This window comes from Pristiophorus japonicus, chromosome 1, assembly GCF_044704955.1.
Source record: "Pristiophorus japonicus isolate sPriJap1 chromosome 1, sPriJap1.hap1, whole genome shotgun sequence".
NCBI classification, from domain to species: Eukaryota; Metazoa; Chordata; class Chondrichthyes; family Pristiophoridae; genus Pristiophorus; species Pristiophorus japonicus.
Genome location: NC_091977.1, coordinates 517,444,416 through 517,505,363, shown reverse-complemented (window position 1 = coordinate 517,505,363; position 60,948 = coordinate 517,444,416). Strand labels below are relative to the sequence as shown.

The 60,948-nt window shown below is 43.3% G+C and overlaps 1 protein-coding gene across 1 annotated transcript; it reads right to left on the bottom strand.

Moving 5' to 3' along the window:
- Nucleotides 1-4,306: 4,306 nt before the first annotated feature.
- ralbp1 (ralA binding protein 1) lies at nt 4,307-53,789 on the bottom strand. Its single transcript, XM_070896071.1, has 10 exons — nt 53,641-53,789; nt 39,831-40,119; nt 36,899-37,390; nt 33,643-33,992; nt 28,080-28,241; nt 25,812-25,943; nt 19,396-19,506; nt 8,044-8,165; nt 5,899-6,025; nt 4,307-5,281 (listed from the first exon to the last, which is right to left on the bottom strand). The coding sequence occupies exons 2-10, from the start codon at nt 40,072-40,074 to the stop codon at nt 5,012-5,014; spliced, it is 2,010 nt and encodes a 669-aa protein (XP_070752172.1). The 5' UTR covers nt 40,075-40,119; nt 53,641-53,789; the 3' UTR covers nt 4,307-5,011.
- Nucleotides 53,790-60,948: the final 7,159 nt, after the last annotated feature.

The following is a 60,948-nucleotide window of genomic DNA, read 5'->3' as shown; positions in this document are numbered from 1 at the left end:
AGGTTGCTTTCTTCATCTTGTGTTCTAAAGACCTACTTATGTTTTTTACAGTTTGCAATGGCTATGGATGCAATTAAAGATGTCAGAAAAACTTAAATTCCTTTTTTTATTCAATCTTTTCCTTCTGGTGCCTTAAATTTTACATTGCTGCTTGAAGTCAACTTCATCCCACCACTGGACCTCTGCCTTCTTCATCTCCCTGTCCTTGCTCCTTGACCAAGACATGTCATTCCTGACCTGCTGCTCTGGAGCCTAGCCCATTATCTCTCTCCATTTTTATCCCTCTTGCACTGTACCTTGAATCCCCACTGTGACTTCTCTGCTGCTGTCCCAGGCTTGAGCATTCTGTGCCATTATTCGAAGCTCCCATCAAGGCACCTGTCATTGACTCCTTTTGAGCAGCAATCCCAACTGCTCCATCCTCCTCGTCTTTCCAGCCCTCCTCCTCAGTGCACCTGCTGAGGACTCACCTTGCCAACTTCCTTCCCATCCCACCCACCCAATCATAGCTCCTCAGACTCTACCAGATTGCCAATCATCACCCCCTCATCATTTCTCTCTATGTCTGTTCCCTCATGAATAAGCCCTTGCCATTCCACAACTTTATTGTGGGGTATTGCTATTACATAATTCCTGTGACTGAAACTGGATTCACAGCTAGGGCCACCTTGCTGCTTATTAAAGCCTCCTCGCCATGTAATAGTTTCCACCACCTGTCCAAAGTATGTCCTGGGAGAAGGACCTCACAACCACTGACCCGCTTAACTTTCTGATTTTTATTTTGTTGAAGCATAGTAAATAAGCAGCAGGTGGTGCTGTGGTCCTTGTCACCACCTCCAACCTTGCTCTCTCCACTCCTTCAGTACTTTCCCTTTCGACGCTCTTGTCTCCAGTAAAACTTTTACTCTCGCTCTAGTCCGATCAATCACTCGTGCATGAGTTGTATATCCAAGTTTGCAGGACACCAAGTTGGAAGCATAGTGAGCAAGATAGTGGGGGAAAATCTAGCAAATGGACTTCAATGTGAGGTCATCCACTGTGGATCCAAGAAAGACACATCAGTATTTGCTTAAGGGTGGGAAACTGGAGGAACCTTGGTCAGCCCTCTTCTGCAGTACTGCATTCAGTTCTGGGCACTGCACCTTAGGAAGGATATACTGGCTTTGGAGGGGTGTAGCGCAGGTTCACCAGTGGTACTGGAGATTAAATTATGAGGGCAGGTTTCATAAATGAGTTTAGAAGGGGTGATGTAATTGAGGTGTTTCTTTGCTGATCTAGCAGAGTCTGAGGGGCTATGATTGGGTGGGGTGTGGGATGGGATGGACCTCTCCACCATCGCATAACTTGGTGGGACTGCACTCACCTGGTTCCATGATTATGTATCTGATCATAAGCCATTACAGGTGATTCTCTGGCTCTTTTCCCGCCTCCGCATCATTACCGCTGGTGTCCCCCCAAGGATCCATCCTTGGCCCCCTCCTATTTCTCATCTACATGTTTCTCCTTGGCGACATCATCCAGAAACACAGCATCAGTTTCCACATGTAGGACACCCAGCTCTACCTCCCTATCACTTCTGTTGACCCCTCCAAGGTCTCTAAGAGTTGAGCAGAAGTGTTCTCCAATTGAATATTGGGAAGACCAAAGCCATTGTTTTCGGTCCCCGCTACAAACTCCATTCCTGAGCCACTGACTCCATCCCTCTCCCCAACTTCTGTCTGAGGCTTCGACCACATATCTGCAGCATAACTAAGACCACCTATTTCCACCTCCATAACATCGCCCGTCTCCACCCTTGCCTCAGTTCATCTGCTGCTTTTGTTGCCTTTGGACTTGACTATTCCAATGCACTCCTGGCTGGCCCCCCACATTCTACCCTATGTAAACTATAGGTGATCCAAATCTCGGCTGCCCATGTCCTAACTCTCACCAAGTCCTGCTCACCCATCACCCCTGTGCTCGCTGACTTACATTGGCTTCCAGTTAAACAACTCCTCGGTTTCAAAATTCTCATCCTTATTTTCAAATCCCTCCATAGCCTTGCCCCTCTTATCTCTCTCTTCCTGTAGCCCCAAAACCCCCTGAGATGTTTGCACTCCTCAAATTCTGCCCTCTTGAGCATCCCTAATTATAATCGCTCAACCATGGGTGGCTGTGCCTTCTATTGCCAAGGCCCTAAGTATTGGAATTTCCTGCCTAAACCTCTGTCTCTCTTTCAAGGTGCTCCTTAAAACATACCTCTTTGTGGCTGCTGGGCTAATTGAAATTTTCATGATTGAGATCAACAGACTTTTGTTAGATATGGGTTAAATGTCAAATGGGATGCAATCCAATGTCTCCAGGTTACCGACCCTGCTACAGCACCGAAGTGTCCTAACCAACTCATGAATCCACTGACTCGGATACATTTTACCTTCTCTGCTTTGCAGGCTTTGATGCGCTGGGCCACACCATCCTCCAATACCTCTCCTCTTAGCCAGCTCCATGAGTCTCCAACTCCTTGTTTCACTCTTACCTAACATTGGTGCAGGAACATCTCCAGCTGTGGCTTATTTCTTGCTCCTGCAATGCTACAAGGACTACTCTGCAGTCACCCAAGGATCAATACTGGCTGCCTCCTCTTCCTCATTTAAATGCTGCCCCGTGAAGACATCAGCCAAAGATATGGGGTCAGCTTCCCCATGTATACTGGCAACACTTTGCTTCACCTCTTGTCTTGTCCTACATGAGCCACAATTTCCTCCATTGGGATGACCGAAGGATTCATCTTCAGCCCTCACCCTAACATACTCTTGCCACCAATTTAATTACTCGCCTTGGCCAGTTCTGGTGTGTAACAACATCTTTCCACCTCTAACATTGGCCACCTCCGCCTCGCCTCAGCTTATCTGCTGCTGCTGAAGCTCACCTATGCATTTGTCACCTCTAGACTGAATGGGGTAGAAATTGCCCCCCCGCCCTCCCTCCAATTTAATATTGCCATCCTCATGTTTAAATCCCTTCATGTTCTTGCCCCTCTCTGTAGCCAGCCCCACAACTGGAAGGCTATGAAAAGATTTAAACAGGAGGATGATTTTGTTCCTCTGGTTTCTCTAATTCTTTCCTTCTCTAAAGCCCTCTTTAAGGCTCTCCTTAAAACCCACTCGTGATAAGTTTTGGTCATCCCTCCCAATAGCTCTGTGAAGTGCCTTGGGATGTTTTTCTTATTGAAACTGTTTTCTAGGTTAAAACCTGCTTGGCTCCCTCAACACCTCAGCAGGTTGAACCAGAGTAGGGTAGATTCCAGTTCAATCTGTGCTAAGTTTGCTGATCTCAGTGGGGGTGCTGATAGGAAAGCTGCAATTGGTATCAATGCCTTGGCTTAGAAGTGGAAATGTGTCAGGATTCCCACTTAATGATATCCAATAGCCCTCATTGCAATTGCATGTGTTCATGTTGAGAACACAGGTTTGGACAGTGTTTACTAGCTTACAGGATGCAGTGCAGAAAGTCACCATGGTTTCTTCAGCAGCACTTCCCAGACCCATGACTTCCACCATATAGGACAGGTGTATAAAACACCATAACCTCCAAATTGCCCTTCAATTCACCTAGCAGTCTGACCTGGTATTTGCCAACCCTAGAATCAGGGGTCAGAATCTCAGAATAAGGGGTCAGCCATTTAGGACTGTGATAAGGAGACATTTCTTCACTCGAGGGTTGTGAATCTTTGAAATTCTCTATCCCAGAGAGCTGTGGAGGCGCATCGCTGAATATGCTCGAGAGAGATTGATTTTTAGATATTGAGGAAATCATGGGATATGGGGGTAGTGCAGGAAAGTGGAGTTGAGGTAGATCTGCTATAATAATTAATGGCGGAGCAGGCTCAAAGGGCCGAATGGCCTATTCCTGCTCCTATTATGTTAATAGGGTGGCACTTTGTGCTGTTAAAAGCTGAGCCTGGGGATATTGCCAGCGTCAGATCAGTACCCATATTCTATGGAGAACAAATTAAGTAAAAAGGCTTTTTATTCAGCAGGTAACGAACTGATTACACAAAGAATCTAGTTTTTGAAGGCAGATTCCCAGAGTTCTGACAGCAGATAGACTATAACCAGTTAATTGACGATGAAAGGTTAAACTATCGTGACATTTGCACCAGGCACTCTGTCACTAGTGGCAATAATTTGCAAAATAATGGCACTTGAACGATTGAGCGGAGATTATTTGTGTTAATAAAAAATCTCGGCAATCTAGAGCTGAAATATACTTCACAAACGCCTCAAGTGGCTCCGGAATGTTCTCAACACATGCATGTGCGCATATGGGCATTTTGTTATTTTTATTTTAAATTATGGATCAGTGCAAACAACTGTACAAAAGCAAGAGTTATCAGAAGTCCAGGACACAATCTAATTTCAGGTTGGCATTACTGTGAAATCTATGCAAATTTCCAACCATTTTAATTAATTAATTAATTAATTAATTAACTGATAAATACTGACAGTTTATAAAATAAAAAAAAAGCCAACAGAAGAGACAGGTTACTGACAACCACATAACATTTATCAACTTTGCTCATTGGGGTGACCATTCCGTTAATCACGCATCTTTACTTATTATTAATGTTTACTGAAAGGCCTCTACCCTGAACATTTCTGGCATTGACTGATCCTCAGCTAGAAATATAGATTTTTTTTTAATAGGGAAAATTCAATTTAAAATAAAGTACTTTCCACATGCATAATTACAAAACAAAAAGTGGCCTGGAGACTTTTCACAGTCCTTTGTAACAAAACAACAACCCATATTTCCATTTTTAAAAAACTCAAAAGATGTGTCTTCTATGTGCTTACCAACACCATTTCACCTCATGGCATTTAACTTTATACTTGGGATATTGTAACTTTTATTCACCAAAAATGAACTGTAGAAAAGGATTATAACAATTGTTACAGTTCACTGCTTGGACAGCTTTCTGGTCAGAGTTTTGTTAAGTGCAGCTGCAATGCAACAAATGGCACAGAGCTCTTCAGAGCGAGGTCTCCTTGCGATCTTTGCTTGGAGAGGGTTTCAGTGTTTCCTTCACAGATTTGGGTGGCTCCTGTGCAATTCTTGCGTCGCTCACAACGTCCCTGTGCTGCTGAGCACCAGTGGCATTCTCTCCGAGTTCCTCTGCATCGTCCTGAGTCTGTTGATCTTGTTTCAGTCTTTGCACCTGTAACAGTCGAAGCTGCACACGCAGCTCAATGATGGCCTCCCGCTCGTCGTGGATTGCTTGATTCAGGTGGTTGTTCTTCACCTGACACAGGAAGAAACAGTGAGCGTTAAACTGCTTTCACCGCTATAGGCGGAATTCATCATTCTTTTACGGTTTCTTTTGAAGCACTCTATGGCATTACAGATTTTAACTATGCAAAAACTTCAAACCAATTGCAAAACAATATATACTGCCTGCATGGGTAAAGCATGGTCGTCACTGAATGCCAATTTACATCTGGGAAGTGCTCGATGAAGGCTATAGATTCACTGCATATTTATAGAGTCCTGTATTTCTACCATTTTCAGCAGTTGAACAGTGGACTGGATATTAAAGCCTGAAGTATTCAGTGGTGACAAAATTACCCTGAACACAGAGCCCACTGACTGCAATGTTAGGAAGCAGCCACGTTCTGACAAGACTCCCACTAGCTAATGTCACTCCAATGTGCCCTTTACTGGCTGCTGAAATGGAAAATATATGAAACACTACAAAGTGTTACGAATATTTGGAACACTAATGGTCTTAATTGTAAAAGCAAAAGTGCATGGAAGTTGTCCAATGCAAGAATTTACCATGGTAACAAGTCATTAGTTATGCTGTACAGAGGATTCAGTGGCTCCTGTTGGAGCAATTATGAATCTAATAATGTCATTTACCTCCAACTCTTCATTTTGACGCTGAAGGTCTTCTAGGATGAGCTGCAGCTCTTCCTCATCCTCACTCTCGCTCTCACTTTCAGAGGAGTATTCCTCCGTTTCACTCCGACCATGCTGTTGTTGGCGACTATGAAGCAAGCAGAACAAAAACATTTCAAGTGTCTCATCTCATCTCGTGAAGGTGAGCCGCATTTGAAGTAACTTTACATTTATATCTATTATTTTTAAATGGGTTTTTTTTCTTCTGGTTCCCATCTCATGTAATTTAGTGTGTGCCAATTATGCTAACTACTGTAAAGTCAGATCTCTGGCCCACACAGCTAAAGCATTTAAAAGTGAATTGGATCGATTTCTTAATTTAGCAGAGATGTGGGTTTGCCGCAGGAAAGGATTCCAGCCCAGAATGTCAAACAGGTGCAGGATGGACTCACTGGCTATTTTAGCGTTGTATTCCTGCGTTCCTATATTTTCTTGAATCACAATTACCTGCTGTAATCTTACACAGAATAACTATTAGATTTTACTAAAGGGGTAACACTGGATGCTGTCACTAGGTGAACTGAAAAGCAATCGAAACAGAATGTTTAGCACAGCACTACTTATATAGGCCCTTCTCAGGGTCTGATTTCACAGTCCCATTTTCTGCTTTCTCAATACTAATCCCATTTTCTCACTTTCCCTTTATACCTTTTAATTATCAAGTAGCTTTTTGAATAATCAATTTTGTATCGACCACTTGTGTCAACATATTCCACATTCAGCTACTTTCTCCCCCATTGAGTATTCAGTGCTCATCTTAAGACCATGACCTCTTGATTTCAATTTACCTACCAATAGAAATAGTCCGCTTATTTTAATGAACACTATTAGTAAAATCCCCCCTCAATCTTCTCAGTTCAAGAGAATACAGCTATAGTTGCTCTCGCCATATTTTATAACTCGGGTCCTTCATCCCCGATATCATGCTGGTAAAATCTGTGTTGTACTTTCTCCATGGTTATTATATCCTCCCTCCTACAGTGAGGAGCCCAAAACTGTACATAGTATTCCAGATCTTGCCCATCACGGTACAATCATGATCTCTTTTCACATTTCTTACAATATAATCCCAAAGTCCCATTAATCTTAAGTTTTTTTAAAATCAGTCTATCCATGTTCGAGGATGTGTGTTCCTGCACACCTGTTTCTTGATCCTCTACTGTACTAATAAACTTGCCATTTAAAGTATACTTACTTCCATTATTTATTATTCCCTTTCTTTGTCATGGGCCTCAGTTTTCTCATCCAATTTTTTTGTGGCACTTTATAAATTGCTTTCTGGAAGTCCATATCAACTGCATTCATTGTGCTGCCTATTTGTGCTTTGTTATTCTCTCAAAAAAATCTATCAAGTTAGTCAAACATGACCTATCCTTTACAAACACACACTGAAGTTCCCTGATCAGTCCATACTGAGTATTTTTAACTTTAAGTATGGTCTCTAGTTAATTTCTTGCTAATCGATAGTTGGCAGACTTATCCTGGTCTGCCATTTTATGCATTCAGCCCCTCCAGATCCCAACCACTCACTGTAAAAAGGTTTTTCCTCATGTCCATAAATCTATGTACTCTGGTTCTCAACCCTTCCACCAATGCTAACAATTGCTCTCTATCTAGACCCTTCATGATTTTGAACACCTTTATCAAATCTCCTCTCAACCATCTCTGCTCTTTTAAAAAAAAAAGAGACTAATTAAGGAAAGGGTATTTGCAAATGTTTTGGCAATAATGTCGTCCACTTTTCTTGAAATGAACATGTGGTGACTGCACTTCAAAAGTAGTCCATAATTTGGGGAGTCTTACTGTCAGAAGGAACTATATAAAAGCAATAATGTTTATATATTATCATTCATTAGAAATAAAGGAAGTATCATTGATTGGGTATACTTCATTAAATCAGGACATTCTGGATTGGCTAATCTCCCAAGATGGAAGCCACAATGCTTCATAAACTTAAAGAGCTGGCTAACCTCAGGCACCCAACGCAAGCTCAATAGATAATATTGGGGCTTGAATTCAAAAGTGTTTTTTCGTGCCTTTAACTCCTAATCCATACAAAAGTTCTCAAGTAATGCTCTCTGTACAAACTTTGGCACCTTTGCTCACCTCTGAATTTCTGCAATCTCGGCTCTAAGACGTTCAATTTCCTCTTTTTCAGATGCAATCTGTCGCCGTAAATACTGCTCCATGGCCAGCAGTTCCTCCTGTTCGGTCAGGATTTCATTCTCCTTTAAAACAACCTTTCCACGTGAGAACTAAAGCAACTCTTGAGCCATGTCAAAACAGTGACACCAAGAAGGACTGTTTTTAATCTGCATTCTCATCGGATAAGTACCTTGAATATAATGCATCACACTATACTGGAGAATGAAATACCCTGAATGTTTCAATGATTAAACCATTAGAACTATAGTCATCAATAAGCTGAAACCACAGCATTTCCCCCCCATTTATCTACCCCTTTCTCAGTTCTCGAAGGCAATAATGTATTGTGAAGTACATTTCTATAGGCACTGGGAGTTATCAGAACCTCATCCAAGTGGTTGGTCTCCAGAGTGGACAAGGGAGAACCAGTTGATGTGGTGTATTTGGACTTTCAGAAGGCTTTCGACAAGGTGATTAATGTGCAAAGTTAAAGCACATGGGATTGCGGGTAGTGTGCTGACATGGATTGAGAACTGGTTGGCAGACAGGAAGCAAAGAGTAGGAGTAAATGGGTACTTTTCAGAATGGCAGGCAGTGACTAGTGGGGTACCGCAAAGTTCTGTGCTGGGGGCCCAGCTGTTTACATTGTACATTAATGATTTAGACGAGGGGATTAAATGTAGTATCTCCAAATTTGTGGATGACACTAAGTTGGGTGGCAGTGTGAGCTGCGAGGAGGATGCTATGAGGCTGCAGAGTGATTTGGATAGGTTAGGTGAGTGGGCAAATGCATGGCAGATGAAGTATAATGTGGATAAATGTGAGGTTATCCACTTTGGTGGTAAAAATAGAGACACAGACTATTATCTGAATGGTGACAGATTAGGAAAAGGGGAGGTGCAACGAGACCTGGGTGTCATGGTACATCAGTCATTGAAGGTTGGCATGCAGGTACAGCAGGCGGTTAAGAAAGCAAATGGCATGATGGCCTTCATAGCGAGGGGATTTGAGTACAGGGGCAGGGCGGTGTTATTGCAGTTGTACAGGGCCTTGGTGAGGCCACACCTGGTGTATTGTGTACAGTTTTGGTCTCCTAACTTGAAGAAGGACATTCTTGCTATTGAGGGAGTACAGCGAAGGTTCACCAGACTGATTCCCGGGATGGCAGGACTGACATATCAAGAAAGACTGGATCAACTGGGCTCGTATTCACTGGAGTTCAGAAGAATGAGAGGGGATCTCATAGAAACATTTAAAATTCTGACGGGGTTAGACAGGTTCGATGCAGGAAGAATGTTCCCAATGTTGGGGAAGTCCAGAACCAGGGGTCACAGTCTAAGGATAAGGGGTAAGCCATTTAGGACCGAGATGAGGAGAAACTTCTTCACCCAGAGAGTGGTGAACCTGTGGAATTCTCTACCACAGAAAGTTGTTGAGGCCAATTCACTAAATATATTCAAAAAGGAGTTAGATGTAGTCCTTACTACTAGGGGGATCAAGAAGTATGGCGAGAAAGCAGGAATGGGGTACTGAAGTTGCTTGTTCAGCCATGAACTCATTGAATGGCGGTGCAGGCTCGAAGGGCCGAATGGCCTACGCCTGCACCTATTTTCTATGTTTCTATACTAAAACCTATATGCAGCAGATAATTCAATTGTAGAGTATTGCAGCCAAACCTATCCTATTTTCTTATCAAATTCAGACACCTGGGTCTTACGCTGTACAATTCCCTGTCTAAGCCCACCCGCCTCTACCTTCCTCGCATAATTTTAAGACGCTCTTTAATACTCACCACTTTGACCAAGCTTTTGTTTATATCTCCTAACATCTCCTTCTTTGGCTCGACATCCATTTATTTCTGAGTACGCATCTAAGTGTGCCTTGGGGGCATGTTTTTACATTAACGGTGCTGTATAAATGGACGTTGTTGCTGCCGGATAAGGGAATGCCTTAAAAAGTGTATGGCGCAGATTATTTTGTTCCCTGGAAGAAGCTAAACAACCTAATTCCAGTAAGTATGTAGTTCATTTGCAGCCCTATGAGATTGCAAAATATTTCTTTAATTTTCTTTGTTCTGATCATTCCTTAAAGGATTTTAAAAAGTATATTTCAGGAGATCAAAGGTCACTTTGACTATCCTTCTGCAGCGAAGAGAGAGATCTGGGTGTAGAGGTCAACAGTGAACCACCACATAAGGTTATAGACTTGATTATTCCAATGCGCTCCTGGCTGGCCTCCCACATTCTACTCTCCATAAACTTGAGGTCATCCAAAACTCTGCTGCCGTGTTTTAATTCGACTAAGTCACATTCACCCATCACCCACCCCTGTACTCGCTGACCTACATTGGCCCCCAGTTAAGCAACACTTCAATTTTAAAATTCTCATCCTGGTTTTCAAATCCCTCCATGGCCTCATCCTTCCCTATTTCTAATCTCCTCATCCCTACAATCCATCGAGATGTCTGTGGTCCTCCAATTCTGGCCTCTTGAGCATCTCAGATTTTAATCGCTCCACTATTGGTGACCGTGCCTTCAGCTGCCAGGGCCCTATGCTCTAGAATTCCCTCCTTAAACCTCTCTGCCTTTCTTGCTTTAAAAATTCTTTAAAACCATACCTCATCGCCCAAGCTTTTGGTCAGCTGCCCTAATATCTCATCTCTTTGTTTGATAATGCTCCTGGGAAGCACCTTGGGACATTTTACGACATTAAAGGCGCTATATAAATACAAGTTGTTATTGTTTGGGTCTGTGCTTCAGCTCCAATTTTACAACTGAGTGTTAGATCAGAAGAGGTCATCCAAAACTCAGTTATTTTTCTACATTCCAAGGAAGAATTTTTTTTTTTTACTGTTTAATAATGTATAGCCTAAGCCAGAGTCTGACAGAGGTTTCCAAAGTAAGAGAGATAGGTTGGGGACTACAGGCACATACAGATCCGAGGGTTTCTGTTGAATGCCAGTCTGACTAATTACCTAGCTATCCAGCGCACTCCAGTCTGTAGAGAGTGAGGGCTCGCTTATAAGTTTGGTCTGATACTGAATCAGAAAGTGGGGTCAAAGCAGGAAAAAAATGGGGAAAAAAACAAATTTAAAAGCTCTTTATCTGAATGCACGTAGCATTCGTAACAAAATAGATGAGTTGACGGCACAAATAGTCGATAGCCATTACAGAGACGTAATTGCAAGATGACCAGAACTGGGAACTAAATATTCAGGAATATTTGACAATTTGGAAGGACAGACAGAAAGGAAAGGGAGGTGGGATAGCTCTGTTAATTAAGGATGAGATCGGTGCGTTAGTGAGAAACGATATTGGCTCAGAAGATTAAGATGTTGAATCAGTTTGGGTGGAGTTAAGGTATAAGGGGAAAAAGTCGCTTGCGGGCATAGTCTATAGGCCCCCTAATAGTAGCTACAGTGTTGGACGGAGTAAAAATCAATAAATAATGGAGGCTTGTACAAAAGGAACAGCAATAATCATCGGCGATTTTAACCTTCATATTGATTAGACAAAGCAAATTGGCCAGGGCAGCCTTGAGGAAGAGTTCATAGATTGTATCCGAGATAGTGTGCTTGATCAGTATGTTGCGGAACCAACCAGAGAGCAGGCTATTTTAGATCTGGTATTGTGTAATGAGACAGGATTAATAAATGATCACCTAGTAAAGGATCCTCTAGGAATGAGTGACCACAATATGGTTGAATTTCAAATTCAGTTTGAAGGTTAGAAAGTTGGATCTCAAACCAGTGTCCTAAGCTTAAATAAAGGAGACTACAAAGGTATGAAGGTAGAGTTGGCTAAAGTGGACTGGGAAAATAGATTCAAAGTATAGGACGGTTGATGAGCAGTGGCAGACATTTAAGGAGATATTTCATAACCCGTAACAAAAATATATTCCAATAAGGAAAGACTGCAAGAGAAGGGATAACCATCTATAGCTAACAAAGAAAATAAAGGATGGCATCAAATTGAAAACAAGGGCATACAATGTGGCCAAGACTAGTGGGAGGCCAGAGGATTGGGAAGCTTTTAAAAGCCAGCAAAGAACGACTAAAAAAATGAGGACAGGGAAGATAGATGATGAAAGTAAACTAGCATGGAATATAAAACAGACAGCAAGAGTTTCTACAAGTACATAAAAAAGAAAAGAGTGGCGAAAGTAAATGTTGCTCCCCTAGAGGATGAGACTGGGGAATTAACAATGGAGAACAGGGAAATGGCAGAGGCGTTGAACAAATATTTTGTATTGGTCTTCACGGTAGAAGACAGTAAAAACATCCCAATAGTGGATAATCAAGGGGCTATAGGGAGGGAGGAACTTAATTCAATCATTATCACTAAATAAGTAGTACTCGGTAAAATAATGGGACTAAAGGCGGACCAATCCCCTGGACCTGATGGCTTACATCCCAGGGTCTTAAAAGAAGTGGCTGCAGAGATAGTGGATGCATTGGTTGTAATTTACCAAAATTCCCTGGATTCTGGGACTGTCCCAGCGGATTGGAAAACCGCAAATGTAACACCCCTATTTAAAAAAAGGAGGCAGACAGAAAGCAGGAAACTATAGACCAGTTAGCCTAACATCTGTCGTTGGGAAAATGCTGGAGTCTATTATTAAAGAAGCAGTAGCAGGATATTTGGAAAAGCCTAATTCAATCAAACAGAGTCAGCATGGTTTTATGAAAGGGAAATCATGTTTGACAAATTTGCTGGAGTTCTTTGAGGATGTAACGAGCAGGGTGGATAAGAGGGAACCAGTGGATGTGGTGTATTTGGATTTCTAGAAGACATTCGATAAGGTGCCACATAGAAGGTTACTGCACAAGATAAAAGTTCACGGGGTTGGGGTAATATATTAGCATGGATAGAGGATTGGCTAACTAACAGAAGAGAGAGTCGGGTTAAATGGGTCATTTGGTTGGCAAACAGTAACTAGTGGGGTGCCGCAGAGATCGGTGCTGGGGCTCAACTATTTACAATCTATATTAATGACTTGGATGAAGGGAGCAAGTACAATGTAGTCAAGTTTGCTGATGACACAAGATGTGTGGGAAAGCAAATTGTGAGGAGGATACAAAAAATCTGCAAAGGGACATAGACAGGCTAAGTGCATGAAACATAAAAAGTGAGTATGCAGGTACAGCACATAATCAGGCAGGCAAATGGAACATTGGCCTTTATTGCAAGGGGGATAGAGTATAAAAGCAGAGAAGGCCCGCTACAACTGTACAGGCTATTAGTGAGGTCACACCTGGAGTACTGTGTACAGTTTTGGTCTCCGTATTTAAAGAAGGATATACTTGCATTGGAGGCTGTTCAGAGAAGGTTCACTCGGTTGATTCCGCAGATGAAGGGCTTGACTTATGAAGATAGGTTGAGTGGGTTGGGCCTGTACTCTTGGAGTTCAGAAGAATGAGAGGTAATCTTACCAAAACATACAAGATAATCAGGGGGTTGGACAAGATGGATGCAGAGAGGATATTTCCACTCATAGGGGAAACTAGGGGACATAGTCTCAGAATAAGGGGCCGCCCATTTAAAACTGAGATGAGGAGGAATTTCTTCTCAGAGTTGTAAATCTGTGGAATTCTCTTTTCCAGAGAGCTGTGGAGGCTGGGTCATTGAATATATTTAAGATGGAGATAGATTTTTGAGCAAGAGAATAAAGGGTTATGAGGAACGAGCAGGGAGGTGGAGCCGAGTCCATGATCTTATTAAATGGTGGAGCAGGCTTGAGGGGCCAGGTGGCCTACTCCTGCTCCTATTTCTCACGTTCTTATAAACCCAAGGAAAATATCAGAGTAAAAGCCTTAAAATTGTAATTGCCATAATGTATTTAAATGACTTGAATACTTGTTCAGAGTTCACAGTACTGGTAACAATAGCAGAGTTGACCTTCCAAACTGAGAATTCCTGTCTCAATTGATATTTGTACTTGCTTCAAAAGGTGGAGTTTTACTTAGGGTGATTGTCTACAGACAGGTGAACCACCAGCCCATCCTCCAGGCAATCGCCCAAGATTCAAGCACACCTCCTGATTGTTGCCTTTGAAGGTGCTTACAAGCTGGAATATCCTGGAGTCAGGTCATCGTAAACATGGCTTCATGGAGGAGGGGGGAAATTAAGAATCAAGCTTAATATGTGATGTCGAAGTGTTGGAAATTATGACACCACATCTTCAACAGGTACTCCTTTGCCACCACCAATCCTGCTACAGCATCTGCCAGAATGCTGCAACTCTTTTCCAGGAGTCAACTCATTTTCTTAAATTGTGGTTAAATGCTACAGTAGCCGTTTTATCCAAAATGTCACACTTGCGCCACAATTCACTGTAATCTGCATTACATTGGACAGGCAAAACAAAATTTACTTGAGCTTAGGACAGTCTTAGATATCAGTCAACATTAACTACATTTTAATAAAATCTTGTAAAACGATGGTTAGTTGAATACTGTTTTACAGTAATAGAATCAGAGGTTTACAGCATAGAACAAGGCCACTTGAATCATTGCGTCTGTGTCAGATCTTGGCTGGAGCAATCCAAATCTAATCATACTGCCCCGTATTCTATTGACTGTCCCCGATATTTTCGTCTGCTTTGAAAATGTATCCAGCTTTCCATTAAAAGATGGTGTGATCTCCGCCTCAAACACTCTTGTGGCAAAGCATTCCAGCCCCCAAATATCCTCTGCGGAAAGAAATTTCTCCTAATGCCATTCCTCACTCTCTTAATGACGAGTTTAAATTGATGACCCCCCCCCCCCATTCACTGCCTCCCCAACTACAAGAAAATAGTCTTTCCCTATTCAACATCAAAATCTTCCATAATTTTAACCTCAATTAAGTCTCCTCCAGTAGAAATAGACCCAGAATCTCAAGTCTGTCCTCATAGCTGTAGTTTTCCATCCCTGGGATCATCCTAATGTAAGCTTTCCACGGCTTTAATGTCCTTTCTATAATGGGGCACCCAAAACTATAAACAGTACTCCAACAGTCGTCTAGCCACCTCCCTTTGAGATTCAATGGGACTAACATCGTCAAGTACCTCACCATCAACCTCCTGGGGTCACCATTGATGAGAAACTTAATTGGGCCAGCCACATAAATACTGTGGCTATAAGAGGTCAGAGGCTGGGTATTCTGTGGCGAGTGACTCACCAAGGCCTTATCTACAAGACAGTAGTCAGGAGTGTGATGGAATACTCTCCACTTGCCTGGATGAGTGCAGCTCCAACAACACAAGAAGCTCGACATCTTCCAGGACAAAGCAGGCTGCTCAATTAGCACCTCATCCACCACCTTAAATATTCACTCCCTCCTCCACCACCAGCACACCGTGGCTGCAATGCATACCATCTACAAGATGTACTGCAGCAACTCGCCAAGGCTTCTTCGGCAGCATCTCCCAAATCTCAGCCTTTACCATCTAGAAGGACAAAAACAGCAGGTGCACGGGAACACCATCGCCTGCAAGTTCCCCACCATCCTGACTTGGAAACATATCAGCATTCCTTCATCGTCGCTGGGTCAAAATCCTGGATCCTAACAGCACTGTGGGAGTACCTTCCCCACACGGACTTCAGCGGTTCAAGGCGGCGGCTCACCACCACCTTCTCAAGGGCCATTAGGGACGGGCAATAAATGCCGGCCTTGCCAGTGACGCCACACCCCATGAATGAATGAATAAAAAAAGACTGTGGCCTAAATGTTTTGTACAAATTAATCATTACTTATTACATTTATGCCTCCATTGATAAAACCCAAAATGCTGTTTTTCATGGCTTTCTCTACCAGCATACTTACTTTAAGGGAATTACGAATTAGAATTTCTAGGGATCGCTGTTTATCCACACTCTTGTGTCTTTTCATCAAGTGTATACTCCCATTTGTTTTTCCTCCCAAAATGTATTACTTCACACTTATCTACAATAAATTGCATCATCATCCTTCTAAAATCCATTCGGTACATCTACTGCATTCCCTTTATCTATGTAATCAAACACTTTTGAAAAATAACTCTACAAATTTGTCAAACACAACTTGCCTTTAATAAATTTGTGCTGGCTATCCTCGACTAACCCATGCATTTCTAAACAACATCTACTATTATTATCTTAAAATTATGGGTTCTACGAGAGGTTGAACTGACTAATCTATAATTAGCCAATTCTATCTCTTCTCTGACTTCATTCAACAGTCTAGAGTGTATGCCATCAGGGCCCAGTGACATATCCATCCTCAGTTATTAAAAAATATATATTTTAAACCCTTTTCTATGGCATCTCTTAATAATTGTTTTATACCCTCCTCTAGTACACTTACATTCTTACTTTCACCATTTTTAAAATAAGACATACAATTTTAATTTAATCTTTCTGCCATACTTTCATCCTCCATAATTAGACTATTTACTTTCTTAGGTAAGGAGACCAAAACTGTACACAGCACTCCAAATGTGGTCTCACCAGGGCACAACATAATTGCAGTAAGACTTCTTTACTCTTATACTCCAAACCTTTTGCAATAAAGGCCAACATACCATTTGCTTTCCTAATTGCTTGCTGTACCTGCTGGTTAACTTTGTGATTCTTATGCAAGGACACGCAGGTCCATCTGAATAACAACATTTCCCAATCTCTCACCATTTAAAAAAATATTCTGCTTTTCTATTTTTCCTACCAAAGTGAGTAAGTTCACATTTCTCCACATTATATTCCATCTACCATGTTCTTGTCCACTCACTTAATCTATCTATATCCTTCGATAGTTTCTTTGCATCCTCCTCACACCTAGCTTTGTACAGTCATCAAACTTCAATACATTATACTCAGTGTTTCATCCAAGTCTCTGATATAGATTCTAAATAGCTGAGGCCGAAGCACTGACCCTTGTGGAAAATGACTCGTTTATTCCTACTTTGTTTTCTGTCCGCTAACCTATTCAATCTATGCTAATATATTACCCACAATCCCATGAGTCCTAATATTGTTTAATAATCTTGTGTGGCAATTTTCTGAAAATCCAAATACACTACATCCACTGGTTCCCCCTTATCTACCCTGCTAATTACAACCTCATAAATCTCTTAGATTTATCAAACACGATTTCCCCCTCATAAATCCGTGTTGACTCTGCCCAATCATATGATTTTCGAAGTGCCCTGTTACCACGTCCAGAATAGATTCTAGCATTTTCCCTACTACTGATGTCAGGCTAACTGGTCTATAGTTCCCTGTTTTCTCTCTCCCTTCTTTCTCGAATAGCGGCGTTACATTTGTTACCTTCCAATCCGCTGGGACCATTCTAGAATCTTGGCTAAAAAAAAAGTTGGGACTCCATACTTTAGAGAAGCAGAGACTTCGGGGTGATCTGACTGAGGTTTAGAAGATAATGAAGGGAATAGATTGTGTTCCAGTTGACATTGCCAAATAAATAGGTTGGGGAGGACAGGGGTCTCAATTTTAAGTTGCATATGGACAGTCAGGAAGTGGTTCTTTTCCCAGAGAATAGTGGACCCCTGGCAGGCATGGCATCTCGTGCGGTGGACACTGATTCACTGAGGTCCTTCAAGCGAGAAATGGACCCGTTTCTGGTTAGGGTGGGCATCACCTCTTACAAAAGGAATGTACTTCAGGAATTCAGGTCCAGAGTGATCTCCTGAACTAGTTTCAATCGCCTACATGGGTCGAAGAATTTCCCAGATTCCCCCCTCCAAATTGGCCTGGGCTGTTATCTGATTTACCGCCTCTCCCTGGAGATCACATGGTTTCGGATGGGGTAGGGAGTGTATATATTGTGATACACAAGATGTTGCAATTATGTGGGACAGGCTGGATGGACTAGAGTCTTTACTTGCCTGTCATTGTTCGTATGTTTGTACTCCTGGTATCATTTTAGTAAATCTCCTCTGCACCCTCTCCAAGAACTTGACATCCTTCCTAAAGTGTGATGCCCAGAATTGGACATAATACTTCAGCTGCAGCCTAACCAGCAATTTATAAAGGTTTATGACTTGCTCTTAATTCTCGATGGCTCTACTTCTAAAGACAAAAATCCCACATGCTTTTTGAACAGCCTCATCAACTTGTCCTGTCACCTTCAAAGATTTGTGTAAGTGAACCCCCAGATCTCTGTTTCTGTACCCCCATTAAAACTGTATTATTTAATTTATATTGCCTCTTGATTTTTCCTTCCAAAAAGCATCACTTCATATTTCTCTGCATTCAATTTCATGTGTCATGTGCCTGTCCATTTCACTATGCCCTCCTGAAATCTGTTCCTATCCTCCTCACTGTTTTAGATTTCCAAGTTTTGTGTCATCTGCAAACTTTGAAATTATCAAAGTCCAAGTCATTAATATATATCAAAAGAGCAGTGGTCCGAACACCGACCCCTGGGGCACCACAGCACACTTCCCTCCAGTCTGATGCACCATTGTTCACCACGACTCTCTGGTTTCTGTTTCTTAGCCAATGTCATATCCATGCTCCTACTGCCTCTTTAATCCCATGGGCTTCAATTTTGCTAACAAGTCTATTATGTGGCACTTTATCAAGCGCCTTTTGAAAGTCCATATACACAATATCAGTTGCACTACCTTCATTAACCCTCCCCATTATTTAATCGAAAAACTCAATCAAGTTTCTCAGACACAATATGCCTTTAACAAATCTATGTAGGTTGTCATTTATTAACCCATGTTTTTTCAAGTGACAATTAATTTTGTTAAAGATTTAATTGTCCACCCAGTGTTGTGTTATCCCCGATTACTTAATATATACAAGGTCACCTTTCCATTCTTTAGGAGTGTAGGCACGCTTGTGGAAGTGTACCTTTGACAGAGTGAGAAAAAAATATATTTTAGTGCACCTGAATAGTAACGGAGATTTCATTTCTTTATTTTGCACGAGCCATTTTTAGATGAGGGATTTGGTTTCCCTTTTTAGTGAATTAATAGCTATTTAAATAATTTAAACTCAGGTAGTACAACAACTTGTATTTTTATAGCACTTTTAACTTAATAAAACTTCCCAAGGTACTTCATAGGAGCATTATCAAACAAAATTTGACACCGAGCCACATATGGAGGAATTAAGGCAGATGAGAGGTAGGTTTTAAGGAGCGTCTTAAAATGAGGAGGGGGAGGTACAGAGGTGGAGAGATTTCGTGTGAATTCCAGAGCTTGGGGCCTTGGCAGTTGAAGGCACAGCTGCCAATGGTATATTCACACAAAATATATGCAGAACCAAAAAGACAAATTAATTTTTGACCACTGAATACAATTACAACATTATTCTGCTATTGAACATACCTGAGCTAGTAGAATATTGATAACCTCTTCTTCATTCTCATTCATTTCTTCTTTAGAAACATCCTCCTTGGATAGGCTAGCAATTTCCTGGGCAATCTTAGTTTCACATTCCTGTAATTGCATAAAAACAAATTGATAAAATCAATGACATGCATCAGGTATAGTTTCTAGCAAGACGTGGAACTCTCCTGCTTATTTCCGATTCCAATTAGGTATTCTCCAATTATAATAATACAGGCAAATGAGAGATCATTGCCCATCCAAGCAAAACAGAATGCTTTGTAAGAAACATTTCCTGGGGGTAACATTTGCTAATGCAGTTCGGGAGTGTTTAAACTAATATGGCAGGGGGATGGGAACCTATGCAGCGAGATAGGGCGAAGTAATATGGAGTCAGAAACGGATGGTAGAAAGGTAAAAAGCAATAGTGGAAGGCCGAGTAAACAAAGGCAAGAAATAAAAAGGGCCACACTACATCATAATTCTAAAAGGACAAAGGGTGTTAAAAAAACAAGCCATTTGTGTCTTAATGCAAGGAGTATTCATAATAAGGTGGATGAATTAACTGTGCAAATAGATATTAACAGATATGATGTGATTGGGATTACAGAGACGTGGCTCCAAGATGATCAGGGCTGGGAACTCAACATCCATGGGTATTCAACATTCAGGAAGGATAGAATAAAAGGAAAAGGAGGTGGGGTAGCATTGCTGGTTAAAGAGGAGATTAATGCAATAGTTAGGAAAGACATTAGCTTGGATGATGTGGAATCTGTATGGGTAGAGCTGCAGAACACCAAAGGGCAAAAAACGTTAGTGGGAGTTGTGTACAGACCTCCAAACAGTAGTAGTGATGTTGGGGAGGGTATCAAACAGGAAATTAGAGGTGCATGCAATAAAGGTGCAGCAGTTATCAGGGGTGACTTTAATATGCATATAGATTGGGCTAACCAAACTGGAAGCAATACGGTGGAGGAGGATTTCCTGGAGTGCATAAGGGATGGTTTTCCAGACCAATATGTCGAGGAACCAACTAGGGGGGAGGCCATCTTAGACTGGGTGTTGTGTAATGAGAGAGGATTAATTAGCAATCTCGTTGTGCGAGGCCCCTTGGGAAAGTGTGACCATAATATGGTGGAATTCTACATTAGGATGGAGAATGAAACAGTTAATTCAGAGACCATGGTCCAGAACTTAAGGGTAACTTTGAAGGTATGAGGCTTGAATTAGCTAGGATAGATTGGCGAATGATACATAAGGGGTTGACTGTGGATGGGCAATGGCAGATATTTAGAGACCGCATGGATGAACTACAACAATTGTACATTCCTGTCTGGCATAAAAATAAAAAAGGGAAGGTGGCTCAACCGTGGCTATCAAGGGAAATCAGGGATAGTATTAAAGCCAAGGAAGTGGCATACAAATTGGCCAGAAATAGCAGTGAAGCTGGGGACTGGGAGAAATTTAGAACTCAGCAGAAGAGGACAAAGGGTTTGATTATATTCAAAAAGGAGTTAGATGTAGCCCTTACTATTAGGGGGATCAAGGGGTATGGCGAGAAAGCAGGAATGGGGTACTGAAGTTGCATGTTCAGCCATGAACTCATTGAATGACGGTGCAGGCTCGAAGGGCCGAATGGCCTACTCCGGCACCTACTTTCTATGTTTCTATGTCATCTAATAGCTGTTACATTCAGACTTTAAGTAGGTTACAAGAACACATTTATGTACACTGCACCAGAGTGAAAAGCTCTCATTTAGCTCCCAGATTCAGCCAGCATTCACAAATAATAAACCTCAGCTAGCACAAGAGAGTGGAAGCAGTGTGTAAACTACAAGGAACACAATTCTATTTAAACTTGTATCTCAGGTCCTGCACAATATATGCTTGAGAAAAAGATTTCTCAGGCTACGCACAGCAGTTTCTCTCATCTACCCAAACACAGATCTTGGAGCTGAATGGATTAGGATGCGCAACTGTTAGCAAGGACGTGGAAAATATGAAAGATTGCCGAATGAATAAAGGGCACAATCATGGCAGTAGCAAAAAGAGTTATAAATGAGTGCTACCATCAGGTGGAATGAATAAGGAACAGAAAAAGATGCAAAGCGTTGGTGGGAATATTTTACAGAACACCCAACAGATGACTTAACAGAAGAATATATACACATGCAATCCACGGAGGCTTGTAAGCAGAAAAATGTGGTAACAATGGGAGACTTTAACTTGCATATAAATTGGAAATGTAACACAAATGCAAAAGAAAAAAGATTTATTGATTGCATTCAAAATACCGAAATCAGCATAGATTAAAGCCAACATGGGAGCAAGCAGTATTCGATTCCACTGTTTGTGTGTCAGACCTACTCATAATGAATGATCTGGCAGCAAGACTGCACGGTTGGAATAGTGACCATAATATGATTGATATCACAGTCAGGCTTGGCGGGAGGAAGGATCACAAAGCAAGTTCTCGACTTAAACAAGGTCAACTTTGAAAGGATGAGGAATGAACTAACAATAGGATGGGAGTGATGGTTAACTGACAAATCTATGGACAAATGATGATAAGTACTGAACAACAGAATGCGTATACAAGATTAAAGAATTGTAGCATAAGCATTATCAAAAGCAACAAAAGAGAGAACAAGAAAAAATAGTGAATTAGGAGATGGGCCCTTTAAAAACAGATTTGTGTATGACAACACTGGATGAGGACACTGCAGAAATGAATGTTTTGCTTTGAAAATGATTTGAACTTAAAATAACGAGCAATAACCCTCAAGTAGAATCTAGAACAGTGGGACATGTAATCTTTAAATTCAAAGGAAGAAAGCAGGTGCATTTATAGTCATGTCCTTGGGACATTCCAAGGCACTTCAAAGTCAATACATTGTTTTAAAATGCAGTCATTGTTGTTAAATATGACAGCAAATTTTGCACACGACAAGATACTGCAAACAAGATAAATGACCAGTTAATCGGTTTTGGTTGAGATGGTCAGGGAATAAATGCTGGCCAGAACACTTGGTGAACTTGTGTTTAGGCACTCAAAGCATACATTACAACAGCTGATCCAAGTCCTGTGCAGGTTTGGAATTAAGAGGAAACAAGTGTTCAGCAAAGAACAATCAAAGCTTCTCAGAGACAATATTGGCAATGGAGATGTGGAAATTCCATTTGGGTCAGAGGAGATAGTGAGGTCAAAACTGTTGCTAAATTAAGGATAACGTTATTGTCAAAGGTGCTACATAGCAGTTGTTAATTAGACTTGCGAGAGATAAAAGGAACTGTATATCTGAAGTCAAAGTAAAGATGCTGTGGTGCAAAGTTTGATGTTGGTCATAAAAGGTCAACGAGAGTGGAGTAACAGATATTTTTTTGCAGTTGCATACCTAGAATCACAGCCAGAGCCTAGGATATACAGTCCAAAAAACAACATTGAAAATGACAATAGATGGGAGAAATTTAATTTTGTTGCAGATTTAGGCAAGTCTTGTCAGTTCTCAGTTCGGCTGTTGTGTGAAAGATGAGCTCCAGCTGCTGTTATTGGAGAGGGAGAGCAGGGCAACCAGACCTAGGCTTCTGACTCAGCTCACTCCATCATAAAGATAAAGCAGTTAGATGACAGACACAGAAGCGTACTGTTGTGATTGCCCTTCACTGCCAGCTGGAGACTGCATGTCAGAACTAATATGACAAAAATCATGTGATGGGGAAGAGGAAAGACAGGGAGAGCGAGAGGAGAAAGTTAATACCACATCAGATAGCTTAGGATTTCACACAGACTAAGCCATTTAAATACATAGGTTATGCATATTTAACATTTTGCAATTAAAAATGCAATATCCAGAACATAACTGAACATTTTCAATGATTAAAACTATCCACAAAAATGGCAGTATTAGCATAAAAAAGTGCATAAAGTTTGCTGGGGCTATGTACAAGCTACAGCTTATGGGGCCAAGTTTCCACCGACCCTTAGAACGGCGTACCTCCGTGAGGTCCGCCAACTTTCTGAAACAAAAAGCGCGCCTAATGCTTATCGTGATATTCTCCACGCTCATCAGGCCTCCTTCGAACTCGGCGGAGCGCAGCAGAACCAGCGGGGGGCAGAGCCAGGTCCCAGCAATGAAAACTGTACCGGGATCTCTGCACATGCACGCTAGAATGTGCGCGCATGTGCAGTAGCTCCTCGCCCCCAGATTGTGTGCGCGTGTGCTGCAGGCTGTGTGCAAGGGGCCCGAAGCACGTCACCCCTAGTTCTGGCCGAAGGGGCTCCCCACCACGACCTGCGAGGGAACTTGGTCCCTCTGCGGTGTGTTTATTACCGTTTTCAATGAATCTAGCGCGATAAGTCATCAAACAGGAAATATGGGCAAAGACTTGGATATTCTTGCAGTTCCAAGTCTTAAGTGTTGGGGAAAATAGCCCTTTCAATAAGAAAGTGATGGCTATATCCTTCTGATTTTCTCCTCTTGCTACTGAAAGCGGTGAGTTATAATGGATACTGTTCCACAGTGCCAGGCATCTTCCACTAACTTGCCAAAGGTCAAGATGTGAGTAGGATGGGACCTGGGCAGGCTCTTCTGTTTAACGTTGCCCCCACCCCTCCTCCTGCCCCCCACTCTTCTCTTCTCTTCCCCCCACCCTTCTCTTCCTCTCCCCCTTCACCCCCCACCCTTCTCTTCCTCTCCCCCTTCCCCCCCACCACCCCTCTCTTCCCTTCCCCCCACCACCCCTCTCTTCCCTTCCCCCCCACCACCCCTCTCTTCCCTTCCCCCCCACCACCCCTCTCTTCCCTTCCCCCCCACCACCCCTCTCTTCCCTTCCCCCCCACCACCACCCCTCTCTTCTCTTCCCCCCCACCACCCCTCTCTTCTCTTCCCCCCCACCACCCCTCTCTTCTCTTCCCCCCCACCACCCCTCTCTTCTCTTCCCCCCCACCACCCTTCCCCCCTCACCCCTCTCTTCCTCTGCCCCCCTCCCTCCCCTCTCTTCTCCACTCTCCCCTCCCCACCCCCCTCTCTTCTCCACCCTCCCCTCCCCACCCTCCTCCCTCCCCTCTTCCCCACCCTCCCCTCCCCACCCTCCTCCCTCCCCTCCCCTCCACACCCTCCTCCCTCCCCTCTCCTCCACACCCTCCTCCCTCCCCTCTCCTCCACACCCTCCTCCCTCCCCTCTCCTCCACACCCTCCTCCCTCCCCTCTCCTCCACACCCTCCTCCCTCCCCTCTCCTCCACACCCTCCCCTCTCTTCCCCACCCTCCACCCTCCCCTCTCTTCCCCACCCTCCTCCCTCCCCTCTCTTTCCCACCCTCCTCCCTCCCCTCTCTTCCCCACCCTCCTCCCTCCCCTCTCTTCCCCACCCTCCTCCCTCCCCTCTCTTCCCCACCCTCCTCCCTCCCCTCTCTTCCCCACCCTCCTCCCTCCCCTCTCTTCCCCAGTGGGCCGCTGCCTTTCCTTCACACAAAGAAAGGACTTCTATTTTTTTTAAACTTGTTATTGATTGATTGCTTATTACTTTGGTCTTGCTGCTTTAGTTGCAGGGTTCCTTCTATTTTTTATTTGCTAATTAATTGCTTATTACTTTTTGTGCTTTGGTTAATGCTTTGTAAGTCTTGGTGCTTTAAATATACTGCTTTGTTTAGTGTTTAAAATGTACTTATGCTTCTTTAACGTTGTTGTGAAGGTGTTTAGTGCTTTGGAAAATCCTCTAACTTCCCTCTCTTCCCCCCCCCACCCTCAAATCTCTGTTGGCTACCTGCGCTCATTTCTTAAATCTCCGCAAGGTTTTTCTGGGCATACAAAAATGGACACATACGCTGGCCTAAGTTAGTTTGGAGTAACTTTTCGCTGTCTAAACTTGCTTAAATGGCCAAAATAGGCTAAGTGGCTGGTAACACCCCCTTTTGGAAAAAAAAACTGAACTAAACAGAAACTGAACTCACTCACTGAAACTGGAGCAAACTAAATGTGGAGAATTACGATTTTTAAGATACTCCAAAAAAAAAACTGGTTGCTCCAAAAAAAAATGGGAGCAACTCCTGTGGAAACTTGGTCCCAAAAGCCTTGGCAAACAGTCCCACAAAGACCAGGAAATTCAGATTTATTTGCACCTATATTTCTTACGCACTTGTATGTCCTATTCAAGCTACACAGGCCTGGGGGTTTGCAACAGTCTAGTTGTTTTTTTATAGCGGATGTCTCATTCGTCGATAAATCCTAAATCGGAACGGCAAGATCTGTTCACATCAGCAGTTTGATGTGTGCAAATTAATGGGAACACTGATTTACTGCGACATATTACAAAACATAGATGAGCAGAATATCCTTTACCCTCAATATATGAAACTTCTTCTTGAAGTCTATTACTGGCCACGTCACTGAAGAAAGGGCAGTTCCACTAAAACTCACCTGCCTTTTTGCTTCACGCAGTTTGCGCTTTAGTGCTGTTAAAATTCGCTGCACCTCCCACAACCTCTCTTCTTTGGATAAGTCCTTTATGCCAACTTGCAGGTCTCTGTGCAAGCAATTCAACAGAAATTCCTGGAGGGACAGAGTGAAAACTCAATCACATGAATCCACTAAGAGATTTAAAAGATTCACAGAGTAAAAACCAAATGACTAGTGTCCTCTAAAGTTCATTTCCTTTTAATTGCTCCACTACAAGCACACGTTCCCCAATCAAGGGAAACAAGAGGTTCCTGTAGCTCTGTTGATGTCATTTAGAACTGACCACTAAGAAATGTGGGTATTAAAACCATGGGGATAAATATACTTTCCTCTACTTGGCTCTGGGGAAGACAAAAGGATAAAAAAAAATATATAGAAAATACTGTGAATAGTCAGGTCAGGCAGCATCTGCGGAGAAACAGAATTAATGTTTCAAGTCAATGACCTTTCATCACAGTTCTGACGAAGGGTCATCGACCTGAAATGTTAACTCTGTTTCTCTCTCCACAGATGCTGCCTGACCTGCTGAGTATTTACAGCATTTTCTGTTTTTATTTCAGATTTCCAGCATTGACGGTATTTTGCTTTTCTTTAAAAAAATAGCCTTCGTACACAAACCTTGCTAAAACTGGGAATTTACCAAGTAATTATTTATGACGGAAAACCCATATCCGAAGTGATGCTGAGCATTTGTATACCAGCAGGGCACACCACTGGGCAATCCTGCCTGCTCAAACTTGTGATTGAGTATCAGTTAATTTTTAAAGACAATTTGTCTTTTTCAAAGATTTACTTCTTTACTCCTTCCCCCAAAGTTACTATTCTCTGCTGGAAGGATGGGTGTTCCTACGTCTGCACCTATGTTCCTCTTGAACTGAATGCAAGAAAATTTATCAAATCTGCCTAGGTTGGTTCACAGTCCTATTTTCTCTCCATTCCTGAGGTAACATGCACTAGTGTAATGCACCTTAATTGTGGAGCCATATGCTGAGCTCCGCCTCCATTAACTTTCAATCTGTAGAGGTAGGAGAGACAAAAAGGAAAATAAAACAGGAACGATAATGGGAAAGAAAAACATAAAAGGGAAACAAAGAAGTTATCAAATCCAGATAGTGGATTATGTTTTATCTAAAATCCTAGTAACAATCCTCGCTAGAAACACCTGCTTGACGCATCGATAGCACAGATGGCTTTGTCAAGGTCAGAAATTGCTGCGCAACCCTGCTTATTATTTCATTTAACACTTTAGTATTCAGGACAGTGTTTAGTACTGAATATTGAAATAAATGTAGATTTTTCATTACTGAAAATACTGAAGTTCATATTGTAGGGTTGATAACTGCATTCTGTTTAATTATTTACATGTTTGCAACTACAGATTCAAGTACTGATTACAATTCCGCACCCCCCCACCCACTGTCTGAGAAACAAGCACTCATGACAGCATGCAATTCAATATGTGTCATCAGCCTTCCAGTACCATGGCCAAGTGCTATCCTGGACTGCAAGAGTCAACAGGCTAGTCAATCATAAGGGCCACCATTAATATTTCTGTAATTTTTTGTTCCGGCCCCAATGCAGCCAGCGTAGTTAACTTTGCAGAGCAGGCAGTGGAACTGAAGGCTGGCCTGAGACAAACGTTGTCTTGGCTTTCGCAAGCACTTTACCTTTGGCGAGTACTCTAGTTTTTTGGGTTACACCGTCTACCGCATATAGCACGTAAATTGAATGAACACCAATGCACCCGCTTTAAGCAGTGGGGACAGTAATACCACTTTCCAGCAGGGATCACTGGATATTGATCAAGAAAACTAGACAATTTTTCCCTCCTTATCCTGGAAACAGTGAAACCCATTTCTGCAATCTACACTGTACCCCATCTTAGACTGGCTAAATCAGCACAGATTAATATCAAACCTAGGAACTTACTGGCCTGTAAGGCTCAGTACGGCAATGGACATATGCATCTACTCGCAGATACATTTGGAGAGCTTAAATTCCTTGCTTAAAAACATGGCAAGTTTTGTAACTAACATACTGAGATGGTGTTTCAGTATACATTCCTTCAAACAAATCAAGAGAAATCCCAGAAAACTGGGCAGGGAATGTAAATAACATTCTTTTCTCCAGGCTAAAGCACCAAATAAAAAAGGGAAAAGGTGATGTATAACTTTCATGTAACTTTTATTGTTTTCCTTCATTCAGCTCACAAACTGCTCCTAAACATACCTGCCGCCGAATTTCTTCCTTAACGCTCTCTTGTGTTTCAGGCAAGGCAGGCATTGTTGCCACATCAGACCAGCGAAGTGGTTTCACAACTGGCTTCAGTTCTACTTCTCCAAACAGCTCTTTGACGCGAGTGAAAAACAGGTATAGTACACGATTGCTGATCTAGAGAAGAAAGGACAGCGATTATTACATGTTCTCAATGTGCTTCTCTTTCTTCCCCCTCCTCTCCTGAAGATACAGGTTCACAGATACAGATACACCTGGATATAATTCTACAAGCACCAATCATCACCAGGTACCTCGCAAAAGTGGCCACCCCTACATCTGCACCTAAAGGGAAAATGCCCAAGTTTCCAACTCCAGAGCACCGAGTAAATGACATTTTGTTGTCAGTTGAGGACAAAATGACAAAGGGTAGCTATCAGGTCATGTATGGAATGCATGTTAATAATAGTTCTGTCTCCTGTAATAAAGGCAAATGAAAATGTGTTAATTCATCAGTTCAAACGGCTATCAAAATCTCATGTGTTCACAACAAATCCAGTTCTACCAAGTCACTCCAAGGGTCTTGATAAATAGATTGCATTAGTCAAGGGAAACTCTGTAGTTCCCTTACAGGATTGAATGTCCGCACTGATAACTGTGCGGTGAGCAGTGGGATCAAGACAAATCTGTGATGGGTCTCCCATAACATCCCTGAACTACATCCCTAAGACCAAACAGTGTTCTGCAAACCAAAGGACACCTCAACCACAGACCATTCAAAAATGTCAATGTCACGGTACAGTCTGGTAACACCCAGGAGCACAGTGATGTACAGTGTGAAATCTGGCTGGGTGTAGCTGGTTTTATGGTGAATTGGACACTAGATAATTCTTTGAATAATAGACATTCACCCAGTCTAAGAATCAGTGCCTACAGGGTGGGAGAAGAAAATAAATTGTACTGGTGTTGCTCCAATTGTGACACAACACTGATGCTCATGCAACATTTGAAGCTCAGAATATATCTTACTTCAGTTAATAAGATCTGCTTTTAGTTCCATTTTGGTAGCCATACATTGTGAACGATGGTGGAGATTCCTTCTTTCTCACCAAAACTTCCCCATCTGGCTATACCTTCCACTACTTTTATCTATCACGAGAACTGTCTTAGCTGCATCATAATCATCGCTCCATTGTTTTGGATAGCAGGTGCTGGTAATGGTTCTACCACTGCCATTTACATCTCCCCTGGACCCATCTTTTGTTTCATCACTTGTTCCATTATCACCAACTTTTGCCTTGCACCATCATCCCATTTGCCATCGAATCTCTCCTGCCTTCCACCCTATCACACATCTTCCCTTTTGTCCTTTCCTTCCCCCACCCCCGTCTTTCCCTGCCTCCGTACTCGTTTAAAGACGGTTATATCTCTAACTTTTTCCAGTTCTGACAAAAGGTCATCGACTGGAAACATTAACTCTGTTTCTCTCTCCAGATGCTCTGAGCTGGTCAGCATTTTGTGTTTTTATTTCCAGTATCCACAGTATTTTGCTTTTGCATGTCAAGATGACCTTGCCTCACTTACTCCAGCCTAATGACAATCCAAAGTTCCTTCTCTGTGACTAACTACTTCCTCAAACCCATTTCCCCTACCCTCTTCACCTCACACCAAGTGCAAAAATCTCCGATTTTTGTCCTTTAAGATGGAGGCAATCAGTGCAGCTGCCTCTACCATTACCTCCCTCTCTTTCCCTGCCACTCCCAACTTCTCCACATCCCCACACACTCGAGCTCTGATCCCAGTGCTCTGCAATTTCTTCCCCATGGGACCCACCCACTGTTCTCCATGGAGGAGGCTAGCTTTGTCCACTGTATCAAACACTGAAGAGAGTTACAGAGGACAAGGAGCAATAACCATGGTCAGTCAAGAGAATGTCAATTGTGACCATGGCCATCTCAGTACTGTGAGCACGGTAAAAGCCAGAATGAAAGAATTTCAATGGAGCTTTGACCGAGACAGGCATGGATCAATCCACATTTTCCAACTGCTGCCCCATCTCTAACGTCCTTTTTCTCTGTAAAGTTATCAAATATACTTTTGCCTCTGTGCCCATCTCACTCAAAATTCACAATTCAAATCCCTCCAGTCTGGCTTCACTCCTGTGCACAGCATTGAAATGGTACTGGTACAAATGCCATCCTCGATGACAATGACCACAGTGCATTATCACTACATGTCTTCCTCAAACCTTCTGCAACATTTCATATAATGGATGATGCCACCCTCCTTCACCGCTTCTTCCCCATTACCCAATTCCACGGAACTGCCCTCGAGTAGTTCTACTCTTATCTATCCAAGAACATCCAGAAATGGTTTCTTCTATCGCTTCTGGACGGTCATCTCTAGATGGTGCAGGGAATTCAACATGGACCGTCATCCAGCATATTACATTTAAACTCGTCTTCAAATGGCACCACAATCTTATCCCACCCTATCTCTGCAACTACTTCCAGCCACATAACTCCTGACATCCTTTAATTCTCAAATTATGGCCTTTGGTGCATTTTCTCTCCTGTCCTACCCACTCCACAATTGGTGTCAGAGCCTTCAGCCACCTTAAACCTACTCCCTCCCTACACCTCCATTGAGCCACTTCACTCGTTTAAAAATCTTCTGACTAATTTTTCAACCAGGCTTATTATCACACCTCTTAATCTATGGCGTCCTTATTCCCTATCTTTCGCCACTTGTAAAGCACCTTAGGATGCCTTATGTTAAAGGCAATATGCAAATAGAAACATAGAAACATAGAAAATAGGTGCAGGAGTAGGCCATTCGGCCCTTCGAGCCTGCACCGCCATTCAATGAGTTCATGGCTGAACATGCAACTTCAGTACCCCATTCCTGCTTCCTCGCCATACCCCTTGATCCCCCGAGTAGTAAGGACTACATCTCACTCCTTTTTGAATATATTTAGTGAATTTGCCTCAACAACTTTCTGTGGTAGAGAATTCCACAGGTTCACCACTCTCTGGGTGAAGAAGTTTCTCCTCATCTCGGTCCTAAATGGCTTACCCCTTATCCTTAGGCTGTGACCCCTGGTTCTGGACTTCCCCAACATTGGGAACATTCTTCCTGCATCTAACCGGTCTAAACCCGTCAGAATTTGAAACGTTTCTATGAGGTCCCCTCTCATTCTTCTGAACTCCAGTGAATACAAGCCCAATTGATCCAGTCTTTCTTGATATGTCAGTCCCGCCATCCCGGGAATCAGTCTGGTGAACCTTCGCTGCACTCCCTCAATAGCAAGAATGTCCTTCCTCAAGTTAGGAGACTAAAACTGTACACAATACTCCAGGTGTGGCCTCACCAAGGTCCTGTACAACTGTAGTAACACCTCCCTGCCCCTGTACTCAAGTCCTCTCGCTATGAAGGCCAACATGCCATTTGTTTTCTTAACCGCTTGCTGTACCTGCATGCCAACCTTCAATGACTGATGTACCATGACACCCAGGTTGCACCTCCCCTTTTCCTAATCTGTCACCATTCAGATAATAGTCTGTCTCTCTGTTTTTACACCAAAGTGGATAACCTCACATTTATCCACATTATACTTCATTTCCATGCATTTGCCCACTCACCTAACCTATCCAAGTCACTCTGCAGCCTCATAGCATCCTCCTCGCTGCTGTGCTGTGTACAATGAAACTTAGTGAGTAAAGCATTCTAAGTGCTCTTAACACTCAGATCATAACCCACTTATAACTAAAATAATCACATGCACCAAAAATTCCTCCTATATCCCCAGAGCCCTGGCCAATATTTATCCCTCAACCAACATCACTAAAACAGATTATCTGGTCATTATCACATTGTGTTTGTGGGAGCTTGCTGTATGCAAATTGGCTGCACGTTTTCTACATTACAACAGTGACTACACTTCAAAAGTACTTCATTGGCTGTAAAGCGCTTTGGAATGTCCTGGGGCCATGAAAGGCACTATATAAATGCGTCTTTTTCTTTTATTGAAAAATATGGTAGTATTATTTTGGTTGTTTAGAAGACTCTCAAACAGGGATTGCTACGTATCAACAGAATGATATAAAAAGGTATTTTTCAAAAGAAATCAAATCACTATTGAAATTCTGACATCAGTAACCCATTAAAAATAAATCATGACTCATCATTAGTGAAGCACTTTTTGTTTGGTCAGCTAGGTGGGCATAAATGAAAATCTATCAGCATTCTTAACAGGTTCCAGACCAAACTACTGAGAATGCCTGTTGGTAAAGTCAGTTTAAGTCAATTGTCTGTGTGCATTGTTATAATTTGTCTGAACACAGCATACTCAAATGAATTCAAGGGATTAAAAGTAGGAGATAAACAAATGTAAAACTTGTAAATCCCATGAAGAAGGTGCTAAGTAATGGGACTTCCCCCACGGGCAGATAAACCACAGCCATGTATTTTGCTACTATTAGATTAAGAGCGGCTCCCCAACCCATTTGTTTGCCTGGGGAATGTGGTACAGATAGATCAAAAAGGAGAAAATTCTAAATTTGGCAATAGGAAGAAAAGGAAAGATACCAACATGACTGTGAGCTGTGAGGAGGATGCTAAGAGACTGCAGGGTGACTTGGACAGGTTAGGTGAGTGGGCAAATGCATGGCAGATAGAGTATAATGTGGATAAGTGTGAGGTTATCCCCTTTGTGGGCAAAAACACGAAGGCAGAATATTATCTGAATGGCGGCAGATTAGGAAAAGGGAAGGTGCAATAGACCTGGGTGTCATGGTTCATCAGTCATTGAAAGTTGGCATGTAGGTACAGCAGGCGGTGAAGAAGGCAAATGGTATGTTGGCTTTCATAGCTAGGGGATTTGAGTATAGGAGCAGGGAAGTCTTACTGCAGTTGTACAGGGCCTTGGTGAGGCCTCACCTGGAATATTGTGTTCAGTTTTGGTCCCCTAATCTGAGGAAGGACGTTCTTGCTATTGAGAGAGTGCAGTGAAGGTTCACCAGACTGATTCCTGGGATGGCTGGACTGACATATGAGGAGAGACTGGATCGACTGGGTCTTTATACACTGGAGTTTAGAAGGATGAGAGGGGATCTCATAGTAACATATAAGATTCTGACGGGACTGGCCAGGTTAGATGCAGGAAGAATGTTCCCGATGTTGGGGAAGTCCAGAACCAGGGGATACAGTCTTAGGATAAGGGGTAGGCCATTTACGACTGAGATGAGGAGAAACTTCTTCACTCAGAGAGTTATTAGCCTGTGGAATTCCCTACCACAGATAGTTGTTGATGTCAGTTCATTGGATATATTCAAGTGGGAGTTAGATATGGCCCTTACGGCTAAAGGGATCAAGGGGTATGGAGAGAAAGCAGGAAAGGGGTACTGAGGGAATGATCAGCCATGATTTTATTGAATGGTGGTGCAGGCTCGAAGGGCCAAATGGCCTACTCCTGCACCTATTTTCTATGTTTCTATGACCAAGTGGAACCACACATATTTCTTAATTCAGAGTAACAATTTAATAACTGACTGAAATATACTTGTGTCACATTCAGTACCTGAACAGTAGGGCTAAGAACAATAGAAATATTCTGGATGTTCATTTTTGTTTCGCTTTCTTTTTCAATCACATGGTCCATATGGATGATAAGCCAAGAAAGGAGGAGGTAATTGGATGCAGGCAGTTCCTTTAGGAGATGCTGGCACTCCTGGACTTTTTCAGTATCTGTGCCTTTTCCACATGCATCCTCAAACCGCATCATGAGCTCCTTGGTAAGAATATTTTCAGGAAGCTCACGGAGGTATTGTTTCAATAGGCTGGCCACTGTGTTTGCATCATAATCCTCCAGATTTGGAGACTCTTCACGATCATACACAATTTTCAGCTCATCAATTTTTGATTTGGTACCTATGTGAGGGATAGCAAATGAGAAAAACAGAATATTCACTCAATTATTAACAAAAGTTAACTTCGCATACTGGCAAAATGTAGTAACCTAATAAACAGAAGTATATCTATATTATAACTTTGGGTTAACAGATTCTCTTGTTAAGGTGAGTAATACAAAATGTTCCTGAGGGACTGCATGTCATAATGGATGGGAACATTTTCACCTCAGGCAAGTTAGGATCCAACCCAGAATGATGCGATGAAGCTTTCCTGTTTACAGGCTGCAAGGGTCCAACATGAGAGTTTGGACTCAGTTCTTAATAGGTATAATACAGCACAAAACAGCCCCACTCACATTCAAAGAGGCAGCTTATTGTGGGAAATGGAGTTACACTTGTTAAAGTAGGGAGCCTTACTGAGGTGGGGAGACAAACAAATTGTTGGGGCAGAGAAGAGAAACTGTAATCTATCACAAAATGTGAAAGAAAAATAGAAATTACTTTGAATTATAGGGAATAGATGTTGCATCTGAGCTGGAAGCTGATGTGGACTCGATTTGCCTGAAAGGGAGAAGTGCTATATTTCCCAATATTGGCAATCGAGTGGTAGCAGACTGTGCGAGGAGACCGGAGAGGAGGCTAATGTGTGAGAATCCTTATGGAGCCAATGCTGATGCTCCTGTAACCGTTGTCACTGCAGTCTCCTCGTGCAGTCTGCTAACCCCCTATGTGAAAGGAAAGCAGTGCCAAAATTAGGAAGATCTCCAGGAAAGAAAATTTGCAAAATATTTTCACATAACTTGTATAGGAATATTTTTATTTTCTGTTTCCCCAGATTTTTATAGGTATCTGATGCGATTGCCATTCACATTTCATATTTTAGTTTACATTTCATGATAGATTAGTTTCTCTTCTCTGCTCCAGCAATTTGTTTAACTCCAGAGAAATCCAATTGGGAAGTGAAAAAAAAAACCTGCAAAAGAACTAATGAATAAATGTTAGTTATATAAGTAACTTATAATCTGTACAATCTACCTTTTCAAAAGGAGAGGCAGGAAAAGGGAGAAATTTAGAGACTCTTTCCCCAGGTTGTTAAATGTGTTGAGTAAAGCTCATGATAAAGCCAACTGTACATAATCTGTGAACCCCTTTTTTATTGCATGCTTTCATGTGCTCTTAAAGGCACATGTTCTCCTTCTTCCTAGTAAGTTGAGTAGTTAACAGACTGATATGCTCGAGTAACCCACAATTGTTTGTGGAAAATCAAAAGAACCCCAAGACTCAGCTACGCAGAAAAATCAGTGTTATTTGATGTTGGTTATAGAATCATAGAATAGAATCTTACAGCACTGAAGGAGGCCATTCAGCCCATCCTGCCTGTGCCGGCTCTTTGAAAGAGCTATCCAATTAGTCCCACTCCCCTGCTCTTTCCATAGAATTAGTATCTAATTTCCTTTTGAAGGTTACTATTGATTCTGCTTTCACTGCCCATTCAAGCAGTGCAATCCAGATCATAACTCACTGCATGAAACAAATTCTCATTTTGCCAATTATCTTAAATCTGTGTCCTCTGGTTACTGATCCTCCTGCTAATGGAAACCGTTTCTCCCTATCTATCAAAACCCTTCATAATTTTGAACAACTATTGAATCTCCCCTTAACTTTCTCCGCTCCAAGAACAATTCCAGCTTCTCCAGTCTCTCCACACATACTTGAAGTCTCTCATCCCTGGTATCATTCTAGTAAATCTCTGCACCCTCTCCAAGATCTTGACATTCCCCCCTAAAGTGTGCTGCCCAGAATTGGACACAATATATTATAAAGTCTACTACAGACATGGAGTCCATATTCTTTCTGGTCACCTTTACAAAATGGGGTGTCTACTAGATCAATGCCAACTCAATCTGAACTCTTTTTCCAGCACCAGGATCCGACGGGAGTGCTGGATAGTTAAGCTAGATAAAAGAGTTAAGCAAAGTAGCAAGTCAGATGACAACACAGCAGGGCATGATGTAAAACAACTGAAATTGGAAAAATATTCAATTTTACATCTGATAACACTTTCAGCTGCTAAAATGAAAAATGTCTTATTCAATTGTCCCTTTAATCAAGCTATATACTCTTTACTGAGGACTGCCAATACCAGATGTAGACAGAGACAAAAATCTAGATTTGTACCTCAGACAATGCTATATGTTGTCAAAATCTATCAGTACAACTTAAGATGGCTTCTTTGATTTTGAGCAGTACTTTCTCCTCATAATCCCCCTTTCCCCAGGTCCATAAAAAAGTTATTCCTTCCCACACAAGATAACTAAAATGGCTAGTCTGGCCTCTAAAGAAAGCTTTGAAGTTAAGTTCACATTACCCAACAGAGAGCCATTAGACTGCCCTATTTTTGCATAATAGGCTCAATTAGAATGCATTGAATGTTTTTTGTTACAACAATCTTACTATATGGAAATAGGTCATCATAGTCAGCCATGAAATAGAATTTGTCTTAGACAGGTAATGGTCACTACTTCAACTCCTTTGGAGAACAAACTCATGACCTTTCATTATTCAGGTCAATGAGAAAGAACATAAGCACAACTTCAGTCAGAAAAATCTCAGCTCTGCCTCATGGTTGATGCAGAATATTTGACTCGGAATGTTAGAAATGCATAGCATTTCTCAGCATCTGCCCGATCTCTTGCTGAATAAAGTATGGATTTAACCTAGATGTTAATTTTAGGACTAGGGTATGTCAGTTTGTGGGTGTAAAGTTTCGCCTTACATAATAAACACACACCTTTATTCTTTCAACACTGCCCTGTTCTCCTTTTCCAAAAGCTTTTGGAGATTATTAACAGTTCCGTGTTCTCACAGCTAATTGAACTCTTCAAAAGAAAGCACTGCACCGTCCAAAACAAGTGGAAACTGTACCTGATACCCTATAAATGCCTTCACTCTTCATGCCATAATTCTCAATGTAGTCAATGCACTCTCGAAAAACTGCTGGCAGCTGGATCCCATCATACAGCATAGTCCTGTCAGCAGCCTCGGCCAATGGGACGCCAAAGATCGGCCTGAGGGAAGAAGGAGTATCCACCTGAACTACATCCTGCTCTGGGGCAGGCTTCTTCTTTTTCTTTTTCTCTTTCCACTGCTTAACAACATCCGCTGCAGTTATATCTTTGGATTTTTTCTCCTTGTGTTTTTCCTCTTTATGTTTTTCCTCTTTATGTTTTTCCTCTTTATGTTTTTCCTCTTTATGTTTTTCCTCCTTTGGCTTCTCTTTGACCTTAAAGTCTTTTTCTTTCTTCTTGGAGAAACTAGGCTTTTTGAAGACATGGATACCCTTTGGCCTTTTCATCTTTGATGGGCTCTCTGCTTCATCGCCTGAGCTGTCCTCTTGGAAGGCCGCATACCCCTCAGCTGCAAGATAAAGAAGAATAAACTTTGTGTTGTTTCTTCTGCCCCTTCCCCAATCAATTTATTCCGCTTCTCTCCAACAGACACTGCAAGATACTTGGGTTCCCTAGCACCAGACGCCTAACTGTACCATACTCCTCTTCTTGCAAGAGCCGAAAGGTGGACAATGGAGGGCTACAGAGAACCAAGACAACACCCACCATCCATATATAATCACTAGAGAGCGATCAGAAATAAGAACCTTGGATATCTTTTCCCCTCCCTAGCCCAGCGGCCAACTACATTGGCTCCACTACTGCTCCACTGAGGACAGTTAACAGCATATGGTACTAGGAATCAAACTTGGGTCCTTTCAACCTTTATGACTAAGTATTACACCACATAATGGCCCCAAGTTTCCACACGCAGCAAAACAGGCGCCCCTCGAGCTGGGCGCCCGTTTTTCGCGCCGAAAACGGCGCCTGAAAAACAATGCGCTATTCTCAAGCGCTTTGCAGCTCGATGTCTGCTTGGCATGGCGCACAGGGGGCGGAGCCTACCACTCGCGCCGATTTTGTAAGTAGGAGGGGGCGGGTACAATTTAAATGAGTTTTTTTCGTGCCAGCAACCCTGCGCGTGTGCGTTGGAGCGTTCGCGCACGCGCAGTCTGAAGTAAACATCGGCACTCGGCCATTTTAAAAAGTGCTGCAGAAAAAGTAAAAATTTGTTTATTGAACCCTTGCAAAGGCTTGCATTTTAATTTTCTTGATATTTCTGTGTGTGAGGGTGAGGGAGTGCATTCTGTAATTAAAGATAGACTGTGATAAATGGAACACATGCATTTGTTTGAGACTATTCAAATTCTTTGCAGCTGTTCAATTTTTAACATTTTTTAATAAAACCACATTGCCCTTCCATGATCAGCACTGAGGCTTCTTGCAGCTTTCTCCCTCCCTCCTCCTGCCGTCCGTCGGGCCAGACGGCAAACGGCTGCCTCAAGTACTGAGGCTTCTTGCAGCTTTCTCCCTCCCTCCTCCCTCCCCCCCCCCCTGCCGTCGGTCAGTCCCGACGGCAAACCCGCTGCCTGAAAGGCCTGCCAGAAGCACTTTCACACAGGTAGGAACATGGTTTATTTAATCTTTTCTTTGCTTATAAATTTTTATTCAGGTTGGATTTATTTGTATAATATTTAAGTATAACTAAGGATTTATTGTAGAATTTAATGACTTCCCTTCCCCCCCCGCCCCCCCCCCCACCTCGTTCCCGATGCCTAATTTGTAACCTGCGCCTGATTTTTTTACTGTGTAGACAAGGTTTTTTCAAGCCTACAAAAATCTTCACTTGCTCCATTCTAAGTTAGTTTGGAGTACGTTTTCACTGTGGAAACTTTCAAATCAGGCGTCAGTGGCCAGACACGCCCGCTTTTGAAAAAAAAATTCTGTTCAAAAGTGAAACTGTTCTACCTGACGAGAACTGCAGAAAACTTAAATGTGGAGAATTCCGATTTCTAAGATACTCCGTTCTACACCAGTTGCTCCTAAAAATCAGGAGCAAATCATGTGGAAACTTGGGGCCCTTATATCTAACCCATCAGTGGAGCACCAAATTGTGAAATGTGCAGCATGGAAAATGTTACGCTTGCACAGATTTTCTCTGGAATTACATTTAAATTAAAGCTAAAGATCTCTAACTACCCCACAAGTTGCGTGGCCGTAACTCCACACACTGAATTCCAGACCTCGACTGCTTAACAAGTTAAAGAACAGCTTCACTCTCACCAAGATAAGCCCTACTTTCATCAATAGAAAAGTTGGTTTTCTCAATCTCCAATACAAAAATTAGGAAGAAACACAGGAATTAAATAGCGCAAGAAATAAAGCAAGCAAACAAGGAGAACTCAAAAGGAATAAAAACAAGGATTTTACATGCAAATGGTGACTCCCACATTGTTTGTGCTCATCTAGATGAGGAATGTTAGTGCTGAGGAGTGGAATGCTTTCCATTTCAGGCACCCAGTCAGCATCAAGCACTCCTAGGTCAGGTATTGCACAGAGGCAGAGTAAAGTTCCCACCATCATGCCTCAGCCATAATCACAAGAGAGTACCTCCTACAGTACCAGTGCAAATTATTTTCCATTTCCCACACCAGCCTCGGAGTGAGATTTCCAACTAGTACTGAATTAGGGACTGGGTTTTGTGTTGTTGGCCCATCCCCTCTAGGAATTGGATTGAGACTAACCAAACTCTTTTCACACAGAGCCTCTACACAGGCAACAAACCAGTGACTTTCCTCTCCTCATTCGGAGCTGAACATGAATCCCAGAGGTAAAAAGGGTGGTTCAACCTGTCGTATCATCCACTACATCCCCTATCACTATTATCAAAATCAAAGCGACAACCCTGATGCCACACACATTGTACAGTTAACATGCCGTAATTCTGGAAAACATTAACTCTTACTTACTTCTCTTTTCTTTCTTTTTAAATTTGCCTTTTTTCTTTGCGTGTTCCTTTTCATCATCGGACACTATATCAACAGGCTCATGGAGGCCTTCGTGAGGTGGTGAAGGCTCGCCAGTACGATACAGTCCTGGGAATTTTGTAGGACTAATCTCCTCTGAGCTTGGTGTACGAGTCAGGCCGCTGCCATGCTCAGCCCTGCGATGTTCACTGGGACTGCTCGTTGGTGGCAGGAAGCATTCAGTCATCGTTGCTCCTGGGAATTGTTCACTTTCATTACCTGTCCATAACACCTAATATTGAAATAGGATTAATTTTAAAAAATATATAATCCTTCTATAACATACAATTTAATTTACAATTTGACAGTCTGTGTTGTAACAAGTACCTTTACATTTGGCCTAGGTGCTGGTAACAGAAATTACATTTTAAAAATTACCAAACCGTTTAGCCTCTCCCCTGTTGTAGGCAGCAAGTAATGATAGGATAAAGTTACACAATCGGTAGCTGAATTCATACCAATTGGCTGTTCTTTACAAGCAAGACTCGATAGTAAGTATTAGACTAGTTGACACAAGAATATAACATAAGAATTAGGAGCAGGAGTAGGCCATACAGCTCGTCGAGCCTGTTCCACCAAAGACCTGTACAATTATAGCAAGACTTCCTTACTCTTGTATTCCAACCCCCTTGCAATAAAGGCCAACATGTCATTTGCCTTCCTACTTGCTTGCTGTACCTGCATGCTAACTTTAGGTTTCCTGTATGAGGACATCTAAATCTCTCTGTACATTTAATAGTTTCAAAGAATCATAGAATAGTTACAGCACAGAAGGCGGCCATTCTGCCACTGCCGACTTTCACCTAGTCCCACTCCCCTGTCCTTTCCCCGTAGCCCTGCAATTTTTTTTCCTTCAGATACTTATCCAACTCCCTTTTGAAAGATACAATTGAGTCTGCCTCCACCACCCTTTCAGGCAGTGCATTCCAGATCCTAACCACTCGCCTTTAGTTCTTTTGCCAATCACCTTAAATCGCATTCAAGGCCACCTATGGTGCAAACATCCAAGGCCCCACCCCACTGCTGGCCAAGAACAGGGAAACAAACACTCATCAAAGACACCGAGGTAGTCAGGGCCCACTGGAAGGAGCACTTCGAAGATCTCCTCAATCGAGACTGCCTTTGACTCGAGTGTTCTCGACTCCACCCCGCAGCATGCTACCCGCCACCACCTCAATAAAACCCCAGCACTGCACGAGGTAGAAAAAGCCATAAGACAGCTCAAGAACAACAAGGCTACATGAGCGGATGGAATCCCTGCTGAGGCAAGAAATCGAAAGGTGACGTCACAGCCAAGGGGGTAAGTGATTGGCTGGGGACTGGTAAGTAGTTTTTCTTTTTCTTTCCTTTATCAGTAGGTAACCTTTATCATTGTTGCCAAATTAAGTTAATCTAAGAGTTAAGTCATGGCAGGAGAGCTTGACTTGCTCATGCTCCTCCTGTGCTATGTGGGAACCCTGGGGCGCTTCCAGTGTCCCTGACGACTACACATGGAGGAAATGCATCCGCCTGCAGCACCTGACAGACCACATTGTGGCACTGGAGCTGCGGGTGGATTTACTCTGGAGCATCCGCGATGCTGAGGATGACGTGAATAGCACGTTTAGTGAGTTGGCCACACCGCAGAGAAAGGGTACACAGCCAGATAGGGGATGGGTGACCAACAGGAAGCGCAATGGAAGGAAGGTAGTGCAGGGGTCCCCTGCGGTCATCCCCTGCAAAACAGATACACCGCTTTGGGTACTGTTGAGGGGGATGATTCATCAGGGGAGAGCAGCAGCAGCCAAGTTCATGGCGCTATGGGTGGCTCTGCTGCACAGGAGGGCAGGAAAAAGAGAGAGCTCTAGTGATAGGCGATTCTATTGTAAGGGGAATAGACAGATGTTTCTGCAGCCGCAATCGAGACTCCAGGATGGTATGTTGCCTCCCTGGTGCAAAGGTCAAGGATGTCTCGGAGCGGGTGCAGGACATTTTGAAGTGAGAGGGTGAACAGCCAGTTGTCGTGCTGTATATAGGTACCAACGATATAGGTAAAAAATGTAGGATGAGGTCCTACAAGCTGAATTTAGGGAGCTACGAGTGAAATTAAAAAGTGGGACCTCAAAGGTAGTAATCTCAGGATTGCTACCAGTGCCATGTGCTAGTCAGAGTAGGAATCGCAGGATAGCTCAGATGAATACATGGCTTAAAGAATGGTGCAGAGGGGAGGGATTTAAATTCCTGGGACATTGGAATCGGTTCCGGGGGAGGTGGGACCAGTATAAACCGGACGGTCTGCACTTGGGCAGGACCGGAACCAATGTCCTAGTACTGTTGGGGAGGGGTTAAACTAATATGGCAGGGGGATGGGAACCTATGCAGGGAGATAGAGGGAAGTAAAATAGGGGCAGAAGCAAAAGATAGAAAGAAGTAAAAGTAAAAGTGGAGGGCAGAGAAACCCAAAGCAAAAACCAAAAAGGACCACATTACAGCAAAATTTTAAAGGGCAAAGTGTGTTAAAACGACAAGCTTGAAGGTTCCGTGCCTCAATGCGAGGAGTATTCATAATAAGGTGGATGAATTAACTGCACAGGCAGCAATTAATGAATATGATATAATTGGCATCACGGAGACACGGCTCCAGTGTGACCAAGGTTGGGAACTCAACATCCAGGGGTATTCAACATTCAGGAAGGATAAACAGAAAGGAAAAGGTGGTGAGGTAGCGTTGCTGGTTAAAGAGGAAATTAACGCAATTGTAAGGAAGGACATTAGCTTGGATGATGTGGAATCTGTATGGGTGGAGCTGCGGGATACCAAAGGGCAGAAAATGCTAGTGGGAGTTGTGTACAGACCACCAAACAGTAGTAGTGAGGTTGGGGACAGCATCAAACAAGAAATTAGGGATGCGTGCAATAAAGGTACAGCAGTTATCATGGGTGACTTTAATCTACATATAGATTGGGCTAACCAAACTGGTAGCAATACGACAGAGGAGGATTTCCTGGAGTGAATTAGGGATGATTTTCTGGACCAATATGTCGAGGAACCAACTAGAGGGTTGGCCATCCTAGACTGGGTGATGTGTAACGAGAAAGGGCTAATTAGCAATCTTGTTGTGAGAGGCCCCTTGGGGAAGAGTGACCATAATATGGTAGAATTCTTTATTAAGATGGAGAGTGACGCAGTTAATTCAGAGACTAGGATCCTGAACTTAAGGAACAGTAACTTCGATGGTATGAGACGTGAATTGGCTAGAATAGACTGACGAATTATACTTAAAGGATTGACGGTGGATAGGCAATGGCAAACATTTAAAGATCACATGGATGAACTTCAACAATTGTACATCCGTGTCTGGAGTAAAAATAAGGCGGGGAAGGTGGCTCAACCGTGGCTAACAAGGGAAATTAAAGATAGTGTTAAATCTAAGGAAGAGGCATATAAATTGACCAGAAAAAGCAGCAAACTTGAGGACTGGGAGAAATTTAGAATTCAGCACAGGAGGACAAAGGGTTTAATTAGGAGGGGGGGGAAATAGAATATGAGAGGAAGCTTGCCGGGAACATTAAAAACTGACTGAAAAAGCTTCTATAGATATATGAAGAGAAAAAGATTAGTGAAGACAAACGTAGTTCCCTTGCAGTCAGATTCAGGTGAATTTATAATGGGGAACAAAGAAATGGCAGTCCAGTTGAACAAATACTTTGGTTCTGTCTTCATGAAGGAAGACACAAATAACCTTCCGAAAATACTAGGGGACCGAGGGGCTAGTGAGAAGGAGGAACTGAAGGATATCCTTATTAGGTGGGAAATTGTGTTCGGGAAATTGATGGGATTGAAGGCCGATAAATCCCCAGGGCCCGATAGTCTGCATCCCAGAGTACTTAAGGAAGTGGCCCTAGAAATAGTGGATGCATTGGTGATCATTTTCCAACAGTCTATCAACCTGGATCAGTTCCATGGACTGGAGGGTAGCTAATGTAACACTACTTTTTTAAAAAAGGGAGAGAAAACTACTGACATCAGTAGTGGGGAAAATGTTGGAATCAATTATTAAAGATGAAATAACAGCACATTTGGAAAGCAGTGACAGGATCGGTCCAAGTCAGCATAGATTTATGAAAGGAAATCATGCTTGACAAATTTTCTGGAATTTTTTGAGGATGTAACTAGTAGAGTGGACAAGGGAGAACCAGTGGATGTGGTGTATTTGGACTCTCAAAAGGTTTTTGACAAGGTCCCACACAAGAGATTGGTGTGCAAAATTAAAGCACATGGTATTGGGGTTAATGTACTGACGTGGATAGAGAACTGGTTGGCAGACAGGAAGCAGAGATAAACGGGTCCTTTTCAGAATGGCAGGTAGTGACGAGTGGGGTGCCGCAGGGTTCAGTGCTGGGACCCCAGCTATTTACAATAAACATTAATGATTTGGATGAAGGAATTGAGTGTAATATCTCCAAGTTTGCAGATGACACTAAACTGGGTAGGGCGGTGTGAGCTGTGAGGAGGATGCTAAGAGACTGCAGGATGACTTGGACAGGTTAGGTGAGTGGGCAAATGCAGTATAACATGGATAAATGTGAGGTTATCCACTTTGGGGGCAGAAACACGAAGGCAGTATATTATCTGAATGGCGGCAGATTAGAAAAAGGGGAGGTGCAACGAGACCTAGGTGTCATGGTACATCAGTCATTGAAAGTTGGCATGCAGGTACAGCAGGCGGTAAAGGCGGCAAATGATATGTTGGCCTTCATAGCTAGGGGATTTGAGTATAGGAGCAGGGAGGTCTTACTGCAGTTGTACAGGGCCTTGGTGAGGCCTCCACCTGGAATATTGTGTTCGGTTTTGGTCTCCTAATCTGAGGAAAGATGTTGTTGCTATTGAAGGCAGGTTCACCAGACTGATTCCCGGGATGGCAGGACTGACATACGAGGAGAGACTGGATCAACTGGGCCTTTCTTCACTGGAGTTTAGAAGGATGAGGGGATCTCATAGAAACATATAAAATTCTGATGGGACTGGACAGGTTAGATGCAGGAAGAATGTTCCCAATGTTGGGGAAGTCCAGAACCAGGGGACACAGTCGAAGGATAAGGGGTAAGCCATTAAGGACTGAGATGAAGAGAAACTTCTTCACTCAGAGTTGTTAACCTGTGGAATTCTCTATCGCAGAGAGTTGTTGATGCCAGTTCGTTGGATATATTCAAGAGAGAGTTAGATATGGCCCTTACGGCTAAAGGGATCAAGGGGTGTGAAGAGAAAGCAGGAAATGGGTAATGGGAATGATCAGCCATGATCTTATTGAATGGTGGTGCAGGCTCGAAGGACCGAATAGCCTACTCCTGCACCTATTTCCTATGTTTTTATGTTTTCTATGGCGGAGAGGTACTGTTGGCGCGAATACATGACCTCATCTCTCTCATCTGGAGGGAGGAGCATGCCGGAAGATCTCAGCGACGCAGTGATCATGACCATCTTTAAAAAGGGGGACAAGTCCCACTGCGGCAACTACAGAGGAATCTCCCCGTTATCAGCCACTGGGAAAGTCGTTGCTAGAGTCCTCCTCAACTGTCTTCTTCCTGTGGCTGAGGAGTTCCTCCCGGAGTCACAGTGCCCTTATAGGGCACAACGGACATGATTTTTTTACAGTGCGACAGTTGCAGGAAACAGCACCAGCCCTTATACATGGCCTTCTTCAACTTTACAAAAGGCCTTTGACACTGTCAACCGCGACGATCTATGGAGCGTCCTCCTCCGTTTCGGCTGCCCCAAAAGTTCGTCACCATCCTCCGCCTGCTCCACGACAACATGCAGGCCATGATCCTTACCAACGGATCCATTACAGACCCAATCCACGACCGGACCGGGGTCAAACAGGGCTGCGTCATCGCCTTAACGCTCTTCTCAATCTTCCTCGCTGTCATGCTCCACCTCACAGTCAACAAGCTCCCCACTGAAGTGGAACTAAACTACAGAACCAGTGGGAACCTGTTTAACCTTTGTCGTCTCCAGGCCAAGTCCAAGACCACCCCAACATCTGTCGTCGAACTACAGTACGCCGACGACGCCTGCATCTGCGCACATACAGAGGCTGAACTCCAAGTCATAGCCAACGTATTTACTGAGGCATACGAAAGCATGGGCGCTTATGCTAAACATCCGTAAGACAAAAGTCCTCAACCAGCCTCTCCAGGTCACTCAGCACTGACCCCAGTCATCAAGATCCACGGTGTGGCCCTGGACAACGTGGACCATTTCCCATTCCTCGGGAGCTTCTCATTAACAAGAGCAGACATTGACGACGAGATTCTACACCACATCCAGTGCGCCAGTGCAGCCTTCGGCCGCCTGAGGAAAAGAGTATTTGAAGACCAGGCCCTCAAATCTGCCACCAAGCTCATGATCTACTGGGCTGTAGTAATACCTGCCCTCCTGTATGGCTTAGAGACACTGATCATGTACAGTAGACACCTCAAGTCACTGGAGAAATACCACCAATTATGTCTTCGCAAGATCCTACAAATCCCCTGGGAGGACAGACGCACCAACGTTAGCGTCCTCGACCAGGCCAACATTCCCAGCATTGAAGCGCTGATCACACTTGATCAGCTCCGATGGGCAGGCCACATTGTTCGCATGCCAGACACGAGACTCCCAAAGCAAGCACTCTACTTGGAACTCCTTCACAGCAAAGGAGCCAAAAGTGGGTAGAGGAAACATTACAAGGACACCCTCAAAGCCTCCCTGATAAAATGCAACATTCCCACTGACACCTGGGAGTCCCTGGCCAAAGACCGGCCGAAGTGGATGAAGTGCATCCGGGAGCGCGCAGAGCACCTTGAGTCTCATGCAGAAATCAAGCACAGACAGCGGAAAGAGCGTGCGTCAAAGCTGTCCCACCCTCCCTTTCCCTCAACGCCAACTGTTCCACCTGTGACAGAGACTGTGGCTCTCGTATTGGACTATTCAGCAACCTTTTTAGAGTGGAAGCAAGTCTTCATCGATTCCAAGAGACTGCCTATGATGATGATGATAATAATAATAAATCTGTGTCCTCTGGTTATCGACCCTTCTGCCAATGGAACAGTTTCTCTCTCTACTCTGTCCAAACTCATGATTTTGAACACCTCTATCAAATCTCCTCTCAATCTTCTCTGCTCCAAGGAGAACAACCACAGCTTCTCCAGTCTATCAGTGTAACTGAAGTCCTTATTCATGGAATCATTCTCATATCTTTCTGCACATTTTTAAGGTCTTCACACCCTTCCTAAAGTTGGTGCCCAGAATTGGACACAGTCTACAATTGGGGCCGAACCAGTGTTTTATACAGGTTCATCATAATTTCCACACTTTTGTACTCTTATACCTCTATTTATGAAGCCCAGGATCCCAAAAGCCTTGTTAATTGTTTTCTTAACTTGCCCTGACACCTTCAACAATTTATGTACACATGCCCCCAGGTCTCTGTTCATGCATCCCCTTGAGGATTGTACCATGCATATCCTTTCCTCATTCTTTCTACCAAAATGCATCACTTCACACTTTTCTGTGTTAAATTTCATCTGCCATGTGTCTGCCCATTTCACCAGCCTGTCTAGGTCTTCCTGAAATTTATCACTCTCCTCCTCACTGTTCACTCTACTTCCAAGTTTTGTGTCATCTGCAAATTTTGAAATTGTGCCCTGTATACCCACGTCCAAGTCATTAATGTATATAAGCAGTGGTCCTGGTACCGACCCTGGGGAACACCTTCCTCCATTCTGAAAAACAACCGTTCACCACTACTGTTTCCTGTCACAGCCAATTTCTTATCCATGCTGCCACTGACCCTTTTATTCCATGGGCTTCAACTTTGCTGGCAAGTCTATTTTGTGGCACTTTGTCAAACGCCTTTTGGAATCCATGTACAGTACGTCAACCGCATTCCCTCATCAACCCTCTCTGTTACCTCATCAAAAAACTCAATCAAGTTGGTTAAACATGATTTGCCTTTAACAAATCCATGCTGGCTTTCCTTGATTAATCCACCACTATCCAAGTGACTGTTAAATTTGTCCCTGATTACTGTTTCTAAAAGCTTCCCCACAACCAAGGTTAAGCTGACTGGCCTGTAGTTGCTGGGTTTGTCTTTACACCCATTTTTGAACAATGGTGTAGCATTTCCAATTCTCCAGTCCTCTGGCACCACCCCCCGTATCTATGGAGGATTGGAATATTATGGCCAGCACCTCCATGATTTCCACCCTAAATTCCCTCAGCATCCTGGTGTAAATACAGCCAACCTTTCTAAACCTCTTCTTTATCGATTTGGATCCAATCAAATGTCTCCACTAACTCCTCCTTCATTATATCTATGGCAGCATCCTCTTCCTTGGTGAAGACAGATGCAAAGTACTCATTTAGTATCACAGCCATACCCTCTGCCTCCGTGCATCGGTCTCCTTTTTGGCCCCTAATCGGCCCCACCCCACCTCTTATTACTCTTACTATTTATATGCCTATAGGGCTGCCATTCTATTCTCATACATTCTCTTTGCCCCTTATGTTTTTTTTCACATCTCCTCTGACCTTTCTATACATAGCCTGATTCTTCAATGCATTTGCAACCTACCATCTGTCATACACACTCTTTTTCTGCTTCAACATATTCACTATCTATTTCATCATCCAGGGAACTCTGACTTTAGTTGCCCTACCTTTCCCCCTCATGGGAATCTACCTCTACTGTACCCAAACTATGTCCTCTTTAAAAGGCAGCCCATTGTTCCACTACAGTTTTGCCTGCCAATCTTTGATTCCAGTTTACCAGGGCCAGATCCTTTCACATCCCACTGAAACTGGCCTTTGCCCAGTTAAACATTTTTACTCTAGATTGCTCCCTGTCCTTTTCCATAGCTAATCTAAACCTTATGAGACTATGATCACTGTTCCCTAAATGTTCACCTACTGACATTTGCTCCACTTGACCTACCGCATTCCCCAGAACCAGCAATGCCTCTTCTCTCTTCGGACCAGAAACATACTGATCAAGAAAGTTCTCCTGAACACACTTCAGAAATTCTTCACCTTCTCTGTCCTTTACACTATGATCCCAGTCTATATTAGGATAGTTGAAGTCACCCATTATTAATACTCTTATAGTTCTTGCACCGCTCTGTCATTTCTCTGCAAATTTACTCCTCCATATCTTTACTATTTGGTGGTCTGTAGAATACACCTAGTCGTGTAATGGCACCTCTATTATTTCTTAAATCTAGCCATATAGATTCTGTCCTTGACCCCTCCAGGACATCCTCCCACTCCAGCACTGTAACATTCTCCTTAACAACACCGCCACACCACCTCTGATCTTTCCTGAACACCTTTTAACCAGGAATATTCCCAATCCTGCCCTTTTCTGAGCCAGGTCTCAGCTATTGCCACATTATATTCCCATGTGGCTATTTGTACTGTAGTTCACTTATCTTGTTTACTACGCTTTGTGCGTTCACATACATACTGTAAACCCATCTTAGACCATCCTGTATTCTCTCTTATTTGGACCCCACCGAAGTCCTTACTATTTCTTGCTTTAGTGCTCTCTGCCTCTCCCAATCCTTTGAGCACTTTATTTCCTCTTTTTAATGATACATCCCGGTGCGCTTCCCCCCCCCCCACCAAATTAGTTTAAACCCTCCCCTACAGCTCTAGCAAATTTCCCCGCGAGGATATTGGTTCTGGCCCTGTTGACGTGCAACCCGTCCGGCCTGTACAGGTCCCACCTTCCCCCGTCCAGCTAAAGAGGGCCAATGGCAGTGGACAGGAACAGGTCATATCCTTACTGTCACGCATAGCACTGGCTTATGTTATGACATTGCTAATAAGGTCGGCAAGAGAGGCTATTACATTATTTTTTCTAAAGCATTTCTACAAAACCAGTTTTATTAAACTAAAGTCCTCAATAAGCTGACAGTTAAGACTGCAGAAACTATATGGAGCCACAAAACATTACAATATGTTAAGTGGTCATTTTTTTAATACGTCAGCTTAAGAGTCTAGGCCTTAGAGTGAAAGTCAACAGACCATGGAAAACATCACAGCTGAGCACAATCCTGTTTTCCATAGACGTGCAACAAATTTTTCAGCAGATGTCACTTACTGATTAGAGTGGGAACTCTGGTCCATTTACTCCGTCCCTGGCAAAGCAGCAATGAGACCAAGCGTAGCACCCAAGCTGCTGCCCTGCTGAGATGAGCTAACTCAGCACAGAGAATCAAACGAGAGATATACAGGTTTCTATCGCTTATATATTAACCAGTGCTGTACCCAAACCATCAAGGAGATTCATGTTTCTATAACAGTAAATACACCAAATTAAACTCAAAGTGAATACATGATCACCTAATTTAACTTCAACTTCCCCAAAAACCCCAACACTTATTCAAGTCTGCAAATGAGGATCTGTGCTAGCCACAGGTTCATTATTGATACATTATGTAATAGAAATCAAGTCAAATCTTGAAAACTGTTCATGTAACAGTGAGGAATGCAATTTGTTTCACCTCCAAATGTTATTAACTACTCAAGTTCCATTGTACGCACATATATGCACATCATACTATTTGCTGAACAAGGCATGTTATTTCTCTAACATTCTGCAAAATAACTCCATGGTCCAGAAATTGCTAATGGAACAGTAATGGAATGTTAGCCTTTATGGCAAGGAGGTTGGAATACGAAGGGTGGAAATATACTAGCTGTACAGAACTCTGGTGCACTACATTCAGTTCTGGGCACCGCATCTGGAAGGATACATTAGCCTTGGGAGGGGGCGGGGTGCAGCGCATAACCCTTATACCAGGGCTAAAAGGGTTAAATTATGAGGAAAGGTTGCATGGATTAGGCTTGTATTTTCTCAAGTATGGAAGATTAAGGGGTGATATAATTGAGGCGTTTAATATTATTAAAGGATTTGATAGGATAAAGAGAAAATGTACGGAGTCCAGAACAAGGGGCAGAACTTTAAAATTGGAGCTAGGCTGTTCAGGGGTGAAGTCAGGAAGTACTCCTTCACAAAGCATATTCGAAATCTGGAACTCTCTCCCTCAAAAAGCTGTCGCAGTTAGGTTTATTGAAAATTTCAAAACTGAGATTGATAATTTTTGTTACACAAGGGTAATAAGGGATATGGAACCAAGGTGGGTAAATGGAGTTAAGATAGAGATCAGCCATGATCTGACTGAATCGTTGAACAGGCTCGAGGGGCTCAACAGCCTACTCCTGCTCCTATGTTCATAGTACATTCATAGGAATCTGCTAACCATTTAAAGCAGAAATATTTCATTGATCAAATGGCAACTGCGTTATAATTAGAACAATATCTCTTACTCCTGGTTTGTAAATACTACAAAAACACTTTACATAATTACATAGTCAGCACAGGAACAGGCCATTGTGCCCAACAGGTCCATACCAGTATTTGTGGTCCATACGAGCCTCCTCCCACCCTTCTTCATCTAACATATCCTTCTATTCCTTTCTCCCTCATGTACTTACCTAGCTTCCCCTTAAATGCATCTATGCTAGTCACCTCAACTACTCCTTGTGGTCGAGAGTTCCACATTCTAACCACTCTCTGGGTGAAGAAGTTTCCCCTGAATTCCTTATTGAATTTATTAGTGACCATTTTATATTTATGGTCCCTAGTTCTGATTTCATACACAAGTGGAAACATCTTCTCTATTTCTACCCCATCAAACCCTTTCATAATCTTAAAGACCTCAATCTAGTCATGCCTCAGAGTTCTCTTTTCTAACGAAAGGAGCCCCAGCCTGTTCACTCTCTCAGCACTGCACTGTAGTATCAGCCGAGATTACCTGCTCCAATTTTATGCTTAAATCACTAGTGTGGGAATTGAACCCACAATCTTCTGACTCAGGCGCGAGAGTGCTACCCACTGAGCCAACGTTGACACACTTTTACCTCCCTTGCAGGAGTAACTCCACCCACTGTCAATTTCAAAGATGAATATGGAAGTTATAGTTCTGCATTTACAGAATCAGTTGTCATGTAGTTTAATAGTTACACGAGTCAAAGTTTACTGGGCTCTTTTTGTTGGAAAGTTCTGGCATTGCTTCAGGCTAATGGTTCCCATCAAACAGTACACTTTAGGATAGCCCTTCAGAGGCTTCAAACAATTCCCTTAGTCTTGCTTTGAGGGCAAGTCTCAAGTGATTGGGCAGGTGCATCCTTACCCGTGTACAACAGACCCACCAACTCGCCACGTCCCTCCTTCAGTCCATCCCTACGGATTCTTTAAGGGCCCTCAAAGCATTTACCCAAAGAAAGTGCAGACTCACTGGTCCCTCTACCTGAACAGCAGAAGGTCTTTTGAGACACACCTATATCATCTACCTGAGTTCATTCAACTTGCCTAGCCAAAGCCAGTTCTGAAATGGAAACGCCTACTCAGTGTTTTCTGCTTCTTCCATCTGCAGCAATAGGCACACATTGACAACCAGACTGAATCTTCACCATGATGAAGAGAAAGTTATGGAAAACAATGTGTCAACTTCATCTGACCAGATTCCAATGTTCATCAATACATTCAACTCAAAGACAGCCCAAAGTCTGGGCATGTCTAAATATTCCTGAAACAGGGATTGATCGGTTACTCAAGATCTCCCAAAAGACAGCACACATCATTTGTGCAGTTCATCCTACCGTCTTTCCCAAATTACCATAATGCAAGGAAATGGGAGGACATACATAAACAGTATCCCAGTAATGACCAAGGCGGACAAAACCTATTTGGCCCATTGTGCCAATGCAACCCTGCTTCACATCCCATCAACCACTTTTGTGCCAGGTATTGAGCCAATTAAGCAAATAGTCCGTGTCGGGATTGGAGCCTCATCCTTTCGACAAAGTCCAAATAGATGGATTTATCCACAAAGTGAACAGTTGTGCAGAGTGCAACTCAGATCAACATAGATTGCCATCAAATTTATTAGGCTAGGTATCCACCCCAGAGACTATCCTGACTTTACGCTGTATGGACTTTGAGGGATATGGAACAAAGGTGGGTAAATGGAGTTGAAGTGCAGATCAGGCATGATCTAATTCAGTAGAATAGGCTGGAGGGGCTGAATGTTCGTTCATTACTGTCTCAGACCTAGATAGGTGCATGCTTGATTGCCCAGTAAATCCTGCTCTCCCAGTCTGCATGGGCAGGTCTATCTAACATTATTCTGGAAATGTGAAAGGGAAGGCAAAAGGGGGGGGGGGGGGGTAAAAAGAAGGGAAGGGGGGAAGGGAAGGGCTAAGAGAGGGAAAAGTTGCATTTTATTTAAGATAGAATCCAGATGGCAGCTGCTGTGAGTGAGGGGGTCCACCGGGGCGGGGAAGAGGAGGGTTTAATCAGGGCCTTGCCTCCCCAATAAAAGGGGCAATGGTTGGGAAGAGAGAGCGACTTTAGCACGCCCCGGAGAGGATGTCCATCATGGGGGGAGGAGGAGGGATTAACTCGGGATAAAACAGCTCTGAGGCGGGCGGGAGGAGGAGGGTTGGCCGTCACCTCGGCCTATTGTGCTGCCTCCCTCCCGCTCCCCCCGGGCCGAACGCGGGGTCGGGTATCGGTTGCTTTTCAAATCTAGCCGGGTTTGTGCGATGGCTGAGAGCGCGGCCTGTGTAACCGCCACCGCCCCTCGGGTTCCGGGTACTGTGGCGTATTCTTTTTTTAAATCGCTCCTTCCATCTCCTCCCACAATCATGGCAGCCGCCATCTTACCTTCTTTAGAGCGACCCCGGTTCGGGAGCCGCGGCGACCTCTCCCCGCATACCCAGCCCACCGGACGGCCTGTCACCAGCGCGCTGCTGTCGTCGGCGGCGGCCCGCGGCCTCGTCCCGGACAGGGGGCGGGGCTCCTCACTGCGCAAGCGCAGCCTGGTCCGGGGCGGGGCGGGGCTCCACTCGCTCCTTACTGCGCAAGCGCCGTGGCCTGATCCGGGACAGGGGGGAGCGCCACTCGCTCCTTACTGCGCAAGCGCCGCCTGCCCGCGACCTGGTCCGGGACATGGGGAGGCGCTCCACTCGCTCTTCACTGCGCAAGCGCTGCGGCCTGGTCTGGGACAGGGGAAGGGGTTCCGCTCGCTCCTCACTGCGCAAGCGCGGCGACCCGCTCACGTGATTTCTCCCCCCGCCCCTGCCCGTTGAGCCGTTGACGTCACACCGAGGGTCTCGCTCCAAGTCCGAAGGTCCAAGAGACTTGAGTAGTGGCTGTCACTCCAGTGCAGCGCTGAGGGAGCGCTGCACTGTCGGAGGTGCCGTCTTTCAGATGAGACGTTAAACCGAGGCCCCGTATGCCCTCTCAGAGAGACGTAAAAGTATTTTCGAAAAAGAGCAGTAGAGTTATCCCATGGTGTCCTGGCCAATATTTATCCCTCAATCAACATTACTAACAACAGATTTTCTGGTCATTATCACATTGCTGTTTGTGGGAGCTTGCTGTGCACAAATTGGCATTTCCCAACTACAACAGCGACTACACTTCAAAATGTATTTCATTGGCTACAAAGCGCTTTGGGACATCCAGTAGTCGTGAAAGGTGCGATATAAATGCAAGTCTTTCTGCCTATATATACACACCACATAACCTTACCAACAACAGCCACTTAAGAATCCTTTAATCCTACTTCTTTGCCCAAGCTTTGGTCACAGATCCTAATATCGCCGAATTAAAAGAAAAAAATGATCTTTCACGACCGCCGGATGTACCAAAGCACTTTGCAGCCAATGAAATACTTTTTGAAGTGTAGTCACTGTTGTAATGCTGCAAAATGTTCCAATCAATTTGCTCATGGCATGGTCCCGCAAAACCAATGAGATAAATGACCAAATTATTGTTAAGCCCGTGACATAACGCGAACACCCGAGACGTCATGACGAGCCCCATGTACACAAACCACGCACACCATACAATCTTAATAACAACAGCTACTTAAGACTTCTGAAAACCTACTTCTTTAACCAAGCTTTTGGTCTTCTCTCCTCATATCGCCTTTTGTGGCCTAGTGTCAAATTCTATCCAATTAACAGCCCTGTGACGCATCTTGGGACTAATGTGTTGTGTATCTGTAAAGCATGCACTCCCATGTTCCGCCACCAGGGAGCTCATCCCCTGAAGTCCCAAGGGATCCCAGCATCCCTTGGAACACTGTATATAAGCTGGCCCCTAACGCCTGTTCCTCACTCTGGAGTGTCTTATTAAAGACTGAGGTCTGTGGAAAGATAGAAAAAGAGCAACCATAGATTGCAAGGCTTGCTGGGACATTATATTTGGTCAACCTAAGAATTAGAGCTTAATTCAGCAACTATACCAAACAAGCTGTCAGCAGTTGAAACCACGGGTTGCATTACCTCACGGCAGCTAAGGTCATCTGTCTTCTCTGTCTAATTATAATCACAATAAGGATGTGTAAACCAAAAAAAACAGACAGTGTGTACAGGGTGTAAGAAGAGGTTAGCCCAAAATAAGGAAAGGGTAGCTAAGACAAGTAGCCATTGGATAACACTGATGAGGTAATTAAATTAACTACTAGGCTCTGCACTATTACAAATAAAAAGAGGAACCATCACATATGATAGGAGTTGTTTACTTGGGTGTATAAATATGGTCCAATTCCTGTGTATTACCGGAGTTGGTACCCTAAGCCTTTGTCGAGGGCACTCTCCCCTTGTATACAAGTAACAATAAACTAACAATCTGACGGTCTGCTTGTTTGAAGAGTCTTACCTTGAATCGGTGTCTTCGACAGGTCACTGTTACTTTAACCTCCCTGTGTGCAGCCTCATCTGTGTTTGGAACACAATAACTGGCAAAGAGAATACGAATCCAACGCAAAGATGCAGCAAACTGTGGGCATCCTGGAGAAGCTCTCGGAGGGTGAGGACTGGGAAGCCTATGTCGAACGGCTAGACCAGTACTTTGTATCCAACGAGCTGGACAGAGAAGGAAGCGCTGCAAAAAGGAGAGCGGTCCTCCTCACAGTCTGCGGGGTACCAACCTACAGCCTCATGAAGAATCTTCTGGCTCCGGTGAAGCCCACAGATAAGTCATATGAGGAGCTGTGTACACTGGTTTGGGGGCATCTTAACCCGAGGGAGAGTGTGCTGATGGCGAGGTATTGGTTTTGCACATACCAGCGATCTGAAGGTCAGGAAGTGGCGAACTATGTCGCCAAGCTAAGGCGACTTGCAGGACAATGTGAGTTTGATGGCTACCTGGTGCAAATGCTCAGAGACTTTTTTGTACTGGGCATTGGCTACGAGACCATCCTACGAAAACTTTTGATTGTAGAGACACCGACCCTCAGCAAGGCCATTGTGATAGCACAGGTGTTTATGTCTTTGTAATACAGATTGAGGCTGAGGAAGTAGTGTCTCAAACGAGCATACTATGCTTAAACAAAGGGGACTACAGTGGGATGAGGGCAGAGTTAGCCAAAGTAGACTGGGAACACAGACTAAACGGTGGCACAATTGAGGAACAGTGGAGGACTTTTAAAGAGCTCTTTCATAGTGCTCAACAAAAATATATTCCAGTGAAAAAAAAGGGCGGTAAGAGAAGGGATAACCAGCCGTGGATAACCAAGGAAATAAAGGAGAGTATCAAATTAAAAACCAATGCGTATAAGGTGGCCAAGGTTAGTGGGAAACTAGAAAATTGGGAAAATTTTAAACGACAGCAAAGAATGACTAAGAAAGCAATAAAGAAAGGAAAGATAGATTAGGAAAGTAAACTTGCGCAAAACATAAAAACAGATAGTAAAAGCTTTTACCGATATATAAAACAGAAAAGAGTGACTAAAGTAAATGTTGGTCCCTTAGAAGATGAGAAGGGGGATTTAATAATGGGAAATGTGGAAATGGCTGAGACCTTAAACAATTATTTTGCTTCGGTCTTCACAGTGGAAGACACAAAAACCATGCCAAAAATTGCTGGTCACGGGAATGTGGGAAGGGAGGACCTTGAGACAATCACGATCACTAGGGAGGTAGTGGACAGGCTAATGGGACTCAAGGTAGACAAGTCCCCTGGTCCTGATGAAATGCATCCCAGGGTATTAAAAGAGATGGCGGAAGTTATAGCAGATGCATTCGTTATAATGTACCAAAATTCTCTGGACTCTGGGGAGGTACCAGCAGATTGGAAAGCAGCTAATGTAACACCTCTGTTTAAAAAAGGGGGCAGACAAAAGGCAGGTAACTATAGGCCAGTTAGTTTAACATCTGTAGTGGGGAAAATGCTTGAAGCTATCATTAAGGAAGAAATAGCGGGACATCTAGATAGGAACAGTGCAATCAAGCAGACGCAACATGGATTCATGAAGGGGAAATCATGTTTAACTAATTTACTGGAATTCTTTGAGGATATAACAAGCATGGTGGATAGAGGTGTACCGATGGATGTGGTGTATTTAGATTTCCAAAAGGCATTTGATAAGGTGCCACACAAAAGGTTACTGCAGTAGATAAAGGTACGCGGAGTCAGAGGAAATGTATTAGCATGGATAGAGAATTGGCTGGCTAACAGAAAGCAGAGAGTCGGGATAAATGGGTCCTTTTTGGGTTGGAAATCGGTGGTTAGTGGTGTGCCACAGGGATCGGTGCTGGGACCACAACTGTTTACAATATACATAGATGACCTGGAAGAGGGGACAGAGTGTAGTGTAACAAAATTTGCAGATGACACAAAGATTTGTGGGAAAGCGGGTTGTGTAGATATTTTCAGTATAGAAACATAGAAACATAGAAGTTTACAGCGCAGAAGGAGGCCATTTCGGCCCATCGTGTCTGCGCCGGCCGACAAAGAGCCGCATGGCCCTTCGTCACCAGCCCTAAAGGTTACATACAAACCCATGAACAATGACGGAAAGGCAAAGAGCACCCAGCCCAACCAGTCTGCCCCACACCACTGCAACACCCCTTATACTAAAAAACATTTACACTCCACCCCAACCAGAGCCATTTGATCTCCTGGGAGAGGCAAAAACCAGATAAACACCCAGGCCAATTTAGGGAGAAAAAATCTGCGAAAATTCCTCTCCGACCAATCCACGCGATCAAAACTAGTCCAGGAGATCATCCTGACCGTATTCTATTCCCTGAAGTATTTACCATTATGTCTGCGCCGTCCAACAAAAGGTCATCCAGTCTAATCCCAATTACCAGCTCTAGGTCCATAACCCTGTAGGTTACGGCTCTTTCAGTGCCCATCCAACCATCTCTTAAAAGTGATGAGGGTTTCTGCATCCATCAATCTTCCAGGCAGCGAGTTCCAGATCTCCACAACCCTCTGCGTAAAGAAGCCTGCCCCCCCAACCACAAATCTCCTCTAAACCTTCCACCAACTACCTTAAAACTATGCCCCCTCATAATAGCCCCCTCCACCAATGGAAACAGACTCTTACACTATGTCCAGGCCCCTCAATATTTTGTACACCTCAATGAGGTCTCCTCGCAACCTCCTCTGTTCCAATGAGAACAAACCCAGCCTATCCAATCTGTCCTCATAACTAAGATTCTCCATTCCAGGCAGCATCCTGGTAAATCTCCTCTGCACCCTCTCTAGTGCAATCACGTCCTTCTTATAATACGGCGACCAGAACTGCACGCAGTACTCCAGCTGTGGCCTGACCAGTGTATTATACATTTTACGTATAACCTCCCCGCTCTTACATTCTATGACTTGGCCAATAACGACAATCTTTCCACATGCCTTCTTAACCACCTTATCCACCTGGCCTACTACTTTCAGGGATCTGTGGACAAGCACTCCAAGGTTTCATCTAGACTAATAAGTGGCCTGCCGCTTAATGTGTATACCCTTTCCTTATTAGCCCTCCCAAAGTGCATCACCTCACACTTCTCTGAATTAAATTCCATTTGCCACTGCTCTGCCCACCTGACCTGTAGATTGATATCCTCCTGCAGCTCATGACTTTCCTCTTCATTATCAACCACATAGCCAATGTTAGTGTCGTCTGCAAACTTCTTAATCATACTCCCTATATTCAAATCTAAATCATTGATATATACCAGAAAAAGTAAGGGACCCAGTACTGAGCCCTGTGGGACCCCACTGGAAACATCCTTCCAGTCACAAAAAATCATCCATCAATCATTACCCTTTGCTTCCTACCTCCAAGGCAATTTTGGATCCAACTTGCCACTTTGCCCTGGATCCCATGGGCTTTAACCTTCATGACCAGTCTACCATGCGGGACCTTATCAAAAGCCTTGATAAATCCATATATACTACATCGTACGCATTATCCTCATCAACACTCTTGGTTACCTCCTCAAAAAATTCAATCGGGTTAGTCAAACACGATCTTCCCTTAACAAATCCGTGCTGACTGTCCATAATTAATCCTTTCCTTTCCAAATGCAGATTTATCCTGTCTTTCAGGATTTTTTTCCAATAATTTTCCCATCACTGACATTAGGCTGACAGACCTGTAATTACTTGGCCTATCCCTTTTTCCCATCTTAAACAAGGGTACTACATTAGCAGTTCTCCAATCCTCCGGCACCATGCCCAGATCCAAAGAGGACTGGAAAATGATGGTCAAGCCCTCTGCTATTTCCTCTTTTACTTCACTCAACAATCTTTGATGCATTTCATCCAGGCCTGGGGACTTATCTACTAAACTTATCTGATAAACCCCTTAATACTTCTTCTCTCACTATATTTATTTCATCCAGAATATCACACTCCTCCTCTATAGCAGTATCTGCATTGCCCCTTTCCTTTGTGAAAACAGATGCAAAGTATTTGTTAAGAACCCTACCAACATCTTCTGCCTCCACACAAAGATTATCCTCATGGTTTCTAATAGGCCCTACCCTTTCCTTAGTTACCCTCTTACTCTTAATGTATTTATCGAACATCTTAGGGTTTTCCTTAATTTTACTGGCCACGAATTTCTCGTGCTCTCTCTTAGCATTCCTAATATCCTTTTTAATTTTGCCTCTTAACTTTCTATATTCCTCTAAAGATTCTAAAGTATTTAGGCGTTGATATGTGACATAAGCGTCCCTTTTTTTCTTAATCCTCCCCTGTAAGACCCTAGACATCCGGGGGCTCTATAATTATTTTTCCCAGCCTTTTTCTTTAAGGACACATGTTTGGCCTGAACCTTTCGAATCTCCTCCTTGAATGCCTCCCACTGTCCCGACACTGATTTACCCACAAGTAGCTGTTTCCAGTCCACTATGGCTAAATTACTCATTAACTTAGCAAAATTAGCTTTTCCCCAATTCATAACTTTTATTCCAGGCCTATTCTTGTCTTTATCCATAACCAACTTGAATCTGACTGAATTATGGTCACTGGCACCCAAGTACTCCCCCACTAATACCCCTTTAACCTGCCCAACTTCATTCCCCAAAACTAAATTCAAGACCGACCCCTCTCGTGTTGGGCTTGCTACATACTGACTAAAAAAGTTCTTTTGAATGCATTTCAAGAATTCCGCACTCACTATACCCTTCACACTAAATTTGTCTCAATCAATATTTGGATAATTAAAATCCCCTACTATTACTACCCTATGGTTTTTAGACTTCACAGCAATTTGCCTACATATTTGCTCCTCTATCTCCCTTCCACTGTTTGGGGGTCTATAATACACGCCCAACTGTGTGATCGCCCCTTCTTTATTTTTCAATTTGACCCATATGGCCTCAGTTGATGATCCCTCTGACATATCATCCCTCCTCACCGCTGTAATAGTTTCTTTAATCAGTACCGCAACCCCCCCCCACCCCCCACCCCCCACCTTTTTACCCCCCTCTCTATCTTGTCTAAAAATCCTGTAGCCAGGAATATTGATCTGCCAAACCTGCCCCTCTTTCAGCCATATTTCTGTAATGGTTATAATGACATACTCCCAAGTGTCTACCTGTGCTTGAACACAAAAATCCCAGCCGGCATTCCACTATAAGGGGTGTCACAGTTGTGTGAGGTGGATTGTTTGGGCTGGGTGCTCTTTGCCTTTCCGTCATTGTTCATAGGTTTATATGTAACCTCCTG

Coding starts and splice junctions, on each gene's coding strand:
- ralbp1 (XM_070896071.1), bottom strand. CDS start 40,074: ATGACTGAATGCTTCCTGCCACCAACGAGCAGTCCCAGTGAACATCGC. Junction 37,391..39,830: donor TAAAAAGAAAGAAAAGAGAA/GTAAGTAAGAGT, acceptor TTTATCTTGCAG/CTGAGGGGTATGCGGCCTTC. Junction 19,507..25,811: donor TGCGTGAAGCAAAAAGGCAG/GTGAGTTTTAGT, acceptor ATGCAATTACAG/GAATGTGAAACTAAGATTGC.